Raw genomic sequence first — 51,401 nt, 5'->3', positions numbered from 1 at the left:
AAAGAAAATAGACAAACAAGGTTCTAAATTTATTTTTATTTAGTTACTACCTAAAAAAAAATAGGATATATAAAAAATAATCTACAAAAGTAACTCGCTTAGCATAAAATCCTTAGATTAACTCTTTGTTGATTGCAAAGGCACCCTTCTCGATTTAAGATGAGCAAAATTGTTAATCACTTCTTCAAAATCTATGGTAGGTATTGAGAATATCACATTCTATGGACATCAGCGACAAACTAGTTAATCTCTCTTGAAGCATTGTACTTCTTAATTCATTTTTTATTCGTTTCAATTTGGAGAAGGAGCGTTCTCCGCCAGTGGCGGCGTAGCATCGGGTAGCACCCGGGGCGGGCTACTTATTGAGCAACCCCCTTCCAAAAATAACGACAAAATATAACCACGTAGTAAAATCATACAGAATTAACACAAAAGTACCCAAACAAGTTTGAAAAAAGCACTGCAAAGCGAAGATATTTTTTTTTTAATTTTGATTGTTGGGACGCAATGGAGATATAAAGAATTCAGAGAAAACTATTGCTAAAGTGTAAAGCGCGAGCGCAGCGAGCGCGAAATTTTTGAGATTTTTAACACAAAAGTACCCAAACAAGATTGAAAAAAAGCACTGTAAAGTGAAGAAGGCGCGAGCGCAGCGAGCGAGAAATTTTTGAGTTTTGGTACACAGAAGTACTCAAACAAGTTTAAAAAAAGCGACCAGAAAGTGAACCAGCTGCGAGCGTAGCGAGCTCAACATTTTTTGACATTTGGGACGCAAAAGTCCTCCACCTCCGCTTACAAATAGCGCCTAAATAGCTTAGAAATATCCAAGTGATTTTTTTTTATTGTTATTATGAGGACTCTCTAATTTACCTCAGAATTAAGCACAAATTAAAAGAAACCGAAAATTTTAAGCGAGCGTCAATTGTTTTTGCTACTTCGGTGCTTTAACTTTTTGCTAGATTGAGGACTCAAAAAATAAGCGCAGAACAAATTAGAAATGAAGAAGAGACATTTTTTTTTTCCAACTTTGAGGAATTAATTTAAGTAATCAGATAAAAGCAAAAATACAAAGAGAAGGGTGACAGTCGGACTGAGAGGGTTGACCGCCTCGATGTCTCGCACATGCACTGTTGTAGGTTTGTTTAAAATTTCTAAAAAGGCTTCGCAGATTAGAATGGCACCCTTAGTGACGTTATCATCATGCTTAAAAATATTCTCAATGCAATTTCTACGTTAGCAAATGTGTGTTCTTCAATTTTGTTTTGCTTTAATAGATTATATGCTTCCTGTACACAGTTAGGTGCTTCATTTTCACTCTGAACATTTTTTAAGTATTCTTTTAAATGTTCATTATCATTCTTTTAATTGGTCATTATCATCAGATTTTTAGTACCTAAATATCGGTTATCATTTGGTAATCTGGCAGGAACTAGGGGGCCCCATTCGATCGCGGGGCCCTGGGCACTTGCCCATAGTGCCCAGTGGAGAAGAGGGGCCTGTACACAGGTACAGAGAAAAGGCCACAAATAAAACTGGGATAACGGCAGGGGGATGATAATGAAGTGTCTACTAGGTGGGTAGGTACCTGCCTTGGCTGCAGGATTGTTCGAAAGAGTTACCGCGGCTCCGGTACATAAAGGGCTCAAGAAGGAACATGATGGGTTTGTCTAACACTCCCTCACGCTACACCCACAGCGGAAAGGGTAACTTTATGATTGCTCAGCAAAATAATATTTAAGTAAGTACCTAAGTTTGCAGTAGGTACGTACCTAAGCTTTTTGGAAAAAGATGGATTACTTACCGAACTTACTCCTTAATCAAAAAACAACAAAATCTTCTGATAACCTTTCAAAGTCATTGCTATCTGCATTTAATCGCATTTTTGCTGCATTTGCAGTTTATCGGAAACTACTTAGGTAGGTACCTCGATGCAATTTAGGTTATCTACATGATAGTGAAGAAACGCATAATTTTAAGGAAAATCTGATTTGTGACGTTATTAGTAAGAAACAGAGTAGGTAGTACTTTTTACTTATGAAGTATTGAAATAAGATCCATAATTTGATTTCTTATTTCTTCTGAGAATTCGAAAAGGAAATATTTTGTCTGCGATGCCGATTCACCGTAGTTTTATTAATAATGGAAAAAACAGTTCAAAAATATTAAGAAATCGCATAAAAAGCAAAATAGACAAGATAGCAAATTGCAAAAAGTCAACGTCACGCGGTATTCCCAGGCGGTCACCCATCCAAGTACTAACCGCGCCCGATGTTGCTTAACTTCGGTGATCGGACGAGAACCGGTGCTTTCAACGTGGTATGGACGTTGACGAATGATATATTCAAATACTGGTTCAGTTTCGTAAATATCATACTTTAAATATTGTTTTTTTAACTATGTTACATAACAAACAAATAAAAATATCACTAACAAAGCTAATACACTTATTTTCTTACTACACTTACTCAGTTACGGAAGCAACGCCATCTATTATATTATGTACTCTTTCTAGTTTTGTGCATAGATGGCGTTTTACTATATAACTTCCCCAGAAGTATCATAGATGTCGCTGTAATAAATAGCATTCACATCATTTTTATGTACAGGGGAATGGAAAGCTTTTCAGATTTTCATCATATAGAAAACTATTTTTTACTTAACTACAGTACTGCTAAATTAACGCTCTGCCTATAACAATAAACTAGCTAATTAACAAAGAAAAAATAATATTGCCTGGCCTTTACAAAAATTCTACAGGCACTGACTGACTGAAGGATAAGAAATGAAACTCGTTATTTTCACAATATTATCTATAATAAAATGTACAATGATCACTATTACACTACATTTGTTTAATACCAGTATGATTTGGCGGGAACTCTGTCCTCCTTGATACCCATCTCTTCCATAATATCCATCTCGAATGTTCTTAGTTTTGGCGCGAAAGTTACCTGGGAAAATAAAACGACAATAGTTTATGAACTATCGTGAATTAATACAAATACACATAATATGGAAGTGTTGTAACTATTTGCGAAACAAAATTCATATAATCTAAGGAAACGAAAATGTGAGTGAAGGTGCTGGCAAAATTCTATTCAAGTATTTAATAATTATTTCGCAAATACTGCGATAGTTGACCGTTGGAAAACGCGAAACTTGGTTCCTCTTTGTTATAGAAAAGACTAAGGCTAGTTTTTATCCGAAAACGCAACACAGTTCCCACAAGAAGCTGGTGAAACCGCTGGCGGAAGCTAGTTTTGCATATTTACAAAGCATATAAATCTTCATCTTAGTAGAACATAAAGTATATTTACCTTGGCAACAGTGTCGCTGGTGGTATCCTTGTCAACATTTTCCACATAGAGCTCTTTACTCTTAAAGTCCATGGTCTCTTCTGCTGTCTTTGGTATCGGGATGATTCTGCTACTCGCCAAGGATACACGCACCTACAAGTTGATGTTTATACATAATTAAAATAAAAGAGAAAAACAGTAAGATTCAAGCTTTCTGCGTGTTTTGTGTCACATAATCTACATTATGTGTTAATGTTGATTAAGTTAAGTCTTACGATTGATATTATAAAGAATTTTTAATCAAAAAATTCTAAACAGAAACATATTTATTTATTCATTAGCATCTGTTTTATAATTTTACTTGTATTATGTTATTCGTAATCAAAACTACTAATCGTTTGATTTTGTCGTCTCTAAGTTTTGTATATCAATCCGTTTTATTATTTGCTTCTAGTAATTGAGTTAGCAACACAAGTACAGAAACTAACATCAAGAGTTAAATTCAACCAGCTTTTGGCAGTTGCAGTTGGGCTGATTTGCCAAAATACTGAATGTCAATGCCAACTGTAAACAAATCTGTTGCTGCTGGCGTATTCATATACCAGTGAAATTGATTCTTTAAATTAACTATTATTTTGAAAATTTGTAACTGTCATCAAATATAAAGAAGAATCAGGGCTTTACTACAAAAACTTTAAACCCTGTTTTACACTTGTCTAATAAAATTTTGGCTGCAAAATGAACCATATGTCAACGTCATAATTTGACATTTTTTTAGACAAGGCATAAACTGACGTTTAAAAGTTTTTGTGGTAAGACGGAAAATGTTTTGTTTCTTTCTACCCCAAGAGCTAACCAAACTTACTTCATCCTCCGAGCCTTTTTCCCAATCATGTTGGGGTCGGCTTCCAGTCTATCCGGATTCAGCTGAGTACCAGTGCTTTACAAGAAGCGACTGCCTATCTGACCTCCTCAACCCAGTTACCCGGGCAACCCGATACCCCTTGGTTAGACTGGTGTCAGACTTACTGGCTTCTGACTACCCGTAACGACTGCCAAGGATGTTCAATGACAGCCGGAACCTACAGTTTAACGTGCCATCCGAAACACAGTCAATGGTGTCTAAGATATACTTAGAAAGTACATACAAACTTAGAAAAGTTGCATTGGTACTTGTCTGACCTGGGATCGAACCCGCGCCCTCATACTTGAGAGGTTGGTCCTTTACCCACTAGGCCACCACGACTTTTTTTAACAACCAAACTTACTTACTCAAGACTATTAACTAACTTCTTCTTTTGGCCCTAAGGAAACTACTGAACTGGTTTGAAAAATTCTTCCACTGTTGGAATGCTACACTATCCCCCTAGTAACATTGACTATATTTTATCCAGGTATGTGAAGCATTTCCCACTGGTTGCAGGTGGAAAACAACTAGTGCATCAGGCAGATTTGAGAAAACTCCAACAACAGTGCTCTTTAGGTGATTAGAACTGAAGCTCACTTTATAAGAAGAACATGTTAATGTACTTATTAAATAAATACCTTATCTCCTTCTTCAGTGTATCTCCACTCGAAGTCAGTGGGCTTCAGTGTCTCCGGGTCTACCAGCTTCACTCCAGTGGTGACGAGGAGAGGTGCCTCTGACTGAATAGTAATGCCGGGGAACTTCTTGTCTTTACCCACCTGAAATTTGGGAGTGTGATTTTTAATTTCTTTTTTTTATATGACTGCATTATGTTACAGTATTGCTGAGTAGTTAGATTTTATTTTTAATCATCAAAACAAAATTATATATTTTGAATAAATGATGAATTGTGATTGATCGGTAACTGCCAGTTTGTTCATCTAGACACACGGCAGTGTGTCCGCCAAGTTCGAGCAAAAAAGCGACACACCGGCCGTGGGTTATACGAGGGCTGCCTTTTAAGTTGTGTCGTTTGAAATAAGTATAGATAATCCAATAGGTTATTACCGTTTATTATTTTTTTAAGAATAGTTAGCGATATTTAATGCACTTTTGCATGCATTCAAATCAGTTTTTAAATATTTATTCCATTCCAAAGTGGGGATAGTCAAAACGGCCGATTTGTATACGTCAACAGCTTCTTCAGGTGTGCTGAAAGGTAGTCCACGAAGAATTTTCTTAATTTTGGTTAATGTATTAAAATCATTAGTGCTTAAGTTACAGCTGTAAGGTGGATGATCCAATATTACAACATTTTGGGAACTCAAAAACATCGGTGTTTGGCGGGCGGTGCGCGAACTTGCATTGTCATGGTGCAGTATCATTCGAAGTCTTGGATAGTTTTTTCTAAATTCGGTGATGACTTTTGGCAAACAAACAATGGTATACGAGTCAGCGGTAACCATGTCGCGATATTTTAGTACAATAGTGGCGACACGATCACCCTTTGCCAAAAACGAGACAACCATTTTTTTTTTAAGTGCTTTGCGAGCGTACGACTTTGGTCGGTTTTGGCTCGTCTTGGAAGACCTAGACAGCTGACTGCTGCTTAGAATCCGGATCATAAGCGTATATCCAGGACTTGTTATCACTAACTATATCATAGACCTGCTTTGACTCTCCTCGGTCGAATCGCTGCAGAGTTTGACGTCACCAACTTACTAGGGCTGTTTCTTGGTCGTCGCTAAGAAAATGTGGTATCCATGGAGAGATCATCTATCTTACGCCAAGTTCTTCGTGTAGGATATTTTTGACTGTGGTCCCTGAAATGCCCACGGATGCCTCTATTTCACCATATGCTACATGTCCGTCTGCGAGGATTAGCTGCCGCACAGCCTCGATATAAACTTGCATCATGGCGGTTTTTGGACGACCTTCACGAGGCTTGTCACTGAAGCTAGAGTGCCCAGGTTGAAATTCTAAATATCAGCGTTCTGCGGTCCTAAGGAATGGTGCTACATCACTAAATACAGAATTAATCTCTTTCTAGTACTGAAGTCGCGACAATCCCCTTTTAAAGTTGTAGAAAATTATCGCACTCAAATTTTCCTTACACATTTCCATTTTTGCAACCGACCTGTCACCTTTGAATGGACGATACAATAAAACTATTCGACCTATTTAAAAACATTCTTTTGTTTTCGAATTCTAAATTCAAAAAGATTCAAATAGCATATATATATATTTTTAAAAATCGCGGGAGGTTACCAAACGACAGAACTTAAAAGGCAGCCTTACGTATTACACGAACCATTTCGGGCCAAATTCGACCCCCCTGTAACTCAAAATCTATTTTATTTACGCATATCAAATTTCTAGTATCTGTTGAGACCCCCTCACTTATCTAAAATACAAAATTTCATTAATATACCTATTGTAGGTCTTGAGATATTGACGTCAGAAAATCGCTATTTTTACTATACACTTATTCACTGACTCACTCATCAAAAACCTAGACCACTTCCAATGGTCGTATTGACTTGAAATTTGGCATGGAGGTAGGTCTTTATGTCAAGTTAAAGGGAAAAATCTGAAAATGGCCAAGTGTGAGTCGGTTTCAAAATAATGAAGGTGTTTTATACCCGGTGTAAATTTATTCCCCTAAGGAACTAAAACGAACTATATTTATATAATATATCTTCGAATGGTACAAAGGTTTGTATTTAGTCAAAGTAAAGTAAAAATCTGAAAACGGCCAAGTGTGAATTACTTTCGAAAATAACGAATGTGTAACTTTGATCCACGAACATAATATATGATAACATGTCATGTCAGTCAGTTGGTAAATCTAGTCCATTTAGTTAATCTAGTTCATTTCTTTGTAAGAAACATAGTGCATATTAAAAAATCTAAAAAATAGTATAAATGAGACATTTCTTTAACTAACTTCATCATAAGAAAAAAATAAAATAAACAACCTTACAAAAATAAATGAAATCCCACCCAAAACAAAAATGTGAAAGACTGCCAAGTTCGATAATATGGGAATGCTTCGCCTATAAAAGAAGTGAGATCTGAATAAGTACCAAGTTCCATACACATACCTCAGTTAAAAATAGTTACTTTTTAATGATGATTACTTGGCAAGTTTTAATAGAAAATTAAATACTTGATTCATTGCGTTTAGTAGGTTTATAACAAGGTGTATGAAAACTTGCCAAGTAACATCATTAAAAAAGTAACTATTTTTAACTGAGGTATGTGTATGGAACTTGGTACTTATTCAGATCTCACTTCTTTTATAGGCGAAGCATTCCCATATTATCGAACTTGGCAGTCTTTCACATTTTTGTTTTGGGTGGGATAGAACAGACCCAGAAATATCCAACCTGTGATTACACTATAAATCCAACTTTACAAGTAAAATACTAATCAAATAGGATACTATGATAGCTTGATACCTAGAGTACCTGAAACCGTAAACTGTACTTTTACTACAAAGTTTGAACTTGAAAATTAAAAAGAACTCACAACTCTGAGATGTGTGTTAAGCCCCTCAACGATGACCCAGTTGCGTTCCTGTATGACTTGGCACACAATCCCTTGCTTGCCTTTGTCCTTTCCCACCATTATCTCAACACGGTCACCTCTGAAAAATAATAATTACACTTAAAAATTTAAAGAGCTTATGGCTAAGTCAAAGCCATGCAGATTGATTGATCATAAGATTAAGCAACGGTCCATGGATCCATGGACCATCCTGTCATACAGTGTTCTTCCGTGTTTCAGAAGGCATGAGAAACTGTAGGTCCCAGCTGTCATTTGAATATCTTTGGCAGTTGCTTCAGGTAGTCAGAAGCCAGTAAGTCTGACAATCAATCATACCAAGGGGTATTGGGTTACCCAGGTAACTAGGTTGAGGTTTTATTTACAAAAAAAATAAGATCATACTTGAAGAAGCTCCACTCGCCCACAGGTTCGATGAACACTTTCTTCCTGTGCACATTACGGTCATTTTGCATCCGAAACTGAGCTGTCCAAGGCCTGTTCGTGGTAAAACGAAACTTTTTACGAGCTATCTGAGCAGTTGGATACTGCGGATACTTTGAAGGATTCTTCCAATACACCTAAAATACGAAACAAAAATTATACGTAACTTTCGAGGTTATGTTTTTATAGACGTCGAAATAACATCAACAGCGCATTTCTGTACCTGTTCATAGCTTCTTTTAATAAAGGACTCTGGTAAATTAGAGTATTTAACAGTCAAATCGCCAACTTTCTTTGAGAGGAATCCAAATATCCGCATTTTCTTTGTTTTGTTTCGTAACCTGCTTTTGTAAATTCCTATTTGTCAATTTGTTTAGTAAAAATTGACATTGACAATGACAAATTAAAATGACTGTCACTAAAATGTGGTCAACCAACGAATGTGGATTTTTAAACATTTTTAGAAAAAAAATATACCCATTTATTCTCTTAAGCCGAGTTTTCACAGTAAGAGACGGGTGTGCACTTCTTTATATACTCCCCTAAGAACTCGCTTAAATGCTACTCCTTTGTACCCCCTTATGTACTTCTGCTACTCCTCAAGCGCGGATCCAGCCCTCAAAAAAGGTTGTGGTCACAGCTACTAGAAAATCGGAACTAGAAGCGGCTACTAGAAAAGTACAAGTCGGAGCATGAACATGCTCATTAAAAATTATGCAAGTCGTTTATGAACTTTTGAATGAAATTATTTCCTTTTTTCTGAGCATCAGGACTTTGGCATTAGGAATGAAAATAAACTTAGGAGGAAGTTGGACCCGATAAAAAAAAATAGTTTCGATCCAAACCTATTTCAATCAATAACTTCTAGTAGCCAGTAAGCCAATATAGGGAGGGTTTGACGCATTTGGTGCACTTCTCAACTACCAGTGGCATCGGGTGGCACCCGGGGCTGCTACCTATTGAGCACCCCAAAAAAAAAACGACAAAATAAAATTACGAACCAATCTAATAATGCTAAAAAGTTTTTTTTTTAATATATCTAAACTCATATTATGCTCACTATCAGTTCCGTCTCTAGCTTATGTACCGGGTGCAATCATTACTAAAGCACCCCTATGTATAGAAAGATTGTGAGTAGTTTTGTTTTTTGCGCGAGCGTAGCAAGCCGGAACATTTTTAGATTTCGTCGTAGTTACCAAGTTATAAAACCAAAAGCGAAGACGTGGAATAAAACTGTATAACTGAGTTCTGTGCCACAAAAATACCTATAGAAATTATAGAAAAAGTACTGTGAAATTAAGAAGTTGTGAGCGTAGCGAGCGCAAAATTTTGGAGTCTTGGGACACGAAATCACAGAAACAAGTAAAAAAAAAGCCACTGCTAAGTGAAAAAACCGCGAGCGTAGCGAGCGCGAGATTTTTTGAGTTTTGGTACTGTTTTGTACAAAAAAATGTAAAATAGTGACTATTGTAAATAATAATAATTTTATTGTAATAGACAGCTGTGTTGCTGGGAAGTTTGTTTTGTTCTTCACCGCTTCTTGTTAACCAGAAAGTCCTGAAAGAGGGCGTTATGGGGGTGCTATCCTTTTCTACTTTCAATTTTAACTTAAACTAATCTAACGTTTTCGACATTGGACTTAAACCACCGCAAACTGAAACAGCCGCGAGCGTAGCGAGCTGTTATACACTGTATGCACTTTAAGCATGTGTGAGAGACCACCCAGCGCGATGTTTGTCATCCCGTGAGACAGCGGGCAGTACTAATTAATAATCCGATCTAACCAGTCGTTCATCCAGTGACTCTCTCATCCAGTGACTCTTTCATCCAGTGACTCTCTCATCCAGTGACTCTCTCATCCAGTGACTCTCTCATCCAGTGACTTTCTCATCCAGTGACTTTATCTTATCCAGTGTATCTCTCATGCAGTGACATTTACCAGTGACGTTTTATGTACTCATTTGTGTTTTACTGCAGAAAATTCTAATATACCTAATATTTGGAAATTGGACCTTTTATTCCAAATCACCTAACTATATAACAAATCTGGTGGCAGCGGTGGGATCAATTGCGTGAGTTTTTAAAAACACAATTTGGCGAAAGGAAGCATTATTCTCATCTTTTAACCGATTTGCAGGAATGTCGTCAACAAACCAGCGAACAAGTTCATCAATTTTCATTGCGCGTTGAAACATGCCTCTCTAAATTATTAACTGAAGTGACCTTATCTAATAAGAAAAAATCAGAACTAGCGGGTCGTACAGCAGCTATGGAAGAACTGGCTCTTCATACTTTCTTACTTGGCCTTAAATCTAACATCTCAAACTTAGTCCGTGGTAAAAACCCTTCTAACCTCAATGAAGCTATAAACTTAGCCATTTCCGAAGAAAAAATATTAAATTCGCTATACAAACGAAATTCTCAAGTATCTAACTATGTCCAAAAACCACACTATACCTTTAGACCTGCTATAAACAATGTAAACACTAAACCTCAATCGCATAGACCTATGGCTCAAAATTATCAAGGGTTGTTCTGTCGCTACTGTAAAGCTCAAGGTCATACTCTTGAAGTCTGTAAAAAACGTGAGTATAACAATAATAGATTTAGGGTTCCACAAACGGCACAGCCAGCCTCAAGTCAAAACTACCCAAAACCGGGACCCGCTCATGTAAATTACATGATCAAAGATCATACTGAATATAATCCCGAAAATCACCCAAACGTAAATGACGAAGATGAAATCAAACACTATAGTCATGACTACTCAAATAATAATGATTTAAACGAATAATGGGCTCACGGAGGTGTCTCGTGAGACCCAAATCACAATTTTCTGCTAGACCCATTAATAACAACGACACCTCCCCTATATCCAAGGACCACAAGGGTAGCCAGCCCCAAATAAGCGTCCAATCTTCTATATCCAAGGACCACAAGGGTAGCCAGCCCCAAATAAGCGTCCAATCTTCTATATCCAAGGACCACAAGGGTAACCAGCCCCAAGCAAGTGTCCTTAATAAAGATAATGTAATATATGAAATATCCTGCAAACCTACTAAAGTATCCTTACCTCATGTTATTGTCCAGACATGTGTTTCCAACAAACCACTTACGTTACTTGTCGATACCGGGTCTTCTGTTTGTCTCATCCGAAAATCTTCCATCCAATCTTATTCTAATCTTACCCTAAAAAACAACATAATTAAATTAAAGGGCATAGATAATACTGAAGATACAGTACCAACCTTAGGCAGTTTTGATCTAAGTCTTATATTTGGGAAAGAGTCAATTTCTTTCAATTTCCATGTTGTTGAAAATATTCATCTTAACTATGACGGTATTATAGGAAATGATTTATTTACCCGTTTTCAATGCTTTATTGATTATAATCAGCAAATACTTCACCTAGAAAATAATAAAATAAAATTAAACTTAACTGACCCTACTTATCATATTCCGGCTCGTTCAGAAATGATTGTAGAATGTACGGTCACGAACCCTGAATTAAAAGAAGGTCTTATCCTAGATCAACATATCAGTGATACTCTTTTTATAGCAAACTGTTTAGTTAAAGTTAAAGAAAACAATAGGATAAACCTCACAATTTTGAACGCTTCTGAGGAACCTATTACGCTGAAGTCGAATCTTCAACTTACCTTACACCCCGTCGATCACGACCCTTTCCAACCAAATAATTCAAATAAATCTTGCTTGAATAGAACTCAAGAAGTTCTCAAACTCCTCCGCGTCTCCCACCTAAATTCTGAAGAAGTTGAAGCCCTTTATGAAGTATGTTCAAGATATTCCGATATATTTCACTTACCAGGCGATCAGCTGACGTCAACTGACGCCATTCAACATGAAATTCGAACTTCATCAGATCACCCAATTAATGTTAAGTCCTACCGTTTTCCTGAAATACACAAACAAGAAGTTAACTCACAAATTCAAAAGATGTTAGATCAGAAAATAATCCAACCTTCTGTTTCACCTTGGTCTTCTCCAATATGGGTAGTTCCAAAAAAAATTGATGCATCGGGCCAGAAAAAATGGCGTATTGTCATTGATTATAGGAAATTAAATGATAATACGATTGGAGAAACCTACCCCATTCCTAATATTGTCGAAATTTTAGATCAATTAGGAAATTCCAAATATTTCTCAACTCTTGACCTCGTTTCAGGATTTCATCAGATCAAAATGGCTCCCCAAGACGCCTGTAAAACCGCATTTAATGTTCCCCAAGGACACTTTGAATTTACAAGAATGCCGTTTGGTCTGAAAAATGCACCATCAACTTTCCAACGCTTAATGAACAATGTCTTGACGGGCCTTCAAGGTGAAAGGTGTTTCGTTTATTTAGACGATATAGTAATATATTCTTATGATTTAATGCAACATATAAATAATTTGACCGCTGTTTTCCAAAAACTCCGTGACTTTAATCTAAAATTACAAGCTGATAAATGCGAATTCTTACGGAAAGAAGTAGGCTACCTTGGACATATTATTACCGAAAACGGTGTAAAACCAGATCCTAATAAAGTTAAATCTGTTCAAGACTTTCCAATTCCAAAATGTCCAAAAGACATAAAATCCTTTTTAGGTCTAATATCCTACTACAGACGTTTTATTCCCGAGTTTTCAAAATTATCAAAACCCCTTACACTTCTTCTCAAAAAAGATAATTCTTTTATTTGGTCCAACGAACAGCAATTGGCCTTTGAGACCCTTAAAAATAAACTAGTCACTGCTCCTGTCCTCATATACCCAGACTTTACAAAACCTTTTACACTTACTTGTGATGCATCCAATTATGCCATATCAGCAATACTCTCTCAAGGCCCAGTAGGTAAGGACCATCCTATAGCTTATGCATCCAGAACCTTGAATAAAAACGAGACAAACTATAGCACTACTGAGAAAGAACTTTTTGCTATAGTTTGGGGTTGTAAAACTTTCAGACCTTACCTATTTGGCCGAAAATTTTATATAATAACCGACCATCGGCCATTAAAATGGCTGTTTAATCATACTGATCCTAGTAGTAAATTACAACGTTGGCGTCTTCAACTTGAAGAATTCGAGTATGAAATTATCTATCGAAAAGGCAAACTAAATTCCGCAGCTGACGCCCTCTCTCGTTATCCTGTGAACCCTATAAATCAAAATGACCCTAAAGGTGAATTAACGGACCCTAGTTCACTGGACTGTACGCCTTCCCCTCTTCAACCCTCTACTAGTAATCACAGAAATGCAATACCTTATCTTGATGAAACATATTCAAAATTCTTAAAAACTTCTCTAACCGCACAGTATAACACTATAATAGTTGAACACAACGATAGTTTATTAAAAAGCAAAAATAAAATTCTAATAATTCCCACATCATTAGATCTAGACGACTCCATACCCTATGTTCAAGATGTCTTGTCAAACGTAGAAAACTCTGAAACGATTTTTAACTCTGAAAGAACTCTATATTCATATAAATCATTTTCAGATAATAATAAAATTTATTATTTCTTGTTCACCAAAGTGCACCATTTTGACACCTGCACTTACGGCGAAATATTCGAGTCCTTACAAAACCTTAGGAATCACTTAGTATCCAATAATGATTCTATAACTCAAATAAGTATAACCGATTTTAAAAATCCTTTTGATAGGCACGTTTATGTCAAAATCTATAATATGCTAACGTATCTGTTTAATAATACTGGAATACAAGTCCATATTTATTGTAATAAGATATATTATCCGAGCCCTAGTGAAATAAATAAAATTCTTAGAGAAAACCACGATATCCCTGTCGCAGGACATCTTGGATCCACCCGGATGTACAATAAAATTAGAGAACAGTATTACTGGAAAGAAATGCGCAGAGACATAGAAAATTACGTCAAGACTTGTGTTTTATGTCAACAAAATAAAGCCTTACGAAAAACAAACAGGGCACCCATGCAGATTACAACTACGTCCACAGCGCCTTTTGAAAGATTATCCCTTGATATTGTTGGCCCGCTTCCAGATTCAAGTCCAGGAAACCTTAAATACATACTCACTCTTCAAGACGATTTAACAAAGTATTCTGTAGCTTATCCTATTAAAAATGCCACTGCTGAAGAGACCAGCGAATGCCTAGTTCATTTCATATCCTTGTTTGGCATTCCTAAGACTATACTAACAGATCAGGGTACCAATTTCACAGCGCAACTATTCAAAATGACCTGTTCCTTCTTAAAAATAAAGCAATTGTTTTCTTCCGCATACCACCCTCAGACTCAAGGTGCTTTAGAGCGCAGCCACTCTACTCTTAAAGAATATTTAAAATCTTATGTTTCCGAAAATCAAAATAATTGGGCTAGATATGTATACACTGCTATGTTGGCATATAATACAGCAATTCATACAACAACTAATTTTTCACCATATGAATTGATCTTTGGCCACAAACCATACATACCTAATTCCATATATGAACCAGTCCCACACGTCACTTATCCAGACTATGTTAGAATGTTACAACATCGTCTTAAATATGCAAGAGATAAGGCAATTGAAAACATAACAAAGTCCAAAGAGTCTTCCAAAGCTTATTACGATACCCGCACTCGTCCTGTAAAGTATCATGTTGGCGATTTTGTTTATTTAAAGAACCATCTCAGGCTGCGTAAGGCCTTATCTCCCATATGGAAAGGTCCTTACAAAGTTGTAAAAATAAACGGTAAAAATAACCTAACGTTGCTCATAAACAGACGTCACGTGACTCATCATTATGACGAAGTTAAACTTGCCCGTCGTTGTGAACCGTAACTTAATGTCTTAGTGTTAAAACCTTCAAGTCTTATTTAGAATATTATTATAATGTACTTAATGTTTTATTACAGTTCACTATCCCTGGCACAAGAACCCTTCATCCAACCCACTGTGAATAGCCCCGGTATATACTTCGACCCTGTTGGTTCTCTAAAAATAATAGATGGTTATCTTAGCGTTATTATACCTTCTGATATTTCTTTTATACGACCACATATTAACAATCTGTACGGTGTGATAGACTCCTCCAAGCGCTTATGTAAACAAAGTAAGTTGTTTACTGATATCGAATGTCTGAACTTGCTCCAACCTGGGCTGTTATGGGCAAGCGCTAGCAGTTAGACGTGTTGCAAGTCGCTCCGTAAAAAATTAAATATATCTGTTAATATAACCGCTTTCAAAACAGTATTATTGCACTAATATAGTAATTCATATGTGAATATAAGCTTTGAAGAAATAATATCTATGATTTCTTCATCAAACACGAAGAAATCACAAAATCAAAATTTATGAGAAGCAACAAAACTCTAAACATTGGTGAGTCACGCGGTGACTTGTGTTCGTGAGCTGCTCCTATTCGTCGGCTGGTGGTGAGTCAGAAGACACGAAACGGCTCGGTGCGTCACCATATATGGTAACAAATCTACTATTGCCCCGCTCACTGGCACACAGGTACGAAAGACCGATTGTTTATTTCGCGACCACTGCATATGTTCTGGTGGTCTAGTGGAGTTCGAATCGACACTGCACGCCGAAGATCACAAGTTCAAATCCGATGAACCACAATTATTTTTGAACGTCCTTTTAGTTTTTTTTGCTTGCTTTTTGTTTGTGTTTTGAAACGATTGCTTGGATTTCTGCCATAATAAGCGATTTTTTTTTTTTTTTTTTTTTTGCTTCGCTAACTTTAATTTGAAATGGCTGATGACACGTCTCCCACAAACAAACATGAAAAAGCTCCTCTGCGAAATGTGTCAACCACTAGAGGCAACAAAAGGCAAGCACTTGGATCTCCGCCTCAGGAAACTACTGAAAAATTATTATCTAGACATGATGTTCGTGAAATTATTGAGGAAGTGATGGAAACTAAATTATCTATAATGTTGGCTAAATTTAATGACACCATGATTGCGCTACTGAATAGTAAGTTACAGCCTATCAATGAAAAAATTTCAGCCATGGACGACTCTTTGAAATTTATTAACAGTCAGTATGAGGACCTCCTAAAGGAACATGTTTCATCTAAGGATACCATTATTGAACTGCAGAAGGAGAATTTGGAAATGAGAAATAATATTAAAACGTTAAACATGCGCGTAGACCAGCTAGAGCAGCAAACTCGAGCTAACAACATCGAAATTCAATGCTTACCTGAAAAGAAGCACGAAAACCTGTTTAACATTGTGTCAGAAATTGCTAAAGTGTCGGGATGTGTCATGGAAAGCAGAGATATATTGCACTGTACCAGGGTTGCGAAAATCAATCCAAACAATAGTAGACCACGTTCCATAGTAGTACAGCTGGCTTCCCCTAGAATTCGTGATCAATTCCTGGCATCTATTATTAATTTTAATAAAAATAATAAAGACAATAAACTAAACAGCATGCACCTAGGCTACCCAGGACAAAAATCCGCCATATTTGTGACTGAACATCTTTCGCCAACATACAGAGCTTTGCATGCTGCTGCGAGAATAAAAGCCAGAGAAATTGGTTATAGCTTTGTGTGGATTAGAAATGGTAGAATTTTCATGCGTAAAACACAAGAATCAGAGCACATCTTGGTGAGAAATATGGACACTTTAAAAAAGCTTACTTAGTACTTTCTATCATTTTTTTTTATCGCAGTATTGGCATTAAAAAATGTTACAATTCTCGGCTTCTACTGATAATATTAATATTTACTATCAGAACACGAGAGGTTTACGCACGAAAACTCATAGCTTTTGTCGTCAGTTATCGTTGGAGAGCTATGATATTGTTGTATTGACTGAAACTTGGCTGAATAGTGGTGTTCTGAGCTCAGAGCTTTTCGACGATAGATATACAGTATACAGAAGGGATAGAGATGGTAGGAAGAAGGACGGGGGAGGTGTATTAATCGCCATATTAAAGAAAATTAACTCAAAACGCATGGTTCACTGGGAAAGCCAATGTGAGGATCTTTGGGTTACTATTGAGGTACCGTCTATGAAATCTATTCGTCGAATAGCTCTGTGCGCAGTTTACTTGCCGCCTCCAGTGTTACGTAGTAACTTGGAAAATTTTTTGGACTGTTGTAATGTGATACTTGAACAGATAGACTTGCATGTCTGTATAATCGGTGATTTTAACTTAGGTAACATAGATTGGAACTTGGTTTATGACTCAGTGAATAATTATACTCCTCCTGGCATTAGCAATGCACTAATAGACTTTACTCACATGCACAAATTGATACAACTTAATCGTGTTGTGAATGTGTCTGGACGAATTTTGGATTTAGTCTTAACTAACTTACCTTCAGGTAGCGTTGCCTCGGCCCCAAACTCCCTAAGTACTATTGATATCCACCACCCCCCAATCGAAATCCTGCTCAAATCGAGTAAAGAGATAGGACTTCCATACAATCCCCAGACTAAAAAAACGAATTATTACAAACTCGATTACCAAAAAATTTGTGAGAATTTAAAGGATATAGACTGGGATGAAGTTTTCAGGGATACGGGTGATGTTAATGAAATGCTTCGTATGTTTTATGACAGACTTCTTAATATTATACATATACACGAGCCTTCTAAGTCTACTTATAAATATAAAAAATATCCTGCCTGGTTTAATAAAAACTTAATAAGAACATTAAAAGAGAAAGAAAAGGTAAGAACTCGCTATAAAATTTATAAGAACCCAAGGGATGAGATCGAACTCAGGTTATTGGGCAAACGATGTTCCAAATTGGCTACCGACTGTTATAATAGTTATATGAGAGACATAGAAAATGAAATCACTAAAAATCCGAACCGCTTCTGGACTTACATTAAAGATAAAAAAGGTGGCTCTAGCTCTTTTCCTGCTACAATGACTAATGGTACTGTAATAACATCAAATGGTCCGCAAATATGTGAATTGTTTGCATCAAACTTTTCTTCCGCATTTAGTGATGCGAAAGATAAGTATAATGAACCAAGGTCCGATTTTCTTAATAATATGAAAAATAATAGTCTCCCACTAACGGCACCGGTAATCGATCGCGAAAGTTTGCTTAATAAGCTTAAGTTATTGGATCTTCGGAAAGGTGCTGGCCCTGATGGTATTCCACCTATAATTATTTACAAGTGTGCCTCGGTTTTGGTATACCCACTAACAAAGATTTTTAACAGATCTCTGAGCACAGGTATATTCCCGGACTTATGGAAATCAGCAAAGGTTATTCCAATACATAAGAGTGATGAAAGGGACGACGTCAGAAATTATAGACCTATCTCTATCTTGTCTACTTTTGCCAAGGTTTTCGAATCCTTAGTCTGTCCATATATACAAGCACACTTTAAACTGTATTTGAGCTTTTCTCAACATGGCTTCGTGAGCTCTAGATCAACTTGCACCAATCTAGCGACTTTTACTGAGATGCTATCGGATGCCATAGACTGCGGCAAGCAGATGGACGTCATTTACACAGACTTTAGCAAAGCCTTTGACCGCGTACCCCACCATATACTTCTGTCGAAGTTATCTGCGTACGGAATTACCGGTACACTCTATGATTGGCTAAAGTCTTATCTCGAAAATCGTGTTTTCTTTGTTGTTGTAATTGGTTTCCAATCTGGAACCTACAAGACGTCGTCAGGGGTTCCTCAGGGCTCACATATTGGACCAATTGTATTTAATGTCTTCGTTAATGATATCCCGCACTGCCTTCGATTCTCCGAATGTTATATGTACGCAGACGATCTCAAATTCTGTAGGATAATTGAATCTGAAAACGATATAACATTACTTCAGAAGGACGTAGACTCGTTGGTTCAATGGTGCACCGATAATGATATGATGTTAAACGTAAAAAAATGTTACCACGTCAAATTCACTCGAAAAAAGAAATTTGCGGCTAGTGTCTATCATATCGGTAATAACGTAATCCAAGAGGTGGATCAAATAAGGGACTTGGGAGTGGTTTTTGACAACTCCTTGACGTTTGTACCTCACGTTGAAAACGTTATAAAAAAAGCATCCAGAATGCTGGGATTTATTTTAAGGAATGTTGCTGGTTTTAAGCAAAGCAGAACAAAAATATTATTATATAACAGTATGGTTCGTAGTATATTGGAATACTGTAGCACAGTTTGGAGACCTCATTACTCCACGCACATTCTTCGACTGGAGCGAATCCAAAAACGATTCCTCTGGCATTTAGCCTATGCCAGTGGAAAGGCGAAACGAATACGATCATATAAGGACCGATTATCTTGCTTTAGGATGGTATCATTGGAGAAACGAAGAAGGATTAGTGACTCCATTTTCTTATATAAATTACTCCGGTGTAAAATAGATTGTCCCCTTTTACTATCCAAATTTCAGTTTCGGGCACCTTCTAGACTACCGCGTGGTCCCATTACTCCTTTACACCCTCCTCTCCGCAGAACTGTGCTTGGTGCTAATTCTGTCGTGCCTCGTATTTGTAAATTGCTTAATGGCTTTAGCGACCTCATTGATGTCCATTTTGACTCATATGCCAAGTTCCGTAGAACGATTACCAGTAGCGTTTAATTGTTATTTTTTATGTCTTTTCTTTTATTTATAGTTATTTTTGTATTTTATTGTGTCTCTTTTTGTTTTTAATTTAACTTAATTTAATTTAACATTTAAGCAAATTATAAATTGTACCTACTTGTTTCACAGCTTCTATGTTTATGGAGCATGCAGTGCTAGCCTATAAGAAATTGTTGCACTTAACTTATGTTGTGGTTGAAAGTCATTTATGTTATTTTTAGTGTAAATAATTGTTGGTTGGCCAATAAAGAAAAATAAAATAAAATAAAACCTTTATCTACTCGGTACCAAGACATATTACGCGATTTTGAATCAATTTCTTATTTGATTGATAATCGATCTAAAAGATCAGCCTGGTTTGGTGGTATCGGTACAGTGTTCAAACACCTTTTTGGTGTAATGGATGAAGAAGACGCCATAAGATACAGCAATGCTATTCAAACTGTCGAAAAGGATCAAACCCAATTGTCTAGATTGATAAAAGAAAATATTCTAATTACCACTTCAACTCTGTCTTCCATTAAAGAAATTACAAAAAATATTACTATAATGAACAACGTTTAAATAGTGCTGTTGAATTATTGTCGCGTCATTTGTTGAATGTAACTTCGTTATCAGGTAACTTGTTGTTACGAGCTAAATTAAATGAAATTGTAAACATGTTAGAGGGAAGTTTATTAGCACTGTCCTTTAAGTTAGAAGATATTATTAATGGCATTATGTTTAGTAAATCAAATATTTTATTTCCTTCTCTTATCACCCCTAAGCAATTATTTTCCGAATTGGCTGAAAATTATAGATTTCTGGCTGACTATAATCAATTTCCTGTTAGTCTATCTTTAGAAAATATTTACCTATTAATTAATGTATCTGAAATTGCTTGTTACTTTAAAGATGATAAAATTGTTTTTGTTTTGAGGGTTCCCCTTGTAACAGCCAAAGATTTTAACTTATATAATTGTATCCCATTTCCTGTAACACTCACAAATAACACGTTTTCTACAATAGTGCCCTCTACTAAATATTTAGGAATAACTAAGGATTTATCGTCTTATTGTAAGCTAGATAGTTTAACTAATTGTAAAGTTTTATATAGCTCGTATTATATATGTGAAACATTAGATACTTATTCTAGTTCCGTAACTCCGATCTGCGAATCGGAAATAATTTCAAAGGCCCTAATTTGTGTGCCGAATCAATGTGAAACCAAATTCTTACAAGGTAATTATGAAATTTGGCAAAGATTGAATAATAATAAGTGGATATATGTAATAAACAAACCTTCCAAATTGTTAATTGACTGTCACAATCTAAGTAACACAGAAACAACTATTTCAGGCACAGGTATACTGAGTATCCCGAGACATTGTATAGCATATTATAAAGAGTTAAGGTTAATTCCAAAGGTTACTAAAATTATTAGAATGCAACAAATAAACTCAAATTTTAATTTGATAAACGATTCATGCTGTAATAATGTAACATTCAATAAACTTAAACAAAATATTCCAAAATTGAATTTAAAAAATGTTAATCTTGATTCTGTTATGGCAGAACATACTAAAGCAACAAGCCTTATTATAAAAGGTTTAGACAGAATAACTGAAAAACCACATATAGTTTTATACAGTGAATATTATTGTTATACTACTATTTTAATTAGTATCGTAGTTTTAATCTTAACCCTATACTTATTATATAAGTGTATCAGATCAGGCAAATGTCACCGTATGACAGATAAGAAAAACAAGAAGAATATTGATAAAAATGAGGAACCTTTAGAAATTGCCGACTCTACTGAAATTCCTGCACCTAAAATCCGGACATCATAAACGTAAACTTCACTCTTCAGGTGAAGTTTAGTCTTACCCTCGGGGGCTGTTATACACTGTATGCACTTTAAGCATGTGTGAGAGACCACCCAGCGCGATGTTTGTCATCCCGTGAGACAGCGGGCAGTACTAATTAATAATCCGATCTAACCAGTCGTTCATCCAGTGACTCTCTCATCCAGTGACTCTTTCATCCAGTGACTCTCTCATCCAGTGACTCTCTCATCCAGTGACTCTCTCATCCAGTGACTTTCTCATCCAGTGACTTTATCTTATCCAGTGTATCTCTCATGCAGTGACATTTACCAGTGACGTTTTATGTACTCATTTGTGTTTTACTGCAGAAAATTCTAATATACCTAATATTTGGAAATTGGACCTTTTATTCCAAATCACCTAACTATATAACAGAGCGCGAATTTTTTTGAGATTTGGGACACAAAAGTAACTCAAAAACTAAAGCTGTTAGAAAAAAAAATATGGTGATCTCGAATTAATAAACAACAGTCATAAAATTAAATGCAACAAAAAAAAGTATTATTTTGTTCCCTAGTGTTATCATCAGCCTATCGTAAAAGTGCATGCCCATCGTGCCCACAACGGTGGATCCGCCCTTTCTACTCCTATAAACTCCCTAATAACTACCCTATATCTGTGTATGTGCTGGCGTGCCTTAAGAGATTCTCATTTTAATTGAAGATTAAAGGAATCAGTTACTTTTTATTTAAAAAGCATGTATTTGCGGTGAAACATTAACTTCTTCATAATGTGAAGCTCGAATGCTTGTAACGGAATGTTTATACATAGACAAAAATATATTTTTTATTTTTTGATCTGACATTATCAAAATTTGCTGTCAACTTTGTATAAAAATCCAGTAAAAATCATTTGAATGATTAAATTAACGTGAAATTATTACGGCAATTGTATATTTACTTACAAAATAATATTAAGCGTACATTATATTAGTTTTTATTTATTAATTGTAAAAAAATATGAATTTATTATTTAACATAGACAATTGACGTAAATCAGCTGTCCAATATCAGTCGTTGTAGGTGGCAGCACCGCGTCACGTGAATTTTCATGGCGTTGAAGGGCTAGTCCCGAATTGTCTTGTGATTTCGCCAAATTATTTGCTGTTTCAAATATTTAGTGTTAAACAGCATTAATTTATAAGTTCCAGGTGAGTGTCGTATCTCAACAGAGTGTGTTACGTGGAAGATGTTGCCGTTAAATGCTTTTGCGCGGGACTGAAAGATGTCAAAGTCGGCAGTGACGGAGTGTAAGGGGTGGTTTGGGGTGATTTTCTTGGGTTTGCTCGCGGCCGGCGCCAGGATGTCTGACCGCCGAGCGGGCGCCGCGGGACCGGGCTCGGTATCGATTAGGTGCACGAGCCCGTTGCGTCAGCGTTCTGGCTAAAAACACCAGATCGTCGGCCGCTTCCGCGGGATCGAGACTGCATCTTCGCAGTACAAAATCGATTTTTCGGACAACGAAAATGTTTTTGATTGCACCAAACATGTAACATTGGTGGCGACGTGCGTTTCAACACTGAGTCTGTATAATTAGTTGTTATAATGAGTTGGTAGTACAATGTCTTATGTGGTGTTTCAGTGGTGAAGATGTCTGAATACTGGGTGATCAGCGCCCCGGGCGACAAGACGTGCCAGCAGACCTGGGACACCCTCAACAATGCCACCAAGTCGGGCAATCTCAGCGCCAACTACAAATTTCCAATCCCTGACCTGAAGGTAATCTATTTTGATTCATTTATTTATCTCATTAGTAGTGTTATCTTTGTTACAAATCTAAGTCCAATATAAAAGTAATTCTAACATATTATCCATATCATATTCCCTATTGGATAATGACTGAAAATGTCCTTGGTCAGTAATAAGCCAGCTTCCAATTAATGCATACTTCTTGTCATGATCTTACTATGACATATTTTTCAAGACCCTATGAAAACAGTGAAATCAATAAGTTTTTAACATTTAATATTTTTTAATGGTCATCTAATAAGATCAAGAAGATTCATATTAGCTTATATTATAGATCTGAGAACAAAATAGATGAATAAAAAATATAAAAACATTGTTAAGAACCATGACATTTTTTCAATTCTTTTTTTTACGTTTGAATAAAACATTATTCATTGCCATAGAATAGTCCAAGTTGCTAACTAGCCTTCTTTTTAAATAACTCAAATAAACATTCTATATGAACAATGGTGTTATATAAATCAAATTCATTTGACCTATATCTTATATTTTCCTAAACTATCAAAACAGTGTCCGTCTGACATGTAATATCATAGACATAGAATGTAATTATTCCCCCGGGTCATTTTCTGAATTCCATCAGTGTTACTAAATTATGTTCATTCACAATATGACATAGCCTTTTTATGTCCTAGGATTTGAATTACAAATAATGAATGAACATAACTTTATTACTTTACTTTCCAATACAATAATATTTACATAAAAAAAATACTATTAATTTCCGATAGAAGAAAAAACAATTTCAAAAGCAAGCTAAAGAAAGAATAATGCATTCCAATAAAAACAATATACGTCATTATATTCCACATAATATTTTCTATATTTGCTTATTTACAATACTGTATTTCCTTCCGTACTTCTGTAGCATTCAAAAAATGTGTTCTCATTTGTTTTTCTTATCATGTTACTTCCAGGTGGGGACATTGGATCAGTTGGTGGGACTGTCCGATGACCTGGGTAAGCTCGACACCTTCGTTGAAAGTGTCACGAGGAAAGTCGCTCAGTACCTTGGTGAGGTGAGTCAGGATTTTCTGTTTATAGCTAAAATATTGGCAGTTATTTACGTGGATAAAATTACAACAAGAATCATCTTAGAATTCTTGTTCTGCCAGGTCTTTTTTCTGTTTAAACCAAAAAACTCATCAATTAAAGATAAGTTATTTTTCTTTTAAATCCAAAATCTTTTTATTGGGCAAAAATATTAATGAATAGTTTTTGAAACTGTAATATTCTGTTCTATTTATAAATTCTACAGTCTTGGAAAGTTTTTAAATGTATTATCTCTTGTTAATTGAATCTATTGAATGTAATTTTATAATCGTAAACTTATTTACTCAGGTACTGGAAGACCAACGCGATAAGCTCCATGAGAACCTTATGGCAAACAACAGTAAGTTATTTTTCTTTAGTTTCTTATGGCACTAAACATAATATATAAACTTTTTGATTTTAAATCTACTCTTTCAAACATATTTCATTGTTTGGTGCCATTTGTTTATAGATATTTTTGGAAGTTGAAAAAAGGTTTGACATAAAGAACTTAAACATAGACTTTTAACAACAAAATAGGATTATTTTGCATGATTTAAATAAAAATAGAGAAAAAAGTTATTTATGGCATGTTTGGGAAACTATAGAGGAATTAAAGCTAAAGAATTGGGCCTATGATGTTGCCAGCATGAGAACTAATTTTTAAATAAAATAGAAACAGAATGAACTGGTGTAGACAAATAAATAAATTAAAAGCACAGAGTAGTGCGAAAAATTATTAGCATGTGTCGCTGAATTTCAATGGTTAAAGTTATCTTTTATATTTTTCTTATATTTATTTTTTAATTTATTTATTTATATTTACCTATTTTTTTGCATGTTATTTTTTTCTAATCACACTGCCCGCATTTGAACAAGTCAGTCAGTGTGTTTCTTAATTTTATTATATTTTTATATTAATTTGCAATTTATACCATTGCGTAATACCCGAGAATGTTTATTATTTTTAATACATTTTCTCACATAACACATCTCATCTCAATCCCGATATTGAACACTTAAGTACCTATATTTGAGCACTAATGTGTACATACTTATGTATAATGTTTATTGACGAACCTTGGCCATATAACAAATGAACTACACTACTTTGTACTAAAGTTACAGAATAAAGAACGAATAGACTTACCGTACATTAAAAAAATACAAGTTTCGTCGATAAAAATACTCAACATTATCACTTTTAAAATGAAAGGCTAAGAATGTTGAGTGGACAGTGTTTGTACATGTATTTTTAGTTCGAGATTCGTTCACGTACGACTATGGCGAATCTCTTTGCACCACTGCACCTATGTGTGATATGTAAATAGATTTAATGGAATGTATAGAAAACAATTTATGTTGCATTCACCATATTGGTATCACTGCTATCGAAGTTTCAAATATTTCGCGGCGAGGAATAATTCGGCAAAATTAGAAGAATATCAGATTAAATTAGGATGAGACTCTACCAAAGGTAAAATTTAAATCGTATTTACAAAGGTCTTGACTAAATTGTTTTTTCTTTTTATTATATACTATTAGGCAGGCGATTGGCTTACAGGTCTTAGAGGAGAGTCGGCTAAATTGCGCATTCTTTGATTCTTAATTCAAAATTTTAATTGTATCTATTTTTTATAATATTTAATTGAATGCGAGACATATAAAATATTTTATATACATTATGTACATAACGCTTATATATCACAATATATAGTGTCGCTTTTTTATTATTATTTTTCTGATTTAATAAGTTTTTTGACACAATTGTGTTTAGAATTAATTTTAATATATATTTTAGATTGAGAATGTTAGATTTTGGGATTGCATTTCAGTGTCTGAGAAATGGAAAAAAGTTTGCGGCAGTGAGTAATATTTTTTTCGTAGTTTATGTAAATTGAGCTTAATAGTAATTATTGTGCGAGCTTCAGAGTTCAGATATAATATCTACGCTTCAAATATCTGTATATTTTTATGATATGTTTGAAAATAATGCCGTATTCTAGCTACATAACATATGGTTGTTACAGAAAATGTTTATAAGTATGTGTATGTAAGATATGTTAATATATAAATAAAATATGCTGATTTAAGGGCATTTTACTATATTTATTTACTTATAAATAAAAGTTGAACAGTGACCAAACAGCAAATGAGGTTCTATAACGATTTTTCTTCGCTAAGGTTGTGAATATTAAAATTATAGGTTTTATATAGTATCGTTATAAATTACTAGCACTACACAGATCATGTACAGGATGTTAATAATGTGTTAAATAATCATGCGTCACGGTGTATATTAAATAAACACTTTGTAGCGATTTTTCAGTTACCATTTTTTTAACCGCACGGCCTATAATAACACTTAAGGGTGACACAACGAGACATGTAACTTAGATTAGAGCCGAAAATATTTTACCGACTCCCCTATATGGAGAAGGCTCTTAGTTCGTCGGAATCATTTATTAAAATAGTGTGAAAAATCAGAATATTGTTAGATTTTTATTAGTTTAAGAAGGTTTCTCCTGATCATAGATTATCTTTCGAGCCACTAACGACATGATACTGGTAATTTTATACTTTAGTACATTTTAAACCAGTATCGACTTGGTAAAACTTGTATTGTTACATCATATTCATCAGAAATGAGATAATGTACTGTTATCATAGCGACTGTGCCTTCAGATCAAACGAGATAAATTCGGAGATAGGATATAGGTATTTATATGACTAAATGTTAAGGTGATATGTAATGGATATGCCTACCTACATTATACATGTAACAACTACAACCAAGAAAAATCCTCTGGTCTGCTAGAGACTAATAATAGGTATGACGATTGAAGATCAGAACAGTTTTTCAGCAGTCTTGTCCGTCAGTGTCTTGGAATCTATCGATTGATCTGCAGGAACTTGGGAAGCACTTTTGAAGGTCACTACACTAGTGATAGTTTCACAGATGGCACTGCCACATCATCACTGGACAAGGTGTAATAATTTCAGATAAATGGTTTTTCGATATACAGGGTTGAGATACGTTGCCTGCGAAGTATGAGATTTTGGTAAAGTCAGAACTATTTCTGCTTTACAGTTTGAGGGCAAATTACAAAAGCTTCTATCAAAATGTTCTGTTGTTAAAATGAATTAGTCAAAACGTGCAAGTTCATATCCATTACATATCTCCACGAGCTATTAATAAAAACCACATTTCGCTTAACTTTAATTAATTTTTAGACGTTGTAAGTTGTCGCACAATATGTTGTACTAAGTAAGATTACTGAATATAATGTCTTCATATCATAGATAATAGCAATCACTGCCTCACAAGACATTCATAGCTTAGCTATATCAAGCTTTAAAAATTGTCTATGCTTTGCGCTTCTTAATTTTTTATTATTATTTAGTTTATTTATTATAATTATGAAAATATATTCTTTATTTTGCTCCTGTCCTATACTAAATCCTCTTTATTTTTATCCTAAATTCATCGAGGCGTAATAAAAGCGATATCTTGATATAATCCACTTCGGAATAGATTCGAGGTTTGTTTAGAAAACATGAAGCATTGAAATAACTTTACACCCGCCATAAACTATAGATAGGATTTGAATATAAGCGGTATATATTAGTTGTTAGTGATGGGATTGTGAAGTGTTAGGAGGCTTAGTGAAGGTTTATGAGATGGGTTATGGACTGTGGCGACTCTAGGCATTGAATCATACGCGGACCCGGGCGGGGGCGAGCCGCCGCCCACGCCTACGTCCCCGGTGTGCGACTCCGCGTTCTCGGAGCACCACGGGTGCTGGCCCTGTGAGCACCGAGAGCATTCCGAGTACGAGGCGTCGCACCCCTCGCAGGTGTCCAGCGGCCGCAGCTCGCCGCGGTGGGACGATGACGACGAAGAGGAACGCCACCACCATATTCTCACACAAGGTTTAGGAGACCTAACCCTCGCCTAACCTAACTCCCACCTTTGGACGGAACTTGAAACGATCGCAAGTTTACTTTTAACCATTAAAGTTTGGACGTTCTCGGAGAGTACGTGAGTCAAGTTCTATTCAAAGTTTTTCCCAGTAGGCCCAGTATATCCTACTAGTTAGGATAACGAAGCTTTACATTCGCTAAGGTTTCGTTGTTACGTTCAGCGCTAACTGCAGATCTCAAACTAGGTTATGTGAAGGCAGTGATTGTTATGTTATATCTCATAATATCTTCTACAATTTACTATTGATACTGTTTTTATCTTCAAACAGCAGATGGCGCTGGCCGTATTTAAAATTTCGCGAGCGCCATCCTGAATTTTGGTGTATATTTGTTGGTTAAATTAAAGTTTAGGGTGACGCTACGAAGATGTGGCTAGGAATTTCACAAAATGTACGTCCTGCACCACATCGCTGTGTCCATGCGTCGACTTGACGTTTACAAGTAATGTCTATAATGTGTAGTTAACATAAACCGGGCATTTTGCGAAATTATCATACTTATGTATCTCAAAATTTCGCGGATTGCCCCGTAGAAGCTTCATACACAGTTGAACGTGTTCTATATTATAGCTTTTTAAGTTATTTTTAGTTCGCTTAGATGTTTAATTTATTAATAATGTCGATGTTGTATTTTGTTATTGTATATTTTTATTTTACTTATAACATAAAATATATTTTTAAGTTATACTTCTGCTTTTGTGCGCAAAATATGTATTTACGATAAATCGTGAAAACAGTGTCGACTTTTTACTACGGACGACTATAGTAAATTATGTAATTCATAATACTTTCGATTCGAAACAAGAATGGTCTTTAGAAATACGTCAGAAAATCGATTTATGCCAGATCATTCAATTTTACAGTTCGCAAATTTCAGTCGCCTACGTTACTGCTCAGTCCATATTTCACTTAGTTATAGTATTGCTAAAATTAGATTTATTACAAAGACGGATCATAACCTTGATTCCGTCACGTTGGTTATTTATGAAACGGATCGCGTTTGACGGGATTTTAATGTTTATTATGACTGTGCACGATTTGTGTGCGTCGAACGGAACGCAAAGGCGGGGAAACAGTCGTATGTTAAATGTCTGTTGGACATGCAATATTTTCGCGAGCGAATAGATTTTTCACTTAAATAAATTAATTGTTTTCACACAAATCTTTTCAGGAATAGATTTAATACAATTTAACCACCAATAGTTTTAATTTATTATAGGATTTACCAGTTTATTTAGTGGTGATTAATTATGCTATTTCAATTTGTTTGGAGTGTATAAATTACCCCATTCTCCCCTATATATTAGTTTGGGATAGGTTTGATAAATATTTATCACTATGTAAGCGGTTATTCGGGTTAAAACAATACAACGCATTTAGTTAATGTTACAGTAATTTATAAGTTGTATAAATTATAATTGTAGATTTTGAATCGCAAATAAACTTGTAGATAAAGCTAAACTGGACTTGATATTCACAATTTTGTTTTTATTTTACATTTTATCTCTACTCTTATCGAAGGAGAAAAATATAATTAGGACCGAAGACAAATTAAGTCACTTACCTATTGCATAATCATATACAGACGGTTAAATTAAAAACAATGTTTCGGTTATAGATCTAATAAATACTTTACTTACACAGAACATTTTCCAAAACCATAATGTAGATTGATATTTTTTTGTAAGCTTATATATAAATATAAAAAGCTTATATATAAATGTTGCCATCGTCATACGGTAAATAAGTTAAAGGAACTAACGAATAAATGAATTCTTATATTTTCGTATCCTTTTACTGAAATAATTATAGGAAAATGGATGAACTTGAAGCAACATATCTTTAGGTGCGTGATACAAAATATTATATGAATGTGGTATATGTGCTTAGATTGTTTTTATATTATAGATTGATGTATTTTATTGAGAAACTACATTATATTAAATGTTTTTATATTATAGATTGATGTATTTTATTGAGAAACTACATTATATTAATAAAGGGTTATACTTTACCTAAGTTCATACTATCATAAATCATATACAATAAAATACCTATCTGAGATGATTTTCAATGAAAAAAATTAGCATTAAAATTTTTTTAATAAAAAAATGCACCCTCAATAATATAATGTACTTTTTTATCAATATGTACCCGTATTTAAATGACTTACTTTAAAGTTTTTTCCGATTTATTACTTCTTATCATGATTTTGAATACGGGTTTTCTAGCATGGAATAATAATTATGTATGCATGTTATTATAATTTTAGTGCATGTCTCTCTATGAAACTGAGCTATGAGTGTATTAGAAAACTCTTGTATACATATGGGTTTATATTGAAAACAGGAATATTTTTATTAAAATATTTGACGTGTAAAGGAGTTATTTGCAACATTTTTGAAAAAAAAAAAAATTTTGTTAAAAAAATTGCTGCATTTTTTAAAAGTCGTATTATTTGTCCGATTAAATACATTTACCATCTGGGTAAAATCACTCTTAAGAGTCAAGAAACTCAACTATTTCAAGCCCAATGTGTACAAGAGTAAGAAATTACAGTATTTTGTCCAAATGCACGTTAAGCTAGACGATTTATTAATTTCAATTTATTGAACAACGCTTACCATTCGTTTGTTTTGTTTCAATTTTTGGTTTTGCTCTTTTTATAACAAAATTAAAATTATACAATGATACGGTATTCTTGTTATATGTTACTTATTATACGAATGTTTCTAGTGTTTTTGTATTGATTTTGTTTCTATTAATGTTGAATATAAAATTATAAATTAAAAATAAATATAAAATGATAACACTTAAAATTAACAATTTTTTTATACAATTGGGAGATTTAAAAAAAAAATACACGAAATTTCCAGGAAAAAATGGAAAAAAAGTTTTTTTCTGCTTTTTTATTTCAAAATGTTTTCTTGTTTTTAATTGTGTATTTGTTTTTCAGGCGACATGCCATCGTACCTTACCCGTTTCCAATGGGACATGGCGAAGTACCCCATTAAGCAGAGTCTGCGTAACATCGCCGATATTATCAGCAAACAGGTTCGTTACAACTTATTTGTAGCAAAAAAAAAACGGTATTGTATTTTTTGTATGGTTACCTTCTTTAATTATTTTCTACTAGAGTTCTGACTTAACAAAACACTACAAAATAAAACAATAAAAAATACAAAGTTGAGTTTGTAAAAAAACTAGAAAGAAAACGTAACAAATCGTATCCTATATCTTCCTCCTGAAAAGTTTGTGTTCTTTACACTTATGAGAATTTCACTCCAAATATCGTTTAAAGAACTATAAATATATAGTTTTTCTTTGGGTACAAAAATCCAAAGAAAATTTATGTTGCAAGAATTATATAAAAGAAAAGAATCTATATAATACCTAAGTGTCCTTGTGTGGCCCCTAGTATTGGTAATTAAACAATAGATTAATAGCATTGTTAATGACAGGTGGGTCAGATCGACTCGGATCTGAAACAGAAGTCGGCCGCCTACAACGCACTCAAGGGCAACCTACAGAACTTGGAGAAGAAGCAGACGTAAGTAGCACTTTACTTTTATTATTATATGTAAAAAGAAACAAACAATATGGGATCAAGAAAATATGTACCTATAGGCTTTAATAAGAAAATATCTGCTTTTTTATCAACTTCCAAAACGGGATTCACAATTCGACCGCGTTTATGCATTTTCTCAAGCGAAAAGAAACTGACATTTAAAAAACTCTATGAAATAACTAAACAAGCCTTCAGTACTATACTTGTTTGTATATAAATTGACTTTTATCTGAATCAAATAAAGATGTATTTGATTCGGATAAAAGTCAATTTATATAATCAGAAAATCATCAGTCAAAAATACAATATTTATAAAAAGCTAAATCAAAAAAATGAATTGTCGTTATAACATTATTCTGTGATCGAGCTTTTCAAAATATTTTACGACTTAAACCATCCAAATTGTTTGTTTTGATTGCAAAAATTCTTTGCCTCGATGGCTCATCTCTTATATAGATCTCAATTTATGAACATGAAGCTATAAATCTTAGCATCTGTTCGTGAAATAAAGATTTTGATCTCAGAAGCATAATACAAATATTTCCACGATTCTGTGTTGTTACTATGTAGATATTTAAGAAATATTTTATTAGAAATATTTAATACTATTTATAACAAAGGATTTTACCAACAAGACACAATAGGCAAAAAATTTAAAATTCATATTTTCCCATATTACTTAATAAAAATCCTCCCGATGTGGGTGCAGCGTGAGGGAGTGTCAGAATCTTACTGTCTTGTTCCTTCTGAAGACCTTTATGTACTAGAGCCACGGTAACTAAAAGGTTTCAAAATAAACAATCTTGATACAGCCTTATATTAAAAAGCTTAGTTTGAAAATAAAATGCTGCTGAAATAAACCAGTCTCACCGTTTGTTGAATTTAAAGTAAAATCGTGTTTTAACCCTGGTTGTTCCATTTCCAGTGGCAGTCTGCTGACCCGCAACTTGGCGGACTTGGTGAAGCGCGAACACTTCATTCTCGACAGCGAGTACTTGACCACCCTGCTTGTTATCGTGCCCAAGTAAGTACTTAGTGCTACACTAACTTATTACGTAATCTTTGAACAATATGTAAAGTTTGACCAAGCTAGGATCAGCTTTGGAAATGGAAAAATCTCATTTAATAACAATTTGAGCCACAAGATACAAGCTGTGCTTAGTTTTTGGTTCAACGGTAACTACCACAATGTAAAGTTGCTTTTTTGACAATAAACATTTTTTTATTTTTATACTATAATATGTTAAGAAAACTTCAATTCCTACAAAGTTCACGCCCGAATATGTGCAAGATTTCTTGCCGCAACTTAGTGCTTTCGCTTGGACTGTCACGCGTATAGTAGACTGGTGTAAAATTTCTATTCAATCCATTTTGAAAGCTAAACTGTATCTCATTGTGAAATTCATTACATCATTTGAGCAATTTTATGAAAAAATACAATTTTTCGAATTTCCTGAGTTTCATTTGAAAGGTGTACTGAACATAAAATTTCACTAAGTCATACATAATATTCCTGTACCCAGGTCGATGTTCAACGACTGGACAGCGAACTACGAGAAGATCACGGACATGATAGTGCCGCGCTCGTCGCAGCTCATCCACCAGGACAACGACTACGGACTCTTCAACGTCACGCTCTTCAAGAAGGTACATATGACATGTTAGCTAACATAATATTATGTTGACGAAACGATGATTATAGATGTGAAAGCAAGTACTTGTATACTTGTGTATGTGAATCTATAATATAGTGTTTGTGTGATTCGGCTACTAGACCACTACTGAATACTCCCAAGCTTACGCATACATTGATAAGTAAGTACGATGCAACTTAACATCTTGTGGGATTTTTGGCCACATGCAGGTATCAACGTTTATAATTTTTATTACGGTGTAGAACCATCAAATAATTGGCCTAACGAAGACATGGTTAAAGGTATACGAGACCCAAAAAAAGTTTTTCAAAAACGAACACTATTCAAATACTATACTTATCAATATTTTTTTTTTATCTACAGGTATTCGTTTGAGTCATAAGTTTTTTTATTGATAAGTTGAATATAGCTACATAATTTTTGCTCGTTAATATTTATGACCCAAAATAGTATTGTTTAATGAATTTATTTATGTATTCCCGTGCAGGTAGTGGAGGAGTTCAAGCACCACGCCCGCGAGCGCAAGTTCGTGGTGCGCGAGTTCTCGTACAACGAGGCTGACATGGCGGCCGGCAAGAACGAGATCACCAAGCTCGTCACCGACAAGAAGAAGCAGTTCGTTAGTATTATTACTTGCTTTATATCCCTACTAGTGAAAAACTTTGAGGCCCAATTGCACAGACACAATAAATGTCAGTCTTCTTAGCACAACTGTTAACAATGAATATTTACGTTAAATTTTAAAGTAAGTGGTTTTAAAATAACTAACTAAGACGGTTGCAAATGTTTTTAAAAATTTAAAGATTTTTTATGATGTCTGCAGTGATAATAAGCAGCCACTATTATTTTCGATTCTTCGTTTTGCTATAAATCGGTAGTTCTCAAAACAATTTCACATAACAGAAAAAACGCTGCAGACGCAGATATTCTGTGAAAAAATAATGCAATAAGACATATTTTTAACCCTTAATGGATTGCAAAGGTGATCAAATATCACTGTTGCTGTTGGTATATAACGGTACTAGCTGGTGCCCGCGACTTCGTCTGCGCAGGTTTAGTATTTCGAACAATATGTTTACAAATTGTAGCCTATGTGTTATTCTGATGTATAAGCTATATTATTGTAAAGTTTCATTAAAATCCATTCAGTAGTTTTTGCGTGAAAGAGTAACAAACATCCATACATCCATACATACAAACTTTCGCGTTTATAATATTAGTAGGATTTGCACCAACAGCTACTCAAACTCACTACTTACCATGTATCCATATATCTTTTCCATCATCTAATATATGCTATGCATTCCCCAGGGTCCGCTGGTGAGGTGGCTGAAGGTGAACTTCTCCGAGTGCTTCTGCGCCTGGATACACGTCAAGGCGTTGCGTGTCTTCGTCGAGTCCGTGCTCAGGTCAGTTATATTGTATTTATACATGTAAAAATGTTACCAGGGCAAGTGACTTATAACTATCTAAATATAAAAAAAATTGCTATCCTGCAAAATTTTTTTTAATGGGAAGGAGTAGCCGATACAATTTTACTATCAACAAATGACATGTATGACCCACCTTAAGCAAATTTTCGCAGTGACAACCAAATGTAATACGGCCGAAATTCGGCATGCACTGTAAAGGAGATATTGTTTTAGAAGCTTTTTCGGTTTCAAAGTGGGTCAATTCAATGCATCGCATGCAGATTGCTACAAACGTAACTGCGATTTTTAAAGAACGGAATGGTTGGCTGCAGAAACATTGAGTTCAATATACGACTCCGTATTTAAAGGTCCTTCAAACATAAAATTAACTGTATTTATCCGCAATTTCGACAGATACGGCCTGCCGGTGAACTTCCAGGCAGTCGTGATGGTGCCGTCCCGCAAGAACACCAAGAAGCTGCGCGAAGTGCTGCAGACGCTCTACGCCCATCTCGACCACTCCGCGCACCAGCACACCAGCTCCGCGCAGGACGTCAGTACCACACTCACTTACACACTCGCTCATACACTCACACCGCCCCCCTCTACCACTCCGCGCACCAGCACACCAGCTCCGCGCAGGACGTCAGTACCACACTCACTTACACACTCGCTCATACACACACACCGCCCCCCTCGACCACTCCGCGCACCAGCACACCAGCTCCGCGCAGGACGTCAGTACCACACTCACTTACACACTCGCTCATACACACACACCGCCCCCCTCGACCACTCCGCGCACCAGCACAGCAGCTCCGCGCAGGACGTCAGTACCACACTCACTTACACACTCGCTCATACACACACACCGCCCCCCTCGACCACTCCGCGCACCAGCACACCAGCTCCGCGCAGGACGTCAGTACCACACTCACTTACACACTCGCTCATACACTCACACCGCCCCCCTCGACCACTCCGCGCACCAGCACACCAGCTCCGCGCAGGACGTCAGTACCACACTCAAACACACTTACTCATTCACTCATGGCAAGATACCCACTCACTCATCCATCACAAGCTACTCACTCACTCATCCATGACAAGTTACTCACTGACTCACCCATGACAAATTTAGACACACTATTAATTTTATTATTAATGCTCACTCACTTATTCACTCACAACAAACAGAAATTCATAAAACACAACAAAAACACACAGCAGCACAATTTACACAACTTTTCAAATAACTGCAATTAAACCGCCATTTTTACGCGTTCTGTATTTTTACATTTCCAGAACGCGGAGTTGGCCGGTCTCGGTTTCGGTTCGTCCGAGTACTTCCCGTATGTGTTCTACAAGATCAACGTGGACATGCTCGACAAGAATTAACTGCGCCCGACGACAACCCCTTTATATTAGGTAATATACAGTGTATGTACCTATGGAAAATAAACTTTATTATGATTTACATAAATTACATTTTATAATAAATTCTGTTCCATCTAATTTAGACAAAGATTTTAATAGACAATTAGAATCTTTGAATGCACAATTTAATCTCTGAACAAACGTAAAAATGCACCTTTTGAATACCCATCAAGTGTTATTTAAAGTGATATGCCATATTCCCAAATAAACAGATGGCATAAGATTGTGCAAAAGAATACAACTTATGATATCAGTGTCAGAATTTAATGGTCGGTATTTTCAATGTGCATTATTTCAGTTTCAAGCCCAAGAAAGTCTCATTTTATGAATGGTATTGTATGTGTTACAGGTAATGTTACCAGGTTGTTAATCCTGTGTGTTCGGCTGTATCGGTCACGCAATAGCATGAAGTTTCATCGTACAATTTATTTTACTTTATACAACATATCTAATATCTATCCCCAAATTAATATCAACCCTTGAAAAAAGCATATTTTTCTATATGTACAGATTTTTTTAAATAGTTTTATTTGTGACATCTTTAAATCATATTTTTTCGTTTTACAATGCAGGTTGTTGGTATAGATGTTTGTGTAATTTATATAATGTGTTATTTATAAATAAGATGCCATTATGAATTGAGAAAAATATAAAATTGTTGCAATAATCTTGGTAAAGCTTTATGGCTTGATGTTTTTGTTGAAAGTTAATAAAACCTGTTTAAATAAATGAATTGAGTTCAGTATTATACTTGAGTTGCGTAGTGTAGCGTAACGCCTACAAATGTATATTAACGTAAATAACATCAGATGCAAAGCTATGTAAATAAGAACATTCCTCAAACGTGTGTAGTACATAATAAAATATTATTCAAGTTACTGTTTGTTGTGGTTTTATTTTAAAATGTTGTTTCTTGCTTACTACACAATCCTCTCAATTCCTGTAGTTAGGTTACCCCTGCAAGTCTTGTGTAGTCCATAACCTAGTCTAGTTCCAACTAACTTGCAATAAAATAGCAGGGGCAGATCCAGCCCTCATACAAGGTTATGAGCACATCCATCCAATATAGCAAAAAAATCACATAATCATAATCATCATAAATTACATAATATTATATTCAGGTAAATACATGAGGGGGAAGAATATACCAAGTGTAAATAGGGGCAGTATATGTATAAAGCTGGGTACCTACTCACTTAGAAGTGTAGCACGTAACGTATCAGATACGGTATCAACCTGCAAGTGGGTACGGCTCGTCCACGGTCCTCACGAGCACACTGCGAGCCGCCTTTGTGTTCGCAGCGAAACCGCCACTCGGCGGGTCACTGCGAGCTTACAGCGCTCCACGCGCGAGCGGCTTGCAGCGGGCTCGTGCCTACGTACTCACTTGATACCGTATCTAGGGATGTGAAAAAATAATCGATTATGGAAATAATCGATTTTAAATCGATTTTTTTAAAAGTAAAAATCGATTTTGATGCATATTTTATTTATATGAATAATCGATTAATAATCGATTTTTTTTAAATGATTCAGTCTATTATTACCGATTTTTCATCTGCAACCCCCGACATTAAGTTTGGTCTTCTGGCCCGGGACGCAAACTACCAAAGAATACTATCTCTATGATGTTATATTAACGCCATCTATGTATCTATGACGGCATTCCTTCTGTACCTTTAAGACAGTTTAGTTGATTTATATAATCAAACATTCACTAGATGAAGTCAATGAACTATACTATACCTATAACTATACTATTATGCCAACATTTGGTTGATAAGTATGTCATTCATTATTCGTTAGTGAAACTCCGTAAAACGAAAGCTTTTCGCGACTAAAAGTTTTGAGTGTTATAAAGTGTTATTAAAAGTCTGGTCAACAATGTCTACGCCTAAAAACAAAAACAAAATTAAATTTAACAAATATTAAAAAAAAACCGTAACCAACGAATTCAAATTTAAATGTTTTTCACATAAATCAACAAAATTTAATGATTCAAATATTAAAAAAAAAAAACTAAATATCCATAGCCATCGAGTTCAAATTAAAATGCTTTTCACAAAAAATAACAAAATTAAATTATTTTTAATTTATAAATCAATTGATATACTATTTTTGGGACTCATTGTGAAGATAATTGATAAATTAGGAAAAAAATCGATTAATATAAAAAAATCGATTATTTTCTTATGAAAAATCGATTGTTGATTAATCGATTTTTCATAGTGATAAATTAATCGATTAATAAAAATCGATTTTTTATGTTAAATGTCACATCCCTAAGTCCGTATCTGATACGTTACGTGCTACACTGCTAAGTGAGTACCCAGCTTAAGATTAACAACTGACAGCCTTACCACAAAAACTTAAGCATCTGTTGGATACTTGTCGAAAAAAAATGTGGCTATAAAACATACCTTATTTCAACGTCATAATTAAAAAAAAATATAGACAAGTTTTCATCAGACTTAAAAGTTTTTGAGGCACAACAGTAATTTTTTATATTATCATATAGAATTAGTTATAAAATAAATGATTTAATAATAAAAAAGGGATGATGCAGGGAGAATAAATGAGGGCATTTAATATGGTGTGTACAAAAGGGTAAGTATATAATACTGAGAGGTGGTTGGGTACTTAAGGAACAGTACACACGAGAATGTAAGTATGTGTATAGGCAGAGTATACAGGGTTACTTGTAAGTAGACCGCATCCTTTCATGAGGTGATAGTATAGGTCAATACGGACAAATTTGACCATGGCATACACTAGGCAAAAGTTAACCCGTTTTAAGATAATCGAATTTCAAGATCTTCCTTAAAAAGTCGTCTACGTACACGTATAAATTTTTATTATTAGTCAAAAGTCTCGTTTTTGTGTGTTTTTGGATAGAAGATAAATCACTTCATAATAACAAACCATAAAACTGTACAAATCACAGAGGAAATTATAGCGAACAGCAATTATTTTTTTAGTAGCTATTTTCTTAAAAATAGTACTCTTCATTTTTTTGTGCTGAATACTTAATAAACATCTACATTTATCGAGCTATCCAAAAAGGCACAAATCACACAAAAATCCGCAAAACTGAGACTTTTAACTAATAATAAAAACTTATACGTATACCTAGACGACTTGTTAAGAAAAGATCTTGAAACGGGTTAACTTTTGCCCAGTGTATCCCATGGTCAAATTTGTCCGCAGTGACCTATATTATCACCTCATGAAAGGATGCGGTCTACTTACAAGTAACCCTGTATAAGGGGCTTTGATTATATAATAAGGGGATAGAATAATAAAAATCGATTGAGCATTTCATTGATTGATGGTTCATTAAAATTTGAATCTGTACAAGGAGAAAATGAAATTCCCGTTGTACTACTCTATTTACATGGTTATGAGTTGGTGGTAGGTACGCTCTTGCCTGAATCTATGGGTGCATGTATGCATTTCGGATTACTTCACAATTGAGTGAGTTTTAAAATACGGACTATGGATCATGCCAGTAAATTATTTGTATGTTCCTTAAACACAATAGGTCAACAAAATAAAAAGCAAACAAAGGTTATAAAAACTTTATTTTTTTAAGGAATGCTTATAATCAACCTCTTACGAACTAATAATCCTATAATCTAGTCTTCCCACTCGTGGTCTTCCGTTTTATTATCGTCTTCTAACATGTTTGAGAGAACTGAGTCACCTCCTTCATCCATCCTTTTGAACAACGAAGTTAATAACTTCTTATTCAAATGGTCTGTTTGAGTTAATTCTCTTGTGGGCTGCTCCGGAATGTTTTCAGGGTTCACAGGCGCAGTTTTGTCGGGTTCAGGCATTTTGGCTGATATTTTAGTGAAGATTTCAGTAACAAAAATACAATAAACAAAAGGAAGACGTAGAAATTCGTCAATTTGACAACCAAAACTAGCAATCAACGTCAAATATTGTCAAAATGTCACTGCGTTTTGTATACGCTTGTGTACAAAATTATTATTAAATCTTTTTATAATATTATTTTAGTATGATTAACATTGCACCTTTGGTTATTTGCTTTATTTCTGATCACAAAGGATAACTAAAATCAAACACAAACACAAACTAACTCATTTATTTCTGCGAATATGGGCAGTGGGTACATAGGTACATCATCAATTAAATCTAGTATTCGGATTCCATCCATACAAAGAAAATACAGTGAATCAGACAGACTTGCAATTGATTGAAAATTATTCATGCAAAGTAAAAAGTTTTAAATCTATAAAACCATATGGTTAACTTTGAACGCATTTCCACATTTTTTATAATTTTGTCGCGTTCATAATTTTTTCTTGCTGTCATCCCTCAAACGTTTCAGCCAGCGACATTTTTCGTCGACTGGTGGTTAATTTGGCTAAAGAAACGCCCTGAAAAGTTAGTATTCATTTCTAAATTAGTGTTTTGCGCTAACATTTTTATTAAACGAACCGCTTACAATCCAAGTGTAACAAATCAACGAAAATTGTGTTTCAATGTCGGCTAGTGTACTGCTCTTACATAACTTGGTATCTGAGGACATAACCTGCATTTCGATCATCTGATATTTGTGTTTTACATTTCAGAGCCGTAAAAATGTTAGGACGTGCAGCACCGGGTGTCTGCCAAGTGTTGGCGGTGGCCAACCAGCAGCAGAACAGGAATATGGCCACCTTGAAAGCCATTTCCATCCGTCTGAAGTCTGTTAAGAACATTCAGAAGATTACCCAGTCCATGAAGATGGTGTCAGCCGCTAAGTGAGTGACTAGCCTTACTGTGGAGTAGGTACAAGTCAAATTTTGAAAAAGGAATACCTTCAAATCTGACAATTGTAATCAAATTATGTTCCCTGTGAATGAGGTTCATTAAATGACAGTTTTTATATGGAACTAACAGGGCTTTTTAGTTTTTTTAGTGTTTTTAAGAATTATTTTATGCAGTTGTGAACTTCATTGATACTATGAACATAGAAGATTGCCAACCACTTGTATCCTACAATGTTTTACAATAGTAAAAATCAAATGATCAATTTTGAGAAGCAATTTCTTTCAACTCATTGCAAGATGCTAGACTATATGGAGCATTTTGGTGGTAATGATAATGGTAGGAAACCCAATTATGTACATTTAAAATACGCATTATACCCTCCTTTGAACAGTAGCAATAATTTTGTTCACATGCATTTTGGCAAATAACGGGTTCATTTATATCCTCAAACACAGGAAAGCATAATGTGAGGTGCCTTCCAGCATACTTTTTGTTGCCATCAACTATAGAAAAGTTTTTGAGGTCATTGGGGTAAACTTGGGATATATTGGACGATCTTGTAAACTTTGCCTCTTGTCAGAGTATGGGAAACTGGTAGAACGGCACGAAAGAGCTAGCAAAAAAGCTATCTGTATTATCAAAATATGATTAAAGTTTATTAAACATTACTGCATGTATATCCTTACAATAATGTGAATGTGTTCAGGTACACTCGTGCTGAGCGTGAGCTGAAGGCCGCTCGCCCCTACGGTGAGGGAGCTGTCCAGTTCTACGAGAGGGCCGAGGTAATAACTCACTAGTGTATGATGGTTACCGGTATAGCCCACCGGATTAGCTAGTTGAAATGGCAATGGGCAGACCATATTACTCGCAGAGCAGATGTTCGATGGGGCTGAAAAGTGCTGGAGTAGAGACCACGGCCTAGCAAGCGCAGCTTAGGACGTCCACTAACAATGTGGACAGACAACCTTATAAAGGTTGCCGGAAGACGCTGGATGCAGGTAGCCTCCTACGGGTATATGTGGAGATCTAAGGGGAGGGCCTATGTTCAGCAGTGGACATCCCATGGCTGAGATGATGTGTGAAGTTTTATTGTAGTAAATATCCAAAATAATGATATTCGGAAGCTTGATCAGGGAGTGATTCCTCTAAAATTGTTTGTGAACAAAAAATGTGTAAGTGTCTATTATTTTTGCAGCTAGCATGTGTATAATTGCATACAAAGGTCGCATTTCCAGGGATGGTTTTAAAAATGTTCGCATTCAATTAACTGTTTGCTAGTTATTAGACTAGATGAAACTATTGTGTGTGTCAATGCACACAAAAAATCTCCCTTGCCTTAAAACATCCAACTTTTTGCCATTCTTTTGGAGGCTCCTATTAATTATGAATAGGTTAACACGATTCTTGTCTGTGTCAGGTTGCGCCGCCTGCGGATGAACCAAAAGAGCTGTACATCGCCATGACCTCCGACAGGGGTAAGTCATAAGCCATGTAGAGAAAGGAAGCTGGTAGCCGGCGCCAAACTGTCAGCAGCGCTCATTGGCGTTAGTACTCTTGGTTACATAATTTAAAGCAACTAGGGCATGCAATACCGGTTAACCGGTTTCGTTTTTACCGGTAAATCGCCCATTTTTGCGGGTTTTAAATTACCGGTAAAAATAATATGAAACCGGTAATTTACCGGTTTTTACGTTTTTCTGATAAAATATAGCAATTGTTCATTTAACGTCAAATCTTTGTTATGTAGCCTGAATATAATGTAATGTTGCATACATTACGTATTGTGAGAGTGTTATAGTTGCTGCTTTTTAGAAAAGTAAACTTGTGTGTCCTTAACTATCTCTAGGTTAGATACAAATCTTTTTTCTCATCTTATGGTGCTCCCACATTGCCGTTAGAAAATGTTTAATAACGTTAGTAAACATTTGTTAGCAAACATTTAATCACAAATAAATTTTCATGTTAGAAAATGTTTAGTAATGTTAGTAAACATTTTATAAGAGTGATGGCGAGATAGGCGGTGCGGTGCGGTGGGGGCTAGAGTTGCCAAAAATCTTAACGTTACCGCAAGTCTTTCCGTCACACTTAAAGATTTTCTAAATGTAGTGTCTCGTTTGCCTATTTTTGTCCCAATCAAATTTTGTAGATATTCAAATTCGGAACTGTTCATTCTTATAAAATCTTTTAAGCAACCGTCAATACCCAAATCCTTGAGATAGTCTGTGGCTTAGCTTTTAGCGTTTAACGCATCCAATAAGAGCGCTTTTTCTTCTTTTTTAAACAAAAAATAAAAGCTATTCCAATGAGCAAATCTTCTTCCATTTCCGTGTAGACGTCCTCGGCCCTCAGAAGGCGAAACCAAACTGCGAGCCAATACTAGATGTTATAAAATGTTTAAACATTTTCCATCAATGTAGGAGCACTTATAACATGTAACAGTTTCTAACAAAGTGCAACAATTGTTAACATTTGTTAGTAAATGTTTTGGTGTTATAAAATGTTTACAAACATTTTATAACGGCAATGTGGGAGCACCATTAATTTATAAAATCTAAACAAATTGTATTTATTCAGTTATTCTGTTTTTCCTCATAGCTGTCAGCTCATACTAGATACAAATGTAGCTAATGCTTATTTTACCTACTCTTGACCTTACTGAGCAAGGGCTTTTACTTCACCACCATGCGGACTGCTCTGAGGACACGGTGGAGCACACAGTCCAGGTGTGCACGGCCTGGGAAGGGTACCGCCGTGTTGTCGTCGAGGCAATAGGCAGCGGCGACCTTTCGCGTCCTTCCCTGGTTCAAGCCATGGTCCGGAGCTAGACGGAATGGGAAGCCGTCGCCCCTTCTGCGAAGCAGTCATGCTCGAGAAGAAGACGGCGGAGCGACTGCGAGTAGCACCTCTCATCCCAGCCGCTGTAGTGGACCAGGAAGACACCACGGGCGCCAAGGGTCGAGAGACGACTCCCGGCCACCGTAGGCGTCGGTCTGTGGGCGGTGAGTTCGAGTGGCTCATCGTTCCACCGTCTGCATAGACAACAGACCCGTGTCAGCGGCGCGCGTTGTTCCACGGGCTCTTCAGGGAGATGTCAGCAAACCCAGTGGGGCCCAGCAGGGCCAAGGCCTGCCGGGGCCGCGGGATTGTTCGAAAGAGTTACCGCTACCCTGGTCCATAAAACGCCTACTAAAAAACATGGGTTTTAGACAGAAAGAGTCTGTCATTTGATGATTTACCATAAAAAAGGGCTTTCCCTTCAATGAAAAATATATTTTTTACGGTAATTCTTAGCGTTTATCCCGTCTTGTGACGGGGTCGGCTTTCCGTATCTTCCTTCTTCCACTTCGCTCTATCCTCCTGAATAGACATCTTCCTCTTCGAGTTCGCAGATTTTCATGTCATTCATTACGACACTCAACCATTCGACATCACCAATATTGAGATTGAGTATCACATTCACACTGCCGGTGTCCTCAGGTGTCACTCCTTTTTAATGTCCGTACCATCGCAGCCGTTTCTCTTGCATTTTGTCGGCGACATCGCATACGGATGGTACTGACATGTTTTTTGTTACGGCCCACGACACAAAAAAACGTTTACCACCTTATACTTTGCATATTTATTTAGTTTTTGCTTTAAGACTACCCAATCTTATTGTTATAATATCACATTTTAAAAAAATTACAAAAATTACCGTTTTACCGGTTTACCGGTAAAAATATTTTTATTACCGAATTTTTACCGGTAATTTTTGTTTTACCGAAATTGCATGCCCTAAAAGCAACGTGAGGCAAATGTAATTCTTACAGAGTGGTACCAGAGCCAATAAGCGCTGGCTAGCAGCTTTCTTCTTTCTTTTTCTCAAATCTAGTATTATCTATCATCAGGTTTTATTAATAACCTGTATGTTTGACTAAATGGACCAATATGTGTCTTTGAACACTTTCAATTTCAAAATGTTACCATTTTTTTTTTTTGGATTATGCTACACAACATGAGAAAAATATTTTATTTGCATGGATTAAAACATTGAAGGGACTAATAACTTTATGTAATCACCACATTACTACTAAAACTACTAATTGATCCCCAGGTCTGTGCGGTGCTGTCCACACGGGTGTCTCCAAGGTGATCCGCACCCGCCTGGCGGAGCCCGGTGCTGAGAACATCAAGGTCATCTGTGTGGGAGACAAGTCCCGCGCCATCCTGCAGCGTCTGTACGGCAAGCATATCCTCAGTGTGTGCAATGAGGTCAGTTATAAGTTGCAAGAAAAAAGGTGCATAACTAACAATCGAATAAATAGGCTATTGCCTAACCAATAACTAATGACCGTCGGGGGCTGCCTTTTCTATATGAAATTTCAACAATTAATTGAGTGTATTTTATGTCATCGTTAAACATCTACAATTCTTCAATAATTGTATTCACAACACTAGAAATCCTTTAGCTGGTTTAATGGCAGCCCCCGACGGAGATTCCTATATAATTGGGTTAAGTCGGGGGTTTTGAGTTATTTCATTATTTTTAAAAAATAAATTTTAAATAATAATAAATTAATAAATTTTTAATTTTGCTTAATTTTATTTAATAGAGAGAGAGTAATGGAATATAGCTCATATAGAAAAAATAAAATATACAAAATTTTTATCCAAGTGTAGAAAGTAATGAATTCTCTGGGGAATGCTGGTGAAACTGCAGATAAACAAAGTCATTATCGTTGTATTCCCCCCACAGATCGGTCGTCTCCCCCCTACTTTTAACGACGCGTGCAAGATCGCGGGCGCCATCTTGACGTCGGACTACGAGTTCGGCTCCGGCAAGATCATCTACAACAAGTTCCGCTCCGTCGTGTCCTACCAGCAGTCCAACCTGCCGCTCTTCAGCCAGAAGGCTGTTGAGGTAAGAATTATTTGTCTAGATTGTCTTAAAAGTAATTAAGTAATAAGTTTTTTAAAGAAACGGGCCAGAAACAATAATACAACATAGATTAGGACAGGATACATACATCATAATTTATGTGTGGAACAATTCTGGAGTTTACTTGAATGGAGTATTATTTTAGCTCTGGTACAAGAGTTTACATCACTCACTTGTAACAATGTAGCCTCGGCTTTTGAATATAATGTTTTAAAAATAGTGAAGAACATTTCTCGAAATTGAAGATTCTTCTGAATTTTTCTTCATAAACCATCGAGTATAATCGATAGATTCACAAAAAAAAAAACAATTCTCAATTTCCAGAGCTCGCCTAAACTGGCGACCTACGATTCTCTGGACGCCGACGTGATCCAATCTTACATGGAGTTCTCCCTCGCCTCCATGTTGTTCTACGCTCTGAAGGAAGGCGCCTGCTCCGAGCAGTCCTCCCGCATGACGGCCATGGACAACGCCTCCAAGAACGCCGGCGAGATGATCGACAAACTGACCTTGACCTTCAACAGGACCCGTCAAGCCGTCATCACCAGGGAACTCATTGAGATCATCTCTGGTGCCGCCGCCCTTGAATAAAAACATTCGGAGTCGTTTTGCTGAGATAACACACGGTTTTGTAGTGAGTTTTTGTTTATTTGCAGTGAAATTCGTTTATTATATGGAAAGATGATCCAAGTTAATAGCTAGGTAAAATAAAGGAATTATAATTAACGAATTTTAACTGTAAAAAAAAAAACTAATTTTTGGGGCATTTATCCGATCATGTTTTTTGACAGCTTATTTGGCGGGAAATTTGAATTTGACAGGCATAAAAAATGATCTCAACAAAACGATAGAACGAATCTGATCACATATTTATTGTATAACCGTTTCAACGTATATTTGCAATAGTTTGTACGTACAGAGCCGACATTCCCGACTGAGTGTTCTGTGTTTCGGCGGGAACTCACGCAAATATCGCTTCACTGGCTTCAACATCTCTCGCTGGGATGTGGGACACTCGCTCGATCCATTCTGGTGTATTCGTGAAATATTGTTGTGTAAGGATACAGTGTGGTGGTTAGCAATAAAATACTGTTTTAGAACAAATTGTTTTTATTTATTTTTCCCCGTAATATTACTTACATTTTGCACGTAAACACACGTGTCAAAATCCACCACCCGGGCAACCGATACCTTTTGGTAAGACTAGGGCCCGATTCTCCTAAGTTAGTAATGTCAAAATCGAATAGAAATTGAGTCGCAATATGATCACAATAGCAGTTTTAACAATAGCAGTTTTTTTGACGACCTCGATGGCGCAATGATCACCATGCGGACTGCCGAACCTGAAGTCCCGGTTTCGATTCCCGGTTCGGTTGACATTTGTGTGATGAGCATGCTTGTTGGCCGTGGTCTGGGTGTTACAATATGTATTTATAAATATGTATACAGGGTTACTGGTAAGTAGACCGCATCCTTTCAGGAGGTGATAGTATAGGTCAATACGGACAAATTTGACCCTGGGATACACTGGGCAAAAGTTAACCCGTTTCAAGATAATCGAATTTCAAGATCAGTCGTCTAGGTACACGTATACATTTTTATTACTAGTTAAAAGTCTCGTTTTTGCGGATTTTTGTGTGTTTTGTGGCTTTTTGGATAGCCATATAAATGTAGATGTTTTTTAAGTATTCTGCACAAAAAAATGAAAAGTAATATTTTTGAGAAAATATCTACTAAAAAAGTAATTTCTGTTCGCTATAATTTCCTCTGAGATTTGTACAGTTTTATGGTTTGTTATTATGAAATGATTCATCTTCTATCCAAAAACAAACAAAAATCCACAAAAATGAGACTTTTAACTAATAATGAAAAGTTATACGTGTACCTAGACGACTGATCTTGAAATTCGATTATCTTGAAACGGGTTAACTTTTGCCCAGTGTATCCCAGGGTCAAATTTGTCCGTATTGACCTATACTATCACCTCCTGAAAGGATGCGGTCTACTTACCAGTAACCCTGTATATGTAGCTATATGTAGTGTATCAGTTGTGTTAGCACCCATAACACAAGTTAATTAATAACAGACCGTGTGTGAAAAGGTGTCTCGACATTATTAAAAAAAAAAAAACCATATCGGGCATTCTGCTACTAATATAAGACCAATCGTATTCCTACGACATTCGATTGGTCTGCTATTTTGGTGATTTCGGTCTATACGGTAGTTTGCTCTGTCTTTCCCAGTGGGCGATAACGCCCCCTTGTGGGCGCTGCAGGTCTCAAGGGGGGCGGTAAGAGACCCAGAAAGAAAATGGGGGCGTTGTTGTGTAGAGGCCTGGGGGGTCATTTGTAATTTTATTTAGCTAGGCCTCTTAGACAACGACTGCATGAGTTCTCGACTCTCAACAACAACTTGTGAACATCAACAAATATGAATTAAAAAATTGCTCAAACTCGGTTCTATTTCTATTTTATTGAATAGGTATAGAAAAAATGAAAATCATGTTAATGTTAATCGGTCGCCCCGCTTCGCAATTAAAGTAGACACAAACAATCAAATAAAATGGTAACAGACACACTTGCGAAGAAGTTATAGGGTTTTAAATAGGTAAAAAACCGGCCAAGTGCGAGTCGAACTCGCGAAGGGTTCCGTAACAGAGCAAAAATGAGCAAAAAAATCACGTTTGATGTATGGGAGCCCCCCAAAATATTTATTTTATTCTAGTTTTCAGTATTTGTTGTTATAGCGGCAACAGAAATACATCATCTGTGAAAATTTCAACTCTAACTATCACGGTTCATGAGATACAGCCTGGTGACGACGGACAGAGGAGCGAAAACAATAGGGTCCCGTTTAACCCTTTGGGTACGGAACCCTAAAATATGGGGGCGCTAAAAAATATTTAATCTCAAAGTGGGCAGTAGACAAAACAAGTTTGGGAACCACTGCTCTACAATCATATTGCAATCGTAAGGCGATTCTCACACTGCCCCGCATGATGCAGCGTAGCGCGTGGATGCGTGTTCTTCCGTTGTTTGTAAGTAGCTCCGTTTGTATGGAAAACACGCACAGTCCAACACACTGAAAATGCATCCACGCGCGTTCATGCGGATCACGCGCATACACGCGGAGAAACATGCACCTCCGCGCGTAGGTGCGGGGCGAGACGCAAGGTATGGCACACCGAATCCCGCAGTGCCGCGCGTGATTTTGAATGGGCGTGACGTGTGTGTTTGAAAATGGAAGCCGCCGTGCGTGAATCTACAAAACGCACCTACGCGCGTGAGTGCGTAAAAAACCCGCACGATGATGCAGATCTGCACTCCCGCAGGAACGCGCGTAGGTGCGTCGACACGCAAGATGCAGCATGATGCGGGGCAGTGTGAAGATCACCTATGTCATTTGCAGAAAAAATGATTCATTATTGAATGACAGAAAAAGATAAAGGGTGTTTTTCAGAAAAGAATACCCTGTGACGCACAGGAAATATTTTTTTTTTATTTCGTGAATTCTATTATATTTACTCTAATATTAAAGAATATATTGTTAACTAGCTAAATCTGCATTTTAAATTAAAATTATAAGATGATTTTAAGAAATATTAAAGTTTTTCTGTCAGCGTATGATGCATAGTATTCCTGAACGTCACAAAATATAATTAATTAAAAATAAAACAAACAAGTATTGAAACGAAATCAACTTATGGTAGCATAAAGATATACTTAAAAACTTTTAAAAACAAACAAAACGATAGCATAATTCTATAAGATTATTAAATAATCAGCTAAATAATTTCACTTTCGTCACTTCTTGGACACATCTCACTTGAAAAGTTGTCATTACTAATGATACCCGCTACAATTTCCAAAATTATAAATTTAAAAAAACCCCCGACCCAAAAAAAGTACGCAATTAGTATGACAAAAGGTTAAAAACGCTAACCTCTATAAAAAGCAAAAAATAACTTTTAACACTACGTAAGTACCAACTAAAGCATGTCAGACTAAACTAAATTTTGTCGTGTCGGGGGACCGCTCTAATTTATTAGCCTAACGTTAGAAGTAATTAAGTATATACTACTGTTAACTGTGTATATAATTTTGTTTTATACGAATGTTGTAATTAGCTAGGTATCATTTGATTTATGTAAGTATTTTTGAAGGTAAAAGCGGTCCCCCGACACGTCAAAATTTAGTTTAGTCTGACATGCTTTAGTTGGTACAGGATGTGCCATGAGTCTGCATATATTTGATTACGCGTATATATCTCTCATCAATTCTGCAGTCAGCAAGAGCCTTTTCCACCGCCCAAAATTCCACAGAGTCAAACGCCTTCTCGTAGTCTACGAAAGTTAAAATTACTTTTTTCTGATACTCGTGACATTTTTCGAGGAGCGTTTTCAGCGTTTGCAAATGGTCATTTGTCCCGTATCCCGTACGAAACCCAGCTTGTTCTCGTGGTTGATAGTTATCAAGTTTCCTGGACAGCCGGTTAGCAATAACTCTTGTAAACAGCTTGTAAATATGCGACAAGAGGCTGATGGGTCTATAGTTGTCCAATTTACGAATATCACCTTTTTTGTGAAGTAGTGTAATTATAGCGTTATTCCAGTCCTGCGGTATTCGGCCTTCCATTAAGCATTTAGTAAACAAAACAGCTAGAGCCTGCCAAAGCTTGTCTGTGCTGAGTTTGAGCATTTCCGGCAGAACCCTGTCCTGACCAGGTGCTTTTCTGTTCTTGATTAGACTCAGCGCATGTCTGACCTCAATCGTCGCAATATCCGGAATATCCTCTGATCCTACATTACAAATAGGTGGACGGTGTGGCCTATGTTGTGGAGTTTTGTGTGGGTCCAGTACTTTACTTTCATACAAGCATGCATAGAATGATCTCGCTACTTCAAGCAATTCCTCTCTATTAGATACTAGTACATTCTGCTGGTCATAGAGCTGAAATATTTCTTTCCTGCCTGTACTTAATTTAGTCTGCAGTACTTTCTTACTTGAATTTAACTCCAAGGCTTTAATTATAAGATGTTCATTATAGTTTTGTAGGTCCAGCTTAATGTTTTCTCGTATCTCTCTCTGTAGGTCTCGATATGACATGTCATCACTTTTATTCCCTTCTCGTAATAGCCGCCGTTTTTCCATTAGGTCTAGTGTTTGCTGGCTTAACTTCTGTGAACTGAAGTTGACGTTGGCTGGGATTATTGCCTCTAGTGCTGATGTCAAGCTATA

General features: G+C 35.9%; 4 protein-coding genes and 1 non-coding gene across 7 annotated transcripts; 3 read left to right on the top strand and 2 right to left on the bottom strand.

Annotated features, from left to right (window-relative positions):
- Positions 1-2,211: 2,211 nt before the first annotated feature.
- LOC124642503 lies at positions 2,212-2,330 on the bottom strand. Its single transcript, XR_006985778.1, has one exon. It is a non-coding gene; the product is annotated as a 5S ribosomal RNA (ribosomal RNA).
- Positions 2,331-2,795: 465 nt separating this feature from the next.
- On the bottom strand, positions 2,796-8,583 carry LOC124642457 (probable 39S ribosomal protein L24, mitochondrial). Its single transcript, XM_047180885.1, has 6 exons — positions 8,417-8,583; positions 8,155-8,330; positions 7,735-7,852; positions 4,842-4,982; positions 3,318-3,449; positions 2,796-2,951 (listed from the first exon to the last, which is right to left on the bottom strand). The coding sequence occupies exons 1-6, from the start codon at positions 8,510-8,512 to the stop codon at positions 2,853-2,855; spliced, it is 762 nt and encodes a 253-aa protein (XP_047036841.1). The 5' UTR covers positions 8,513-8,583; the 3' UTR covers positions 2,796-2,852.
- Positions 8,584-15,932: 7,349 nt separating this feature from the next.
- On the top strand, positions 15,933-16,835 carry LOC124642153. Its single transcript, XM_047180467.1, has one exon. The coding sequence runs from the start codon at positions 15,933-15,935 to the stop codon at positions 16,833-16,835; it is 903 nt and encodes a 300-aa protein (XP_047036423.1).
- A 5,788-nt stretch (positions 16,836-22,623) lies between these two features.
- Positions 22,624-37,347, top strand: LOC124642248 (V-type proton ATPase subunit C). Of its 3 annotated transcripts, none has more exons than XM_047180592.1 (13): positions 22,624-22,779; positions 23,211-23,347; positions 24,295-24,396; positions 24,719-24,770; positions 31,349-31,446; positions 31,854-31,942; positions 32,886-32,984; positions 33,484-33,607; positions 34,103-34,234; positions 34,927-35,024; positions 35,442-35,580; positions 36,333-36,455; positions 36,814-37,347. In XM_047180592.1, exons 2-12 carry the CDS (start codon positions 23,219-23,221, stop codon positions 36,423-36,425), a joined length of 1,155 nt encoding a protein of 384 aa, XP_047036548.1. In that variant the 5' UTR covers positions 22,624-22,779; positions 23,211-23,218; the 3' UTR covers positions 36,426-36,455; positions 36,814-37,347. The 3 variants fall into 3 exon arrangements, with proteins under 3 accessions (XP_047036548.1, XP_047036550.1, XP_047036549.1); XM_047180594.1 differs by having other exon boundaries at positions 36,333-36,467; XM_047180593.1 differs by lacking the exon at positions 22,624-22,779 and adding an exon at positions 23,116-23,134.
- A 3,368-nt stretch (positions 37,348-40,715) lies between these two features.
- On the top strand, positions 40,716-47,264 carry LOC124642287 (ATP synthase subunit gamma, mitochondrial). The gene is made up of 7 exons (XM_047180647.1): positions 40,716-40,874; positions 41,063-41,233; positions 41,950-42,028; positions 42,664-42,721; positions 45,340-45,497; positions 45,982-46,146; positions 46,489-47,264. Exons 2-7 carry the CDS (start codon positions 41,073-41,075, stop codon positions 46,753-46,755), a joined length of 888 nt encoding a protein of 295 aa, XP_047036603.1. The 5' UTR covers positions 40,716-40,874; positions 41,063-41,072; the 3' UTR covers positions 46,756-47,264.
- Positions 47,265-51,401: the final 4,137 nt, after the last annotated feature.

The sequence above is a fragment of the Helicoverpa zea genome, chromosome 24 (genome assembly GCF_022581195.2).
Source record: "Helicoverpa zea isolate HzStark_Cry1AcR chromosome 24, ilHelZeax1.1, whole genome shotgun sequence".
NCBI classification, from domain to species: domain Eukaryota; kingdom Metazoa; phylum Arthropoda; class Insecta; order Lepidoptera; family Noctuidae; genus Helicoverpa; species Helicoverpa zea.
The sequence above is the reverse complement of the archived record's forward strand: the minus strand, read 5'-3'. Positions and strand labels throughout refer to the sequence as shown.

Coding starts and splice junctions, on each gene's coding strand:
- LOC124642457 (XM_047180885.1), bottom strand. CDS start 8,512: ATGCGGATATTTGGATTCCTCTCAAAGAAAGTTGGCGATTTGACTGTT. Junction 8,331..8,416: donor TTAAAAGAAGCTATGAACAG/GTACAGAAATGC, acceptor TTCGTATTTTAG/GTGTATTGGAAGAATCCTTC. Junction 3,450..4,841: donor ACACTGAAGAAGGAGATAAG/GTATTTATTTAA, acceptor ATCAACTTGTAG/GTGCGTGTATCCTTGGCGAG.
- LOC124642153 (XM_047180467.1), top strand. CDS start 15,933: ATGGCTGATGACACGTCTCCCACAAACAAACATGAAAAAGCTCCTCTG.
- LOC124642248 (XM_047180592.1), top strand. CDS start 23,219: ATGTCTGAATACTGGGTGATCAGCGCCCCGGGCGACAAGACGTGCCAG. Junction 32,985..33,483: donor CTGCTTGTTATCGTGCCCAA/GTAAGTACTTAG, acceptor TCCTGTACCCAG/GTCGATGTTCAACGACTGGA. Junction 35,025..35,441: donor TTCGTCGAGTCCGTGCTCAG/GTCAGTTATATT, acceptor CAATTTCGACAG/ATACGGCCTGCCGGTGAACT.
- LOC124642287 (XM_047180647.1), top strand. CDS start 41,073: ATGTTAGGACGTGCAGCACCGGGTGTCTGCCAAGTGTTGGCGGTGGCC. Junction 45,498..45,981: donor TCCTCAGTGTGTGCAATGAG/GTCAGTTATAAG, acceptor TTCCCCCCACAG/ATCGGTCGTCTCCCCCCTAC. Junction 46,147..46,488: donor TCAGCCAGAAGGCTGTTGAG/GTAAGAATTATT, acceptor CTCAATTTCCAG/AGCTCGCCTAAACTGGCGAC.